The sequence below is a fragment of the Primulina eburnea genome, chromosome 13 (genome assembly GCF_022965805.1).
Source record: "Primulina eburnea isolate SZY01 chromosome 13, ASM2296580v1, whole genome shotgun sequence".
In the NCBI taxonomy this organism is placed as follows: domain Eukaryota; kingdom Viridiplantae; phylum Streptophyta; class Magnoliopsida; order Lamiales; family Gesneriaceae; genus Primulina; species Primulina eburnea.
In genome coordinates this window covers 22171676-22243764 of record NC_133113.1, presented here as the reverse complement: position 1 = coordinate 22243764, position 72089 = coordinate 22171676, and the positions used below count along the sequence as shown (strand labels likewise).

Here is a 72089-nt window from a genome sequence, read left to right as displayed (position 1 = left end):
TCCTTTATGGAGGGTTGTTCAGTGCACTCTACAAGGAGCACCTATCTGAATGCTCGGACATCACAATGTCCTCTACCAATAAAACATGGTACTCACACCGCAAATACTAGTCTCAAACTCGAGCGGTCTTTAACTTTCTTAACGGCGGCTGAATCGACTGGGAACTGTTTAGAATATACAGTATTCCAAATATGAATTCATGATACTCGTCATATGAGCATCTCATATTCTTTTTACTATTTGTATATTCAAGAACCACTTCGCTCGACAGACACCTACTCTAATAGAACTGAAATCATTTAGACTTATTTATTCAGTTTAAAAGCGTATAAGTTTTGTTTAACTGTATCAGTTTCTCTTAAATCGGTTTTGCCTTGATATTATTTATTAACCACAAAAATATATCAAATTCTTAATCCAACAATGTGTGATAATGGTGAGTGAGAGTGTTTAAAATATTTTGAACTAGAAATATCTCAACTTCTCAATCTCAATAGTTTTAAATTGAGACTTTAAATGAGATTTTAAAAAAAACTGTATAATTAAGGTTCTCGTGATTATATAAACGCTGTCATATTATTTCATTAAACCTCTAACCCCAACATAAATATTTATCTTACTGAAACCACATGAGAAACTATTAAATATCTCTCACTTTTCATAAAAATCATCGCATTAATGATTGATTTTATTAATGACAGATGGTTCATATTCTCTAATAGTATAATCAGGCTGCGTTTGTTTGGAAGGATAAGATAAACTAATGATTAGTACATAAATGATAAAGAAAATGATTGTGGTAGGATTGTAATATATGGTGTAAAATAATATTATGTTTGGTAAGATTTTTAAGTGTAGGATAATTTTGAATTTTTTGATGGAAAGACGAAATTGCCCTTCTCCTTCGCAACGGCGACAGTGGCGGCGGCCGGCAGTCGGCGGAAATGGTTGGAAACCGGAAAATTACCGACGGATTCTGAAAAACCGTCGCTAATTGCGACGGTTTTTCAGAAACCGTCGCCGTTCTGCGACGGATTCTGAAAAACTGTCTCTATTTGCGACGATTTATGTACACCGTCGCTATTGGCGACGGATTTTTACAAACCGTCGCTAATCTTTTCTTCCGCGTAATCCTTCGTCGTTGTCAGTCTGTGGGGTTTATCTGGAGTCAAAGGGGTATAATAGGAAAATACATGCTGGATAAATTGAAGGACTATTAATACAAGCCCTTGGCGTGAGTTTAATTTATCCACCCTTGTACAACACAATCCAGCGCATAGGGGATAAAGTGGGTTTAATTAACTTTCTACCAAACACTGGATTAGCATCGATAAAAAGCACCTATCCCACTTAATCCTTGCTACCAAACGCTACGTCAGTGTACATTAAACTCCGTTGAAGTATCATCTTCGCTTTTCACACCTTATAGCTATAACTTTGAATATTGAAAATTACAAAAATAATATCAAAGTAATTAACATGACTAAATTCTGCAAAATAAATAAAAAACAAGAAAATGTCGTCAAATGAAGCAGTAAATCATATATCATATTTAACCGTGACAAATATGAATGAGTTACATCAAAAATACATGTGGGCTAAATTTTTAATTCAATTAGATTTATATAACTTAATGATATAACTATTAAACTATACTCTATTTTTAATCCCTGTGAGTAAATTTGGACATTTAAAAATATAGAATCTTTGTGAGTTGTGGCATATATATGTGTTTTTGGATTGAGAGAAAAAACTATTTAAAAAATATTAATTTAGTACCAAGACTTGAAATTAGTATATAATGCATCTTTAGAGCCTTGGATGAGAGATTAAAAATAAGATGAAATACTCAATTTTCATTAATGAAACTTTTAGATATTTCTGGAAATAAAACTAAACATAACAAATATTTTAATGGGACGACTTTTAAATAGAAGTAGGGTATGAAAATACATTTAGATCTTGTTTTCAAGTTTTCAAAATTTTAATTTTGTACCAGTATTTTCATAAATAAAAATTGGAATGCTTTTTGGGATTTTGCATTAAATGACATATTTTATGGGAAAAGTTAATGAATTAAATTAGAATCATTTTAAAAAGGAAGAATCACTTTAAAAAAAATAGATAATTGTATTAAGATACTTGAGGTGATTTACCAAAGCAGAATTTGATTATCTGTAATTAAAACAGTGTAAATTCAAAATTATGACTTGTTAACCAATTAAACTATTTGATATCCAAAAAAAAGGCTTTAGCCGTAAATGGAATCACAAAGAAAAAGTATCACTGTGATTTCCCTAAATGAAGAAAAGAGGGTCCTGGAAACAATTTATAGCAGCCAGCCACGAAGAGAATTAATTTTTCATTTCGATGAAAATTTAAGCCTTTAAATCTGGATTGTCGCGGAGGCCAAGCTTAGAGAGAACAAGAGTGTAAGAATCCCAGTCGGTTCTTCGGAGATACCTCAATAACTTTTTCCTCCTCTGAACCATTTCTTGAAGTCCCTTTCGGGAATGCTTATCCTACAACATTAGGGTGGTACAACGCAGGTGAATTAACGTGACCATATGACGACTACATAACTTTAAAATAGGATCTTCGGTACAAAAGAAAAGATAAGCTTTGTCCAAGAAACTAACCTTCTTGTGCAAAAGGGTTGACAGATGCTTGATCTTCGTGGTGAGCTGAGCAACTATTCCAAAAAAATCATAGTATCAGAAGTGTTTTTGCCAAAAAATAACATGCGTGAACGCAACCATTAACACAAATAAGCGCATGCTAATTAGAGTGGAAAAAATTGCTTTTGGGTTGGTGGCCACGTGTGGTTCTCATCAATTTCATTGAAAAAAGGTTGTGCCACAAGTTTCTACTTCCATGGGAAACAAACGGAAGTCCAAGCTAATTCTAGGATCGAAGCTTCCTTTAAACATCATTTCCTATTCTTGTAGCACGCTTTAGGCATTTGCTGCCATAGATGCAGGAAACACCTTTCTTCTACAAGACCACCTCAATACCACCTAAGTCTGATCCTTACATTGCATATGTGTCATTTTCCAGCGACTATAAGAAAATAAAGCCCAGAATTTCTCAAATTACATTAATGAGAAAGACAAAGCTACGACTGCCTAGCCAGAAGTGGCTCTCAAAAGTTGCAAGCAGACTTTAATTTGTTATCACTTGAGTCCCCCGTAATATCTCGAGAAAAATCGTTGTCTCTAACATCGCATCCAACACATTTCTTTATTTAAATTTAAGTCCAAATTTCTGAAAAGTACAGAGAAATTTTATCAAGGAGCATAATAATCAAACAATGATGGAGCCTTTTTATACAGAACTTTGAATGTCCAACAACACCCGACACCAAAACCGCCCTACCAGTCCAGAAAAATTTTATTTCTTTACTTTCTTTTGCCAAGAAAAAAAAACGTATTTAGGAAAAGAAAAGGCGTAATAGTGATACCAAGTGAAAAATAACTAAAATGCCCAAAGAGAATTTTCATGAACAAAAGAAGAAAAAAAAAGAGAGGAACGGTTAATATTATGCTACAGCGCACAACAGGAGAAAGGAAACCGGTGTGACCAACGTACATTATATGTGAGTGACCATCATTTGGAAATTATTTGTGACTTATGTCTAGCTTGTTCTGATTCCATAACAAGAGAAATTTTCACAAAATTTAAGACTTTAATCCATATTAGAAATTGTCACGTACTAAAAGCAACTATAATTTTTGGTATTATCATCTCATCTCAAATTTAAAAAGAGTGAGTATAAAAGAGTTTACCTTGAACACGAGCAGATCCACAATCTGATTCCGACATTTTATATTCATCTCTTACCTTTTGAAGCTCCAACTTCAATTTGTCAGCAGATGACATATGGTCAGGATGAAAATACTGTATAGCGCAAGAAGAATATGATTACAAAATTTGTCCTGTTACGACATTAACAGACAGAAAAGGTAATCATACCCTAAATTATTTTGTTTAACAGAGTCAAATATTTGTGTTCTATTGTTGCCCAAAATTATTCTTAAATATATAACACGTCACCAAATACTCGGTACAACCAATGAACTAGAAACAAAATTTGTTTTCAAAAAATGGGACAAGAACCATTCGCAGTACAGCCAATGCACATAACAAAAAATTCATTCTTGAACCCAATAAATGGATAATACCGAACATAATCCAAGTCACGATTCATAGTCCTTCAGCATATGTTTTAACGTATCAACAACATGAAAAGAATACGATGATAACTTGTATGCAAGATAAAATTGGCTTCACAGATAATTCAGTCAGCAGATGGTTTGCAGAGGCACAGAAAGAAATTCTTAAGATTTGATTTCAAATTACCAAGATAAATATTTCAGCTTCCAAGAACCAATCCTGATCTGATGAGCACGACATGGTTCCAGTTCACACCAGAATACATGCAAATAGTTTAACCAGAGTAAACTTATATATGTGAGGCACAACGTGTACAGAAAATATGTTAATATGATCAAGTGCATTGATGGTTCTAACAATGCCAAAAGAAAAGTTTAAACTGAAAAAGAAAAGACGTAACCAAGAAATAAAGCACTCGCCTTTTCCACTAGATGATCCTTTGGAGGTTCCAACATAAAGCTTGGGGTTCCACCAAGGCTTAAAACATATTGTTTATGCACTGTAGGAGTTAATCAGCAAACATCAGATTTTAAACAGACACATTCGCAGAGTAAATTTGGCCGCTGCTAACAAGTTCAGGGAGAGTTAACTTATTTCCTTTTAGGAAACATGAATTTTTAAAAAAATGAGTAGTATTTTGAAATTTACTCCCTTGAGAACTGCTATTAGAACAACTTCAACTCCTCGCAAGAAATCCCGGAAAGAAAATCGATAAAAAGCACTTACTATCTCTCTTGGCCAGCCCCTCGGACTTCGAATTAATAGTCACAAGGCTTTCCCTCAATTCTCTGTAAAGGAATGACGAACCCCTTGCTTCAATCTCCTTTTCCTCAAGCACCCTCATTCTATCAAGCCTATCATTTAACTCCTGCAAAGAAAACCACTTCCCCTTCTTTTCCGGCCTCAAACTTACGAGCTTCTTACCCATCTCCTCAAAACTGTATGGCCTGAAAAATTTCAATCTCCCTGCACTAGAAGCCTCATTATCTTTACCACCAACGTCCTTTTTATCCTTCCCAATTAATGATGCAGGTAACCTATCACTGCCTCCAATGATCAATTGAGGCACATTCATTTCCCCAGGTTTCAACTTCAAGCTTTCTTTGAACCTTGCAAGTGACATTGGATCCATGGGCTTCCCAGTAGAATCATTTTGATGTCTCTGAGACATGTTCGTGGCCCGCAACTGACGCAAGCTGTCGCGAATAGTGTCAAACGAGACCTTGCCACCTGCGGCGGTGGACAGGTATTTAGATGCAGTGGTTGAATTAGAACCGTCAGTTTGTGAATTTATGTTTTTTATGTAGAGCTCTTGGAGTGAGGGAGGTTGATCAGAGGAAGATGGAGGTGGGACAGCAGAACGGCGGCGGAACTCGGAGAGATTTTTATTAATTTCTTGTAAGGAAGTGATTTTAGAAGGGGGAGACTGCAGGGGTGTAGAATTTGAAAAGGAAAAGGGTTTACGTTGCATTTGGGGTCGCATATATGGTGGGGATTCTCTTCGAAGACTGGCTTTTACGTCGTTGAAGTACGAGGATGATGTGGATTGATGTTCGGGGTCGGTTTCTGGTCCCGGAGAATCGGGAGAAGGGTCAGAGAATGTGGAGAAGTGGTGGTGGATGGGGTAAAGGTGGTAGCTGCGTGGACCGGCATCACGGTGAAGCCATATGAAGCGTCTGGTTATCGCAGCCATGGACCGTGGCAGAGCCTGCTCAAGGTTTAAGGAAACACAACACTATTTTCGTGGTTAAGGTTTTGGATTCCCGAATCATGTATACATGACACCACAGGGAGAAAGCATGGATACCAAATGCGCCTCCAGTAGCACTATCTCTATTTCAATACAACTGAAGCTCAATAGCAAAGAGTTGCAACTCGGAAAGAAACTTTTAAACCCACATTTATCTTCTCTTGAAGTCGAGCAAAGCATCAGCAACGCCTAAAATGAAAATAATAAATTTGATCTAATTTTTTTTTAAACTGAGAGAAAACCTATTTCGCATTCAAATCCGTTCATAAAAAGAAACAGTATAATCACGAAAAAATTATTGTTTTTAAAAATCCCAAGGACAAAATGTTTGTACTAGACAAAAGCATTCTGATTATAAAAGGAAAAAAAAACCTCCGAACCCTGTAACTGCAACAAGGTTTAATAGGTCGCCGTACACACACACATACAACAGCATTCACTGATTAATAAAACGAAATTCATAGCAGTAGATTGAATCCATATTTGATGACATGAAATTGAAAATGGATTTTTAATGCTACCCACTAAACTCATTAATCGATTACAATGAACCCAGCTATAAGACTTATTTACTAGCAAGATTGATACAAAACAAAGAAACCATAACCTTATAACATGGACAGTGTGAATAGCAAACCACCAAATTAAAATGATTTTCGAACATAGCATTGGAATACCAGCTATAAAACTTGATTAAAATCTGATCTAACACCCACAACAAAATTAAGGCTTAAACCGTACCTTAAGCTACGCATGAAATCTGAAAGGCTTGATTTCTCCAAGGAAATCTACATTCGCCGATCTTAATTTTTACGTTCGTGTTACAACACAATCACATATAAGATCTTGAAGAGCAACAAATATTGGAGCTTTTGAGTAGCAAGGTTTCCTTCTCTGTTCAACGGCGCTAAAGGGTCGAAGGGTTTTATTCATCTGAGATTTGGGCAACAAACCCAAGCCCAGGCCCAGGCCCAGGCCCAGGCCCAGGCCCAGGCCCAAGCCCAAGCCCAGGCCCACGAAAACAAATAATAATAATAATGTGATTAAGTCAAATTCTAATTATACTTTATCAAAAGGACCTCATTGTTGATTATGTATGCCAAAATGTATTAAGAACGATATTTTGGGACATTTTAGCATATAAAATGATTAATCAACCATGGCTTCGAAAATTATATGGTTTCTTGGAAAAGCTTATCATTGTGGTGGTAATTGCGGATGTAAACAAACTGAATCGAATCGAATCAAATATGAAGAATTTCAAATTTTGGATGCAGCTCGAAAATCCGGCTTGAATTAGAGTTTGACTTCATCTTGAAATCTCTGGAAATTTTTGCAAGTTATTCAAATTATTGCTCGAAAATAAATATTTAATAGGCTCGAAATATATTTATAGAATATGTAATTATATTATATTAGTCAAACTAAAGGTTGAGAGTGACACGCAAATTGTTGAATAAAATAATTTGGACTCGAGTTCGTCTCAAAAAAGTTCGAACATATTTAAGTGGTTTTCATTCGATATTTCAAATATGAACAAATATTTTTCGAGTCATTTCAATTCATTTATATCTTAGGAAAAGGATCGTAATGTTGGCTAACTAGGAAATAAGTGGACTTCAATATGGAATTTATTTATTTATTTTTTTGAGATGATATCTAATTTCGTATAATTGAGAAATAAATGGACTTCAATCTGGAATTTATTTATTTATTTTTCGAGATGATATCACTTACAAATGCTTGCTAAGGTTAAATTTGACGATGGAATAGTGAATCATGCGTGGTCGACACACTTTAATATGCTTTAATATGGTCAATTTAATATTTTTACTCCTTAAAACAAATGATAAAATAGTGAATTAATTGAAATCGTTAATTTTTTGTTTAAACAAATGTTGTTTTTGATATCTTAAACAACCTGAAGATGGTAAATGATTTTTGCAGCGAACTAAAGTTAAAGACAAGTATTCAACATTTTTCCTTAAAGAAGAATTTGTCAAGCCTTAGTGCTTCAGTTATATGGCAGTATTATCTCAAGATACAATAACTCATCTTACAAATACAACACAGTAATTTACAATAACAATAACCAGAAATCAAGTGTACTTCTTTTGTATATAAAGAAATATGAAGAAGAAAAATCAGTTAAGGAAAAAAATGCCTTCAAAATATGATGATCAATCTGTTAAATGGATCTTAGATAATGTATTTAATGTTTTCATCATGTAGAGATATGTCTTGTAATCATATGAGATGTCTTTTAGGCCAAAGGACGTGAAGAAATCATCAAAGACATTATTTGAATCAACTGATATCTGAAAACTCGAGATATGAACACATGTTTGTGAAAACATTTTCCGGTGCTGGGCGGAAAAAATTGACCACCCTAGCCTGCCATTCACTATCTGAAAAATCAAGTCAATGCACCTTGCGCTGGGGCGACCAAAAATAGCTGCCCTAACACGAACCATGCTGCCTGGAATCCAGCAGCGGCCCCAGCCCAAGCCATGCTACCTGGAAAATTTCCAGGCTGCTCATTTGCGTGATGTGAGTCCGGGTTCGAATCTCGATGCTAAAGTTTCGAGTTTTCCTTGATTTCCATTCATTAAGCTTATAAATTCAAACAATCTCTCACACGAATAAAATTAATACATGAATACACATGATGTCGAAAATATAGTTTACATGGAAAATTATCGCATCAAGATAGGTGCTTTTTAGCTTTGAACCTTCCTTAGCATGATACTCTCGGATTTACTACGCCACAAAGTAAACTTGATGTTTTGAACTTCTTGGCAATTTTTGTAAACCCAGACAATATTACTCACACATTACCTTTCCTACAACTTCTTATTGGTTTTTCCGGTTGTGTCCATTTTGGACATCGAACACTTCTTAGCTTCATTAGTATTTTATTGAGGCGGTCCATCCTCAAACTTATATAGGTGGTCTCCTTTTAAGAGTATTCTACCATACTTCGTCTTTACTAACGAAGGAACCATTACAAATATAATATTTAAACTCACTGCATTGGTAGGCAACAATACTCATAGTCCTAAGAATAATTCTCGAGAGTTCACTCAAAGTTTCATAATTTAGTTTTCATTGAACCAAGATTTGGGATCTCCAATTAACAATGTTAGGTTTCTACTATGAAAATTTCTATCTTGTAGGTTTTAGACTCACTCCCCTGGACAAGTTGTACATTTGATTTTTATTCAATGCTTTCGTAAGCGGATCTGTCAAGTTATTATTTGATTTTGAAATAATCAATATAGATAACTTCTGAGAGGATCGGTTAGTAGGTTGAAAATTATTTAGAAAGGGAGGTTGAATAAACACTTATGAATTTTTTAACCTTCTTCAAATGAAGTATCAGTTTTGTGATAAACTGAAACTTAGGAATCTTGTTAGTCAATGACAATCAGTTTAACTAAATATAGTTGTCCAAATAAACTAACTGAAAGATAGAATAATAAATGACTGAAATAATGATCCAAGGATTTATGGATGTTCGGAAATTGAATAACTCCTACGTCACCCTTTCTATCACAAGGATATGATATGCACTAAAAGACTTTGATCAATACAAAATTTGTACAGACCCACTTCAGTTTGGACTTAACACTGCCAAAACTGAAACTCTTAGTTAACAACAATTTTCACAGTTCTTCGATTTGATTTAGCACAACTGATAAAAGTAATACAGAGGTTTTTGCTAGTAAGCTCGAAAATTAGCCTCAAATGCTTCAAATATTTCTAATAAGTGTGAGCTTTTTGAATATCAAATGAGAGTAATAAGTTTAGCAGAATAACACCAAGCTTCATAGAATGGATGAATCATATTTTTCAGCACTATGTCTCATCTGCTCTTCTTGCTCATTTATAGGCTTTCTTCCAACGGTAATAATAAATACAATTTGAATCTTTTGTATCCGTTGATTGCCATGCCAACATTCTTTTGATATTCGTACACTGTATTTTCTGAACGAGTTACAGTCTGCTTTGTACTATTGTCGGTTGAATGTCCTTTTCAACTGATGACGTGTTCAGCTGAATGATCAGCTGATAACTCGATGGGTAACTTCACAACTGAGTATATCAACTGATCAATTTTCAACTGTTCAGTCAGTAGATCCAGTTCGGCTGATAAATTCAGTTTATCACTTCGTGTGTTCGTGATCAGTTAGTTTAACAGATTTGATGTCTAATTTTGTCAAACCACCGAAATTAAGTTTCCAACAATTTTTCTCTTTCTGGTGTTTAACAAAACTTTGTAAAGTATGAACTGATCAACTGATCTTGAAATAGTCTTCAATTTCATTGTAGATAAAATAACTTTTCAAATGTACAGATTCGTACAAAGAATGAAATAAGTATCTAATCTTATGTACAGATTCGTACAAAAAATAAAGAACACAAAATCTTCTAAGTCTTCTACAATTCAACTGAAGTCAGTTGATCTTCATACATTCTTTTTCTTTCCTTTGTCTTCTTCTGTTTCTTTAATAATTTCCCCTTTTTTGTCAAGCACATCCACTTTTCTTGTTAGGACGCGGACATCTGCTGCAATACCTGATACTGTATTCATCATAATGTCATGCAGCAGGTCAATTTTTAGTGACCTTTTCTTCAAGAAATTCAAATCGCCTGCCGACTAGGGCTTGAGTCTGGAAGTGTGATTCAGTTGACAATATGTCAGTTTGAATATAAAGAGCAAATATACTTTTGTTAAGCTGATTCAGTCTGTCTGTTGTAAATTCATAATTTGAATCAAGCTTCAAGGTATGTGCAAGCTGAGTAGATTTTATTGCAGAGATAGCATTCATCATACTGAGTAGGTTCGACTGAACGGTTTGAAGTTCTTCAAATAGGGCATCGGTATCTGAAATTCTAGGAGACATGGCTCCAAAAGTTTCTAGGATCTGTTCCCTTTGTTCTTGATTAAATACAACTATTGCACCGTCAGTTGGTTCTGTTATAAGCACAACTACCTCTGAAATATCTTCAGTTAAACGGTCTTGGGGAGGAGACGAAACAAATGGAAGATCATAAGGAAGAGAGGGTTCTTCAGATTGTTCGACAAATGCTTCTCCAGTTGGAAAAACAACTGATGCTACAGCTGGTTCAACAACTGGTTCTTCAGCTGTTTGAGAGACTTTCTGTACAGTGTGGTCAAAAATTGTCTGTTCAGTCACAACTTCTGACGGAACTGGATGTTCAGGTTGATCAAAATTTAGCTCCTCGGCTGGGTCTTCAGTTATAAGTACAACTTCGACTGATCTATAATCGTCCAGCTGAATATCTGAGGTAACTGATTTGATGACCTCATCTAGATTGGTCAGAGACAATTCAGCTTCAGTATATGGAGGAGGATCAGCCGTTGAAGATTGAGGAACGATAGGTGAAGATGGTGGAGCAACTTAGAGATGTCCAAACATAAAGATATGTAGTCATATGATGATTATACCGAACTACCCTCCCTCGTATTTTCCAAGTGGTTATCATTCATCAAGAGGATAAGTCTGTGGTTATGATAGTACATCATTAGTCCTTACGACCCGGGACAACACTGAGGCTCTAGTGTGAAGTTATTAACACAATCTTGATTTTGATGTTAACACAATCTTGATTTTCATTAAGTGACGAGATTGGGTACAGTTGTTGTTGGAACATTTCATGTTCGCAATCTTGATTTTGATGTTAACAAAACTTGTTATTGTGTTTCTAACATATTTACTCAAGTGTGAAGTTATTAACACAAGAAGCAAACCGAAACTGAATTATGCACAAACTGAATTTCTGGCAAGCTTTGGCGTTTTGATGATATCTCTCAACAAGATGATCCAAATGACAATCCGCTAACTTGACTGATCAGAAAACTCAATTTGAAACAAGTCATATTGCACGTCAGTTGGGAAAAATCGGATGTTATCATGGTCTAACTGATCGCTGAATTATCGAACTGATCACACGAAAACAACAATCGGTTGGTTTTGAGCAGTTGCGGTATTTTGGTCATATCTCTCAGCTCAATTATCAAAATGAAGTGATTCAGTATGCGTTGGAAATATAAGACAAAGATCTACAAATTATTTTCAGAAGTCAAAGTCTAAATCGAAGTTTGAGATGCTGATAAATGACGATGAAGCTACTAGTTCTGCGGAAACTGAAATCAGTTAGGCTGATTTCAGCACACCAACTGAAACTGAACTAGTCCAACCGAACTGAACCAACTGCTGACCAACTGAACCAGACCAGCTGAACTGAACTAGCAGTTGACCAACTGAACTGAACTGAACCAGCTGCTGACCAGTTGAACTGAACGATCAGTTGAGCTGACCAGAGTTGACCAGTCGGGAAAATGCCCAGCAAGACGAATTTGACTGTTGCAACTTCAGAAACAGTACATAAACTTTTCAAACGGTAATATTATTGTGTCTAATGTATATATCATTGTTGGAGCCTATAAATACAACATATTGAAGATCGAACAAGAGCTTTTGAAGAGGATTCAAAGCATGGGCAGTTAGCATGAATATATCAGCTAGTTGAGAGCATAAGCCCTTGTGCGAGGATACATTTGAGATGTACACTGTAAAGGATAAATTTCTCACACACAATCACTCACACATATACAAGAGAGCTGATCTTCAAATATTAGTTGAATGAGTCTTGCACAAAGACAATAAACTTGTGTATGTAGTCTTTGCATATGAGACATTAAACAATATGCTGATTTTGATGTGCTGCCTACAATCTTGAGTGCTAGGAGTTCAGTTTAAGCAGTAGTGTAAGTCCTAGCTGAATGGGTTTGTACAAAGAGTTGTATAAATCAAAGTCTTCTAGTAAATCCTTCCCAAGGAGAAGAAGGGGTGACGTAGGAGCATTTGAAGTCTCCTAACATCCATAAACAAATTCGTGTCTATTTGTTTATTGCATTTACTTATCATTTTCATAGTTTTAAAGACGCATTGTTGAAGCATTTTATGTGTTCTTCAAATACCAAAATATTGCATACCAAGTGTTTGATAAAATGCTTCAACTAAAATATTTTTATTCATTCAACTTGCATATATTTTAAATGCTTTACAAAACATTTAATCGATTTCTACGAAGGATTATTTCGAGTATTTTCCGCTTGGTTTGAACACCAAACTCAAGTTAATTCATTGGTGTTCAATATTTCAAGAACCGAGCTATTGTAGCTCAACGATTACCAACCTAATCGATCTTAACAGTTGTGACACATGTAGGAGCCAGTGCATTGTAGTCAGGAATTCACCGGTCACCTACGGGTGTGGATATCCTATGTGATCTGATGGAATAATAGTGCATGGAATCTCTGGCCAGAGTATGAGATGCACGTTAGAGAAGGAGTTCTCCAGTTGTAAATGCGATGCCACTATTTATTCTCAAAAATGTGTCACATAGTTATCGAATTATTATGAAACCCTCAATGAACCAATGGTTGCAGATTCGATTGATATATGAGATGAAGGGACCGTACTGTACGTTAATCATAATCGACTGGTTCTTGCAGGCACTATCAGTGATACCTAGGGAATCATGAGGCGATGCTACTAGACGCTCTTACCATGATTCGATGGGTTTAACCAGAAATATGATTTCTGACATTCTCATGATCAATAGTTGATATATAGAATGGGGCAAATTAGGGTAAGCCCAAATAAAAGATTATGTACTGAATCACAAAGAGTTGTGAACCCACAGTTAGTTGTATCCCTGAGCCATTGAGGGTCACACAAGCCCTGGTTTTGTAAGGTCCAAAATTAAGACGACGTAATCCAACTGCATGTGAATCTAGGAAATAATGAAAAATGAGTAATTAATTGATTTTATTTGCTAATTAATTATGTGACATATTTGTTTATATGCTAAAGGAGATCTTTATTGTCATCATGCATAAAATTATATTTTCAAGGGATATTCCAGTGACGAACGAGGAACGGGGACCGAGGGCTGAAGAAAATGTAAAATATTTTTATTAAATAATTATTTTTAATTATTTGAAAATAAGGTTGATGATTTTTAGTATTTTTGAAAATAAAGGATTTTGAGGTGATTTTATACGCAGGGACGTAAACTTTGGCAACCCGGCTAATAAATTCGAGTTTTTGGCAACCCGGCTAATAAATTCACATATTTAATTAAGAAAATTTTTGTTATTATTTTATTTAAATCCTAATTAAGCTAATGGGCCTCATTATATGGCGTAATAGGCCTAATAAGCCTTGTAGGTTTTTAACTAATATTTAAAGTGTAAAAAAATGTCACAAACCCTATTCTAGCATCATCAAATAATCGGTCACCTTGTTTTAGGTTCTGAAAATTCTTTCAAGCACACCACACACACACTCAAACTCACGGCTGCACACACACAAACAAATTGGAGAGGATTCTTGAGGGTTTTCGAAGGTATCAAGTAAGAACAAGCCAACGTTTGCGTCCCGTTCTTCGTCATGTAACGTCCCGAAAATTTGAAAGTCCACGAGAACCACATGCATGCAACTTATTAAATTTTTTTAGTATTTGATTAAATTATTTTAAAACATTAAATGTATGTTTACTTCGTTAATTTGTATTTTTAATTCATGATTTTTTTAAAGGTTCATGCGTTAAAGATTTTTAAGTTGCATTTTGCGCTCGAACGAGGAATGGAGGCCGGAGAATTTTCAGAAAAATTATTTTATTACACGATTTATTTTTATAAATTAAGTTAAAGCATTTTTAAGTGTATTTGTAAAAAATGGGAATTTTTGGGTACTTTTATCCGCAAGATTTTATTTTTATAGGGTACGCAAATTCTATCGAATCAGTGGACTTTTTAAGGGTTCGGCTAATATTTTCAAAATCTTTCCAATTCGAAATATTTTTCGGGAGTGGGTTTGGGCTTAATGGGCCTACTTTTGGGTTTATAGGGCTTATTTATCTTTTTAATCTTTAATTAAACAATTTAGGCCCATTAACAAATATTTTATATATATAATTAGCCCTTAAACACACTTTAACCTAAAGCCTATAATCCCACCAGCCGACACCCCTCATTTTCAGAACCATTCCCCTCGGTTTTCACAGCAGGAAATTCAAGAAGGCTTCGGCTACCATTTTCATGCAAAGAGAAATTCCTCCGGCCATCGTCCTTCGATATCCTCGCGTATATACATCATCAAGGCACGCTTGCATCTTTGTTCCTTGCATCATTCATGCCAATATTTTGTTAAAGTTTGTGTAAATGCATGGAAACCCTTCGATCTATCATGTGTGCACGTTTTAGTTGAAAGATTTTCATAAATCCTTGCACTTTTGACTCACTACTCACGTTTTATTTATGCTGCGCAAGGGCCTGCGATTTTGGTTGATTAAGGGCTGTATATGGTGTCAAGGGAGGTCTTGGGGGTTTCGTTGGTTGCTGGTTTGTGCAGGAGAAGGGCCGAGAGTGGTGTGCCTTTGGGATTGGCTCCTCTTGAGCATTTGCGAAAGGGGTTGAGATGTGGTGTGCATGGGAGTATAGCTGTGAGTCTTATGGGTCCAGTATGGTCTAGTAAGGTGCTAGGAGTGAGCCATGGGTGTGTGGTTTAGGGAGAAGCTCGATTATGGGAAGGATAGCGCAATCGTGATGCTTGCTTGGCAAGATCCTATCATCTTCGGGAGATGGGTGTGCAGCAGATTATTCCTTAGATTGGCTTGGTTTAGGAGGTTCTTTAGGGCCTTAAGGATGAGTTTAAAGGCTGTCATGTGGTGGTAGGAGAGTGGACCGAAGGATTTAAAGGGTGGAGCCATGTGTTAAATGTATGAGGGTGCAAGTGTGAGTGGCCGAGAATTTAATTCCTTTGCTGGTTTTTTTCAGCCACGGTCCAGGGTCATTTTCTAAAGTTTAGGGGTCTGGTTTTTGAGGTTTTAGGGCCTTTTTAATGTATAATAAGTGTGGTAAAAAGTTGGGAATAATTTGGTTAAGTTTCGAGTCGATTCGGGTTAAAACTGGGACCCCGGTCCAAGTTTTAAAACAAATCGGTTAAGTTATAAAATAGACTCGAGTTTCCGTCTATGAATGCTTTTAAAAAAATGTTTTGGGATATTTTAAGGAGTTTGGTAAGCTTCGGGTCAATTTTAGAAGTCCAGGATTGAAACGATAATTTTTGGGTTTCCAAGGGCAAAATAGTCATTTTGCACCCGGGGTGAGATTTTGGTTCTGGCAGCGCCCTGAGCACAAATTTATGATATTTTAAATGTTCATGCATCACGATATATAGATTTTATAAAGATATAAGCTGCTTGCTTGAATTTAAGAAAAATTGCATTGATGCATAATTTTTATAAGTGATGAAAATGATAATGTTTTGAATGACGGAAATTAGTTGTGGCTATCGAATTATATGTAAATGTTTAAGATGTATATGTAAATGATGATGATGATGATGAGGCCTAGGCACAGTGGATAGGTAATCCTGTCACTGATGTCCGACAGCCGCCCGGTACCGCGGTTCTATGTATGATGGATCCATCGTAAATGATGATGTACGATAGTCACCTCTAATGAACTGAATTCACCAAAGGAAATGATAAATGATAAACGATGAATGATAAACGATAAATGATGAATGATAATGATGATTAACGATAAGCTGTTTTGACACGCACGATTTAATAAGACATGTTTACATTACGTTTTTAAAGTTCATGAAAGATATGTATATGATGATATGAGATGACATGCTTTGACACGACATGATGTTAATGTTTTGAAGTTCATGAAAGGTATGTTGAATATGGTATTTTTCACTGCTGTGTGCTATGTATATGTATTTGCTATTAACGGTGCAGGTGTGTTGAGTCTTTAGACTCACTAGGCGTGTGTGATGCAGGTGAGCTTAATGATGAGGAGACGGGAGGCGCTGAACTCTGAGTAGGCAGACCTGGTGCGGTGACACGACCCGAGGACCACACGTTTTCCGCATTATGATTTATGAGATTGAAAGGAGATAAACTTTTTACACGTTGATGATTTTAAGATTTTATTTGTTTATGGCTATTTTAAACTGCACGATTTTACTGTCAAATTTTAAGATCGTTTTTAAATGTTATATTTTCTGTAGAGCGCATGCATGCGAAGTGTTTAAATGATATCTTGAAAATGCAAGCTAAAAAAAAAAAAAAAAATTATTTCCGCGCTTTTAAAATTAGCAGACGTTTCAGTTGGTATCAGAGCAAGTGTCCTGTATAGGGTTGTGCCACCGCCAGCTTCTGTCGCTCAGTCTTCAAGCCTCAAGTCTGTAAGCTTTTATGATTTAAATGTTTTAAATGATTTACTCTTATCACCTGCATGTTAACATGATTTACGCTTTATGATGATCTACGGTATATGTTTAACTGCATTTTTGATTTAAGGATCTATTGTTTTAAAAACTAGATTAAATTTCATGTTGGTTACGTTTGGAATTGGATGTATCTAAGAATTCGAATATTGATATTTATGAGAGGTTGATAATGATTTGACTATATTAATTTTTGGGTTAGTAGTACTGATGTTCTACCTTTGGGTCATAAGTTAACCTTGGAAATTATGAGTACTTTTGGGGCATGTATGTTTTTAAGAAAATATTGATTGTTCGTGGTTACTAGTTGAGTTAATTTTGAGGATTTTATATAGGCAATAATGATTAGAAAAATACGAAAATCCTTAGAAGTATAAAATTGTATAACTTGGGATTTAAGGATTAAATTGCATGAATTGAGAATTTTAAGGACCTAACTGTATTAACTAATAATTTGAGGACCAAAGTGCAACAACAAAATTCTAAGGAACTATTTCGAACCTACCAAAATTTGGGAGTAAATATTTAGTTTTGAGAATTTTAAGGGCCAAGTCGAAAATTTTATGGGAATAAAAAAATGCAAATTTGAGGAATTATAGGGCAAACTTGTAATCTTCGAGAATTTTAAGGACCGAATAGTAAATTTTGAAATTTTGAGGATTAAATTTGAACTTTTGAGGAACACTTGGGTTAAATTAGTAATTTTTCGAGGTTATGGGAATTGATGTTGGATCTAATAAGCTTAAAATTGTTGAACTTTAAGTTACGAGAAACCTATAAAATGGAATTAGGAACGCCAAGAACTTATTGGTGATTGTTGGATTCTCGAGATTAAGGACAAATCAGATAATATTCGAGGAAAGTAAGAACTAATTTTGAAATTTTTAAGAAATTTAGGGACTTCGTTAGCAGTAAGTGAGAAGCGAGTGGTTTAAAGGATAAGAATTTTCGATGGTTTAAATTTAAAGAGATATTAAGAACCTTGGGATATCTGTGTTATAATGTTATAAGAAATGGTAATCAATGACATTGTAGGATGAATCAATCTTGGGTCTGAAAATTTAAGTGTTAGTGAAATAATGTTGTGACAAATTAAGAATTTAAAGTGATGACAATTTAAGGTGAAGTTGATAAGTTAGTTAAGTTATAAGAGTAGACATTGAGCTAACAAAATTTTGGGAATTTAAGTTTGATGCATCATAATTTTTAATCGTGATCTTAAGAGTTAAAATTATACCTTTGTTGGAATGTAATTTTTCTAGAAAGTTGGATGTGATTGATAGTTAAGATGTTTGATAGACGCATGTAAGAGGTGAGATAGACACCTTGTCTTGAGGAATTTTTTTAAGTCATTAAGAAACTTGGGGCTAACCGTGTATTGGAATTATTTTATCCAAAGCTATTTGCATTAGGAAAGTTTGAATTTCAAATTTATGGGATATTTGTTCATACGGCCTTTTTTGGGTGAAATAAAAACAAAAGATAATTAGTTGTGTTCAACCTAAGTTATCAATGAATAAATATTAAAACTTTTATCGAGTAAGAAATCTAAAAGCTTGATATGAGAATTCTAGAACTCTCTGGGTTATAAATGAAGTTGATTTATTAAAGTTAGTCTAATACTACCATGGGATAACTTATTAAGTTTTATACGCTAGTATTAATTAAGCATTAGGGATACGTAAGTATGCGACATTCGTTCCAATGAGGAAAGCCCAAGGGTCTTAGACCTCAATTATATTGTAATTGGAAAGGAAATAGTTTAAGCATGTAATTGGTACTGGAATGGTTTTATTATTTAGGTAGAAGATCATTGTTGTACATTTTGGGTTTTATGGATTAACGTTACTCGAATCTAAGATTTGCAACAATTTTATAATTGAGATGTATTTGTAAATAGTTAAGTTACGAAAGTTTGGTGCCGTAAGATAAAGATTCGATGCAAGGATTTTAGGCTAATATTATTATGGGGTTGAGATAAAGTTTAAATGTATTATCGAGGATAGGAATCGATCAGTAAATTTTGGTGCTAATGCTTCTTAAGGTGAACTGCATAAATACAAGTGTAATAGGTTGATGAACATTATGGGTATTATATAATAAAAGTAAACTGTGTTAAGTTTGGATATCCATTTCTAGTATGAGGAATTGCGAGAAAGTCAGAAATTTGAGGACATAGAAAAATAGAACTAAGTCACCATATGTCGTTTTAAGTTAGGATTCGCAGACGAGGATTTTGGTAGGCAAATTTAATTAGGATTGAGGAGACGTAAGGACGGTTTAACACTTATTTTATCAGAGTAGCGCAACGGAAGCGTAGATTATTGGGATACTAGGATTAAGAGTCTAAACTTTTTGTTTTTCAAGGATAAGCGAATTTCGAGGACGAAATTCAATTTAAGGGGGGGAGATTGTAACGTCCCGAAAATTTGAAAGTCCACGAGAACCACATGCATGCAACTTATTAAATTTTTTTAGTATTTGATTAAATTATTTTAAAACATTAAATGTATGTTTACTTCGTTAATTTGTATTTTTAATTCATGATTTTTTTAAAAGTTCATGCGTTAAAGATTTTTAAGTTGCATTTTGCGCTCGAACGAGGAATGGAGGCCGGAGAATTTTCAGAAAAATTATTTTATTACACGATTTATTTTTATAAATTAAGTTAAAGCATTTTTAAGTGTATTTGTAAAAAATGGGAATTTTTGGGTACTTTTATCGGCAAGATTTTATTTTTATAGGGTACGCAAATTCTATCGAATCAGTGGACTTTTTAAGGGTTCGGCTAATATTTTCAAAATCTTTCCAATTCGAAATATTTTTCGGGAGTGGGTTTGGGCTTAATGGGCCTACTTTGGGTTTATAGGGCTTATTTATCTTTTTAATCTTTAATTAAACAATTTAGGCCCATTAACAAATATTTTATCTATATAATTAGCCCTTAAACACACTTTAACCTAAATCCTATAATCCCACCAGCCGACACCCCTCATTTTCAGAACCATTCCCCTCGGTTTTCACAGCAGGAAATTCAAGAAGGCTTCGGCTACCATTTTCATGCAAAGAGAAATTCCTCCGGCCATCGTCCTTCGATATCCTCGCGTATATACATCATCAAGGCACGCTTGCATCTTTGTTCCTTTCATCATTCATGCCAATATTATGTTAAAGTTTGTGTAAATGCATGGAAACCCTTCGATCTATCATGTGTGCACGTTTTAGTTGAAAGATTTTCATAAATCCTTGCACTTTTGACTCACTACTCACGTTTTATTTATGCTGCGCAAGGGCCTGCGATTTTGGTTGATTAAGGGCTGTATATGGTGTCAAGGGAGGTCTTGGGGGTTTCGTTGGTTGCTGGTTTGTGCAGGAGAAGGGCCGAGAGTGGTGTGCCTTTGGGATTGGCTCCTCTTGAGCATTTGCGAAAGGGGTTGAGATGTGGTGTGCATGGGAGTATAGCTGTGAGTCTTATGGGTCCAGTATGGTCTAGTAAGGTGCTAGGAGTGAGCCATGGGTGTGTGGTTTAGGGAGAAGCTCGATTATGGGAAGGATAGCGCAATCGTGATGCTTGCTTGGCAAGATCCTATCATCTTTGGGAGATGGGTGTGCAGCAGATTATTCCTTAGATTGGCTTGGTTTAGGAGGTTCTTTAGGGCCTTAAGGATGAGTTTAAAGGCTGTCATGTGGTGGTAGGAGAGTGGACCGAAGGATTTAAAGGGTGGAGCCATGTGTTAAATGTATGAGGGTGCAAGTGTGAGTGGCCGAGAATTTAATTCCTTTGCTGGTTTTTTCAGCCACGGTCCAGGGTCATTTTCTAAAGTTTAGGGGTCTGGTTTTTGAGGTTTTAGGGCCTTTTAAATGTATAATAAGTGTGGTAAAAAGTTGGGAATAATTTGGTTAAGTTTCGAGTCGATTCGGGTTAAAACTGGGACCCCGGTCCAAGTTTTAAAACAAATCGGTTAAGTTATAAAATAGACTCGAGTTTCCGTCTATGAATGCTTTTAAAAAAATGTTTTGGGATATTTTAAGGAGTTTGGTAAGCTTCGGGTCAATTTTAGAAGTCCAGGATTGAAACGATAATTTTTGGGTTTCCAAGGGCAAAATAGTCATTTTGCACCCGGGGTGAGATTTTGGTTCTGGCAGCGCCCTGAGCACAAATTTATGATATTTTAAATGTTCATGCATCACGATATATAGATTTTATAAAGATATACGCTGCTTGCTTGAATTTAAGAAAAATTGCATTGATGCATAATTTTTATAAGTGATGAAAATGATAATGTTTTGAATGACGGAAATTAGTTGTGGCTATCGAATTATATGTAAATGTTTAAGATGTATATGTAAATGATGATGATGATGATGATGATGATGATGATGAGGCCTAGGCACAGTGGATAGGTAATCCTGTCACTGATGTCCGACAGCCGCCCGGTACCGCGGTTCTATGTATGATGGATCCATCGTAAATGATGATGTACGATAGTCACCTCTAATGAACTGAATTCACCAAAGGAAATGATAAATGATAAACGATGAATGATAAACGATAAATGATGAATGATAATGATGATTAACGATAAGCTGTTTTGACACGCACGATTTAATAAGACATGTTTACATTACGTTTTTAAAGTTCATGAAAGATATGTATATGATGATATGAGATGACATGCTTTGACACGACATGATGTTAATGTTTTGAAGTTCATGAAAGGTATGTTGAATATGGTATTTTTCACTGCTGTGTGCTATGTATATGTATTTGCTATTAACGGTGCAGGTGTGTTGAGTCTTTAGACTCACTAGGCGTGTGTGATGCAGGTGAGCTTAATGATGAGGAGACGGGAGGCGCTGAACTCTGAGTAGGCAGACCTGGTGCGGTGACACGACCCGAGGACCACACGTTTTCCGCATTATGATTTATGAGATTGAAAGGAGATAAACTTTTTACACGTTGATGATTTTAAGATTTTATTTGTTTATGGCTATTTTAAACTGCACGATTTTACTGTCAAATTTTAAGATCGTTTTTAAATGTTATATTTTCTGTAGAGCGCATGCATGCGAAGTGTTTAAATGATATCTTGAAAATGCAAGCTAAAAAAAAAAAAAAAAAAAATTATTTCCGCGCTTTTAAAATTAGCAGACGTTTCACGTCATCAACGGATTTTTGAGTGTATTACACGCAAAAGCACGCCTTAATCTTCCTTTGCTCATCCATCATATCATATTATTGTTGGGTTTATTGCATGCATGAAAAACTTGAAGATATTTTCAGAAGTTTCGGATATTACATGCACACATGAGAAGCTTAGGATTTTTTTTTATGCAAATTCATGTTTTATCGTGTGAAGGGGCTGCCATGGTCTTAGGCTATAAACTGACAACGTCTAATCATGAATTAAAGTCCTAACGTATTCCCCATACTCATTAAGTCGAAGGGAAATAAGCAGAACAGGTTGGCACCGAGAGTTTCTGTCATAAACATCGGGTCCCTTGTGGTTGGGTGCTGGAGGGTCATGGCTTGGGATAGGGCTCTGGCTAGGGATGGGTTTGAGTCAGGGTTCGAGCCTGGTAGCTTGGGAAGAGTCCTTGTTGTCAAGGACACTCACCCGAGAAGGTGTAATAGCGCGCACAGGGGCAGTGCTTGTGCAGGGCTTAAGGTATTGGTCTGAGCACTTCGGGCTGGGCCAGGGAGTGACCTTAGGGTCCTAGGTAAGTGCTTGTAGGTTGGTTCGGGGCTGGGTCGTTAGTAGGGGCAGGAGAGCTTGAACAAGTGTCCTTGTCCTACAAGGATTTCTCGACCAACTTAGGGTGAGTGAGCGAGGCCTTCGTTATCCGTTTGGGGGAGGTTTTCGTGAGTTTTCTAGGTCCAGTAGGGTACTCCAGCATGGTGAGCAGGTCCTGGTTCATTATGGTCCGAGGGTAACTCGATGAAATTAAGAGATGGCTCGGGGTCTAAGTTTAGGGGTCAAATAGGGTTTTTAAAAGAAGAAAAAATTGGAAAACGGCTCACGGGGGTCGAGTCGTGGTCCATAAGGGCTAAGATAATATAAAAAGACTAAATTTAGGAATTTTATATTAAAGTTTGGTATTTTTCGGGATTAAAATACTGTTAAAACAATCAAGAAAAGATAATTGAAAAGGTCTAAGTTTTAAGCCAAATAAAATTACGAAAAAATTCAGGTAAGCTTAAATAATTATTTGGGACATGTTAGAGTCATGAAATCAAGAAAAATTCGAAAGCTTAAAACGTCGAGTCCAGGGGTAAAACGGTCTTTTTACACCGGGAAATTAGTATAGGTCATGGCAGTGCCCGAAATTCCGTTTTTATGAAAATATGATCATTTTTATGTGTTTATGAATGTTCATGATTAATTTATGATTTTAGTTGTCTAAATGATTTTTATGATTCAAGAAGACATTTAAATACATGTTACATGCTTGGTTTCAAAAATGAAAAATGTAAATATTACTCATGATTTTTCTAAAGTGATGTGAATGAAAAATGTTGAAGGATGTGAAGTGATTGTGACTAATTCGTTAATTTTGGCGACGTCGTGAGGGTTATGGTCCCAGTGGGAGCCCGATGATCGTGTTTCCAGCATTACGAATATGTAGTAACGGTTTTGTGGTAACGGTAAGAATGAGAATATCGTGAGGAGAAAAGGCCCCAGAGGGAACCCAATTATGGGAAAAGGCCCACGAGGGAACCCCGACGAGCGTATTTCTATTCGATCATGATAGGCCAAGACCCAGTTGGCCGGTGAGAGTGTTGCTGGTGTCCCCCGCCGCCCAGTACTGAGGTTTCACATAGATGGATCCATCGATTTTCATGCCATGTCATGTCAGAAAAGTCAAAATTAACGATCTTAATTCAACAAAGGAAAAAGAAAATGTTCATGATTATGTTTATGGATTTATGTCATGTCATGTTGAGGAAAAAAGAAATTCATGTTTGCATGTTATGAAAATATTTATGTTTAAAGTTTTATGCATCGTGAAAACGTTTACGAAAATGTTTATGCATCTTCATGAAAATGATATTTTAAGTACAAGTATTTTTCACCGTTATATGTTGACTGTAGTACGTATTACTCGTTATAAAGATTATGGTGTGTTGAGTCTTTAGACTCACTAGGTGTGATAGATGCAGGGGTATTGAGGGATGGTGTGCTGTCGTTGACCACCAAATTAATTCCTACTCTTTTAAATAAAAACGAGTGTAATGGTGAGTAGGGTCGAATCCACAGGGAACAGTAGATTTATTTCTTTTGATAATAAAAATAAAAGAGGGGGGATTTTTTATGAAACTAAATTTATGAACGAAAAGAAAACAATAAATTTAAAGGACAATTAATCAACTAGAATAAAGTAAAGAATTTAATATGGGAAAGATCTGATTCAAGGGGATTCTACTATTTAATTATCTCACTGTTCATCGGCAAACAAATAATTTATTCAAATTGTTCCAAGCAATTAACCTTAGAATTATAGGGATAGCCGCTAAAATCCTTGTGTTTTCCTAATTTAATTGACCAAACCCAGCATCAGTCAAAACTTATCAATAATTAACTGGGCACGATAGCGTTCCTTATTAATTAAAAATAGCATTTTCGTTTTGTGAAAAAAGTTAATCCTAAAATCTAACAATCGAGATAGCTGCAATTGATATATCGAGTTTCGTCGATTTATTTAGATTAAATACATTATGATAGCACAATACATCTACTCTATGCTACTCGTGTACCACTCATTCATGACAATTACGGATCACTGAATTTATGGTTAACAGTAGAAAATCATACATCGAATTAAATTGTCAGATTAAACGATATACAAAATTCATATTATTAAATCATAAATCAACAAATACTTGGAATAAAAAGAATATTAAATCTAAGAACAAATGCCTCATAGTGATAAATTAAACAGTAAAAGATATCCCTTAAATCAGACTAATAAAATTAGCCAAGCATAGTTTGATCTACAATATCCATAAAAAATAAATAAGAAAACATAAAAAAAAATGCAAACTAAATTTTTTGGGAAAATCTGGAAGTCTTCTTCTTCAGCTTCGTACGTGAGGATGGAGTGATATGATTGGAGAGTTCTTTTGCAATTTTATTGTTTTATTCTTGTGCTGCGGCTCCCTTACGTAAGTGGTGGCTTTTTGGGTCTAAACAATTGCTAAAAGCCCACTAACTCTAATTAACCCTAATTCTTAAATATAAAATAATAGATAATATTTTATTTAGAATTTCCCTTCTTGCAATTTTTTTCGCAGCTGAAATATCGTCACAAGGCGTGGCCACGCCTTGTTCCAGGACTTCTTCTGGTTTGGTCATCCACTTTCAAACTTTATCTTAGAAACTTCAAATGTGATAAACATCATCTTTTTAACTCAAATTTGCTCCAAGATCGCGAAAGTTCCTCCTACAATAAAATTACACAAAAATGTATCAATTAAACATATCGGAGGTTGGAATAATGGGAAATATGAAAATAAAAATATTAACTATTACGAGCCTATCAAAATCTCCCACACCTAAACGATGCTTGTCCTCAAGCATAAAATAGTTCAACTCATTATCTCAATTTTTCGACCTCCTTCCGCTTCCTCTACTTATACAAAACATTTTTCATGCAACAAGACATTTTAATTTTAGAGCATCTCACAAAATAACATCGTGAACAATCACTGCAATCAGAATGTGTAGAAATTAAAATGCATGGGATTTAACAACTCCTCACAAGATTCGCTCATTCCGCTCATTGCTGTCTAAGATATTTGTCAACAAACTCTCATGTCAAAATGCAATGAAATTTTTTACCATAGGCTTGCAAATATATCACATCTTTCCACTAAATGAATGAATTAAAAATACACAAACAAAATGGCTATAAATGGTTGTAACGTGGCTAGGGGTAAGATAGGATAAAAGGGAAAAATGAGCTATGAAATTAGAGAAATCATATGCACCTTTCACAAAAACAATTGCATCCAAATAATAACATCTTCAACCTCATTATAACATCAAGAGCCCTCGTTTTTTTTTTTGCTATTTGTTTGCTCTTCTTTTCTTTTTCACTTCGTCTACTTCTCTTCTTTCTCTCTCTTTTTTTTTTGTTTTTGTTTTTTTTTTCAGTAGACGGTTACTATAAGGATTCGAGATTGACTACATTCCAACAATTCACACTATTTTGGATTGAGTGATGCTATTTGTGAAAAGTTTACATGATTCTCCAATTCAGGGTTCAAAACAGGGGGTTAACCAACAAAAAGGATTTGTCACGGCTTGTAATGTGGTTATTTTCATTCAAAGAAAAAGGCTGAGGCTCAAACTTGGTTAACTAGGGGACTATGAATCAGGGTAGGCTCAACGAACGGCTCAGATGATGCAAAAGAAAATGGTTTAAACCTATTGCCCTTATCGTTTTGTCTATGCACCTAATCCACCACAAAGTGTTGACAAAGACATGTATAACAATGCAAGTTCTAGAAAAATTAACAATGCAATGACAACACACAATCAAAAAAAATGGAACATGATATCTTGATTGCTCATAGGTTCAAAGCTCACCAAAGAAGAAATATAGCAAATGTGTTAAATCCCACACATTTGTCCTCTCTAACTATCATCAAGAGCAACTTATTCATAATGAAAAAGTGAGAATGCAAAAACATTTGCACGCAAAGAAAACATCATTTTTTATTTTCGCATCGGAGGCAATCAGAGTTCAGAAGAAAGAGATAACAAATGAACTAGGTGCTTGGAACTTACAACGTCACTATTTATTTTTTTAACCCAAAATGCAGAAAAATTAAATCAACATACTAAAAATCAAATAAAAAAAATCAAAAATCTCATAGTCAAGTCAAACTTCTCACACAAACTCCCACACCTAAACTTGGCATTGTCCTCAATGACAAAAAATGGATGCTCAACCAAAACGATAAAATAGTAGGAAAGGTTAGAGAACTCCCCTGAAAAATGTTGAGCATCGTCAAGAAACATCATCTACTGCGGCGGTGGAGAGGTGAGAGCGTGGCTGCTGTGGGAGAGAGAGAAAAAAATTAGGTTAAGAAATATTATTTTTTTAAAAAAAAATTCAGTAGAGGTGTTTCAACAAGGCGTGGCCACGCCTTGTGCGAAGACATCTGCTGTAAAAAATTTTTTTATTTTATTTTTTATTTTTTTTTAACAGTAGAGGTGTTTCAACAAGGCGTGGCCACGCCTTGTACAAAGACCTCTGCTGTAAAGTTTTTTTTTTAAAAAAAAATAACAGTAGATGTGTTTCAACAAGGCGTGCCCACGCCTTGTGCGAAGACCTCTACTGGAACAAAATAAAAATTAACAAGAACTAAAATTTGGGTTGCCTCCCAAAAGCGCAATTTTTTTAAGTCGTTATGCTCGACATTCATTCTTTCTTGTTGTTCATGGTGGTTCATAAATGGTCACTTTGTCCACTTTATTCCGCTTGAATATTTTCATAGCAAATTTCAGCAAATGCTTGTTTTCTTTGAATTTCTTGGAAATCTCTATCCCTTGGATATTTCCTCCTTTTTTTATGAGTACATGCTTGGGTCGATCTGGAGGAAGTTTTTGCGCAATTTTAGATATCTGCGAATCAGAGAGAGAAAATATAGTATTAGAATTTTCAACATGTCTTTCAATAATCTCCTCTAAATCATTCTTATCCACAAATTTTGAATTTTCTTGTGACAAGTGATTAGCGATATAAAGAGTATTAATAGTGCTTTCACTATGAGGATATTTCACGGTATCATAAATATTAAACTTTGCAATCTCACCATCAAATTCCATAGTAATGGTACCACTATTAACATTTATGACAGATTTTGAAGTTTTCAAAAATGGTCTTCCTAGCAAAATTTGACTGTTTAAATCATCATTTTCCATGTCAAGCACATAAAAGTCAGCAGGAAAAACCAAAATTTCAACTTTCACAAGAACATCTTCAATTACACCTCTAGGATATACAGTGGACCTATCAGCCAATTGAATCACAATGCCGGTTTCAGTCAGAGGTCCAAGTTCCAAATAATTATAAACAGAATCAGGCATGACATTGATAGAAGCACCTAAATCCAACATAGCCTTTTCAAGTCTAATATCGCCAATAGTACAAGGGATAGAAAACATACCTGGATCACTGCATTTGATAGGAATAGTTTTTTGAATAACAGCAAAAACATGTTCTCCTATCTTTTCCTTTTTACACCCCTTAAACTTATGTCTTTTTTTTGTAGTACACAATTCCTTTAAAATTTTAGCACAATGAGGTACTGGTTTAATAACATCTAATGAAGGAATATTTACCTCGCCTCTACAAAGAGTGTCATTCAACTCCTTAATACTTTCACATTTCCTGTTCAATGCAAGAGGGAATGGGGGAATAGTTTTATACTCAAATAGAGGAGAAAACTTACCTTTCGGAGCATCATCTTGATTGATTATTTTATCCTCAACCTTTATCTCATTCTCTTCCTTTTGCTTGATTGATGCTTGTACCCCAATTTCTTGAGCATCCAATTCTTTACAATTTCTCAAAGTAATTGTACTCACATTCTCTCTTGGAATCACCACTGTCTGAGAAGGTATATTACCTAAATTTTTTTGCTTCCAACTTGTGAATTGAAGTCGCCAACTGTTCCACTTGAGTGCTCAAATTCTGAATGCTAGCCCTCGTTTCCTGTTGAAATTTTTGAGTGTTCTCAGCTAAGGCCTTCACAATTTCATCTAGGGACATACCTGAGTTAGAGGCTTGCGCAGGTGATGGATATTTGTGAAAAATTTGTTGTGGATATCCTTGTTGACCTCCTTGATTCTTGTAGCTGAAATTTGGGCGATCTTTCCATCCTGGATTGTATCTATTAGAATACGGATCATACCGGTGTTGAGGCTGTCCAGGAAATCCACCGATTGCATTAACCTGCTGCGTTGGATCTTCCTGTAATGTAGGGCACGTGTCCGTCGAATGTCCAACCATCGCACATGTGCCACAAGCTTTGGCCTGTTGTACCTGCCCTACAACCAACTTTTCCAAAAGAGATGTCAAAGAATCTAACTTTTGATCGATAGGAGTAACACTTACCTCATTGACTTGGCGTGGAGGGTTATCTTGTCTAGTTCCAAACTGTTGTGCATTGGCGGCCATGTTGGATATTAGAGCTCGTGCCTCTTGAGGCGTTTTGTTTATCAATGCACCTCCACTTGCAGCATCAATCATGTTCCTATCAAAAAGTGAGAGACCCTCGTAGAAATATTGGACTAGGAGCTGTTCTGGAATCTGATGTTGAGGGCAACTGGCACATAACTGCTTAAATCTCTCTCAATATTCATATAATGTCTCTCCTTGTAACTGTCTAATCCCACAAATGTCCTTCCTGATGTTGGCTGCTCGCGAAGCTGGGAAGAACTTCTCCAAAAATTGTTGTTTCATATTTTCCCAAGTTGTTATGGATCCATAAAGTAAATAGTAGAGCCAATCCTTAGCCTTGTCGGCTAGAGAGAATGGAAAAGCTCGCAGTGAAATTTGTTCCTCTGTGATCCCTTGAGGTTTCATGGCTGTGCAAACAATATGAAACTCTTTCAGATGTTTATGGGGTCTTCACCTGCAAGACCACGAAAAGTAGGCAATAAATGAATCAAGCCAGATTTTAATTCAAAAGTAGCATCAGTAGTAGGGAATTGAATGCATAATGGTTGTTGAATAACATTAGGGTTAGCTAACTCCCTGAGTGTTCTTTGAGCTTGTCCTGCCATTTCTTCTTGGTCACTTTCACTTCTTTCAATCTCAAGATCAATGTCAGATTCTTTTTCTGTATCGTCTGAGTCCAATGATACGTCCAAATAAGGAGATGATGATGATGGTTGCTTTTCACGTCTTAATCTTGCTTCTTTTCTCAATCTCTTAGCTGTCTTCTTGATTTCTGGATTGTATTCGAGTTCACATGTACGAGAAGAACGAGGCATAAAAAATAGAAAATAATCAAAAGAAATTAACCTTACACCGTTCCCCGGCAACGGCGCCAAAATTTGGTGTGCTGTCGTTGACCACCAAATTAATTCCTACTCTTTTAAATAAAAACGAGTATAATGGTGAGTAGGGTCGAATCCACAGGGAACAGTAGATTTATTTCTTTTGATAATAAAAATAAAAGAGGGGGGATTTGTTTATGAATTAAATAAACTAATTAACTAAATTTATCAACGAAAAGAAAACAATAAATTTAAAGGACAATTAATCAACTAGAATAAAGTAAAGAATTTAATATGGAAAAGATCTGATTCAAGGGGATTCTACTATTTAATTATCTCAATGTTCATCGGCAAACAAATAATTTATTTAAATTGTTCCAAGCAATTAACCTTAGAATTCTAGGGATAGCCGCTAAAATCCTTGTGTTTTCCTAATTTAATTGACCAAACCCAGCATCCAGTCAAAACTTATCAATAATTAACTGGGCACGATAGCGTTCCATATTAATTAAAAATAGCATTTTCGTTTTGTGAAAACAGTTAATCCTAAAATCTAACAATCGAGATAGCTGCAATTGATATATCGAGTTTCGCCGATTTATTTAGATTAAATATATTATGATAGCACAATACATCTACTCTATGCTACTCGTGTACCACTCATTCATGACAATTACGGATCACTGAATTTATGGTTAGCAGTAGAAAATCATACATCGAATTAAATTGTCAGATTAAACGATATACAAAATTCATATTATTAAATCATAAATAAACAAATACTTGGAATAAAAAGAATATTAAATCTAAGAACAAATGCCTCATAGCGATAAATTAAACAGTAAAAGATATCCCTTAAATCAGACTAATAAAATTAGCCAAGCATAGTTTGATCTACAATATCCATAAAAAATAAATAAGAAAACATAAAAAAAATGCAAACTAAATTTTTTGGGAAAATCTGGAAGTCTTCCTCTTCAGCTTCGTACGTGAGGATGGAGTGATATGATTGGAGAGTTCTTTTGCAATTTTTTTATTGTTTTATTCTTGTGCTGCGGCTCCCTTACGTGAGTGGTGGCTTTTTGGGTCTAAACAATTGCTAAAAGCCCACTAACTCTAATTAACCCTAATTCTTAAATATAAAATAATAGATAATATTTTATTTAGAATTTCCCTTCTTGCAATTTTTTTCGCAGCTGAAATATCGTCACAAGGCGTGGCCACGCCTTGTTCCAGGACTTCTTCTGGTTTGGTCATTCACTTTCAAACTTTATCTTAGAAACTTCAAATGTGAAAAACATCATCTTTTTAACTCAAATTTGCTCCAAGATCGCGAAAGTTCCTCCTACAATAAAATTACACAAAAATGTATCAATTAAACATATCGGAGGTTGGAATAATGGGAAATATGAAAATAAAAATACTAACTATTACGAGCCTATCAAGGGAGGACTTGATGAGTGATTTGACTGGATTGATGGCGCACACAACCCGAGGACCAGCGCTTCTATTATTTAAGAGCTCGAGTGGAGAGGTCGGACGCCAATATAGTACAAACATAAATATTTGTACAGAATGTGTGGCGCCCGGGCGGTAGAAAATGACTGCCCGAGCGCCAGGATGTGTAGATTGATGTTCGCGGACAGAACATGCCACGCCCGAGCGGTAATGTTTGACCGCCCGAGCGCGGTGTATTCGAAACTCGGGGCAGAATGTCTCGCGCTCGGGCGCGAGAATTCTGCCGCCCGAGCGCCGAAGCGGTGATGATAAGATTAAGTTCTTTCTTTCTTCTTATCATTTCATATTCGATAATCGAGAGAGAGAAACGAGAGATCTTCAATTTCTTTCGTCAAAATCGACTTTGAAACGCTGTCTAAATGCGAAACAAATTATATATTTGTGATCGTCGCGTCGAGGGCTTCTGACTGAGGTAATTTTCTTCTAGTTCTAGCAGCTCTAAATATCAAAGTGATGGAATAGCATGTATTTGAAGTTGAAATTCTGATATGTAGTAGACTAACCGACAAGAAACTCATATTCGAAGTCGAAATTGAATTATGATATGATTATGATTTGATATGAATTTTTGAAGTTTCAAATGATATTTGAAACTCATATTAATGATTTTGGATTATGTTATTGATTGGAATGAGTATGTTATTGATGTAGATAAAGTGTAATATCAATATCTTCAGGCTACATCAACTAGAAACGAAGAATTGAGGTATGTTGCGACTGGGTAACATACGACAGGTATCTGTATCATATGATATATGTTGTATTGATTGGATTGATTGGAATGAGATTATGTGTCTATATGCTTTATTTGTTGATTGATGTGGCATACATGACATTGAGATTGAGATATCGATGTATAAAATAAATGTTTTGTTAACACACATTATTTGATGCATATATCGATACATGACATGCACGTTGAGCTATGATCCTTGGATACCCTGATATGATTCGATTGGATTCTGGGGTTTGTGAACATAATTGCTATGTTGGTATTATATGACCCGTAAAGCATAGACAATTGTGGCCCCGATGATTGGATATGAGATTTGGGATTTGATGGCGCTTTGTCGACGCTATCATTCGAGTATCCCTTATTGAGGCCGGTGTGCCAGCTCGAGCATTGATTTGATAGCGATTCGATTGATTCTGACATGTGCTCAGTGGATGGGCATTTGACCTGATACCTCCACGACATACATGCATTGCATACCATATATCATTGTTTAGATATATGTGGTATATATGATTGGTTGTTCCATACGGAGCTTTGCTCACCCCCAAGGGGGGCTGTTGTTGTCTTTGTGTGTGGACAATGGCAGGTACTCCAGGTTATCAGGAGACCGGAGAGAATACTTCTGGAGGGAGCCACAGCTTGGGCTGAAGTTTTATGTTTATGTCTTGTTCCCAGTATATATGTATATGTATTTATATACCGGGGTATGTCCCGATGATATGTGCTGTTTGTATATGATTGGTTTTGATTACGTGTGGGCATGTTTATGATGTGAGATGAAATACTATTTTTAGTATTCAAATGAAATGATTCGGGCTCACTGTAAAGAAAATTTAAACTCGTTTTCCGCTGTAATTAATTAATCCTAATCAGATTGCCATGTAATAACGATTAGGAGTTAAGGGCCCCACACAGGATGGCATTATGACTTTTGACTCATGCTTTATGATTAAAGATTTTTAAGATTATTTATTTATGCTTTGAGAGATTTTTGAGAGGTTTAGTATGGGCTTTACCTTTCAAATTATTGCTTTTTAGGTTTGGTAAAACAGTAGACGATTTTACTTTACGACTATTTCACTCGAATTTTTAAATACTAGTTGATTGAGGTTTTATTTTAAAAAGGGCAAAATATTTTATATTTTCATGTATTAATTGAGTTGGCCGAAATATTATAAAAAAAATTCTAGTAATTTTAAAGCAATAAAAAGGGCACACGTTTCAGGTTTACTTGTTCCCGTTGAGATAATAAATTCAATTCATTGAATTTATAAGAAATAAGTTTGATATGATCAATCGATAAGCTTATAAATAAAGTTTATAAAAGCTTATAGAAATTTTGAGAGCATGACTACTAAAACAGTTTAAGGGAGTGCAACTGCCTTATATAGACATTGGTGATCTCGAAATTATGGTGTGCATCATAATAACAAACAAGTTGAAATTGTCGCATCGATTATATTTGATCACCGATATGGATTATGATGAGATTAATGTAATGGGAGCATGGATAATGGGCTCGTAAGAGTATAACCTCATCATGCTAATTTATTAAAGTTCAAATAGGCTTTAATAATTAAATTATATTTTAATTAAGTTAAAATATAGCTCATTAAGTTTTATAAAATATCGTATTGATTTATGTAATATGAAAATATTCATGATACAATAATTTTAGTAACTTGCACACAAATCAAAATAAATTAATGCATGATATTCTTGAAAAAGGATATATGCATTAAAATCGAGATTGGCCATGATTAGGCATGCAAATATTTTTAGAATCTTTAATTACTTAATTAATCTAATTAAATAGGTAAATTGAAGATTAGACATAATTATAAGATTTTGATTCTTGTTTTACGTAAAGAGGTGTCCGAAAGTTTTAGAAGGAGATTTTTGATTAACTTTCGGCTCTTCCAATTTGGAAAAAAAAAAGTTTTTGCTCTCAAAATGGTTTTTGAACCATTTTATTTTTTTGACCTCAAATACAAAACATCTTTTATACTTTAAATGCAAGTTAGAAGATGAACAAACATTCCAGTCGTGGATCTGATTCGGAGATTGAAGAAAGTTCGTGGGAAATTCAATAAGAGTTATATCCGCCAATATCGGAATAGTTAGAAATGAGTGAATTAATTCACTACATGTATAACTTCTAACACTATATGAATGTTAATATAATTTAAACTATACGATTGTCCAAAAGAAATTTTGAATGTTAAAATAAAAAATTCTAAAATTTCGCTGCGTTTTGAGCACGAGAAAATCGAAATCCAACAATTACATGTACTATAGCTATGTACTATAGATTTAATAATCAATCATCACAATTTTTAACTGTAAATATAATAATCACTCAACAAAATTTCTGTTACAAACGTCTCATATTGATATATTAAATCAATAAAAAAATGACATACAAATGGTAGAGATGATATTCCGAAGTAGTAATCTTCTTCCACACCACTGCAAAATCTAAAAAACCCCTCCGCCTTTTTTACTGCCGTAGCACCGCCACCCATCAAAACATGGCGGCATCAGTCTCCGTAGACATGGCTACAGTCTTCTTGGGATTAGCTAAACACCGGTTTTCTCCAATTTCCACTATCGGTACATCTCTTTCTGTTTGCAAAAACAGGTCCAAGATTGTTGCTCACGCCTCCCGCAGTCTCTTGACAAGCTCGGCAAATGCCGAATCCTTCAATTATAGAATCGTTTACTCCCCAATAAAGCGGTTCGCTCGCCGGTTCACAGTCTCTGCCTCCACCACTTCACAAACAGAGGATGCTGATGTTCTGACTAAAATCCCACCTGATAATAGAATACCGGCTACAATTATCACTGGTTTTTTGGGTTCTGGAAAGGTAATTTTTATTTTTATTTTATATCAGTAATGGGTTGAGAGCAAGGAGTTTTGTAGATAGATGGGCGAGAAGAGCAAGTTATTTTATGTACGTTTTATACTCTTGTGTAGTTACGTCTGTAAATAGTTGGTGGGTTTTGTTTGATGGGGAAAGTTTAAGGTTCTGAAACTTATTTGTGTTCATTTTGACCCGTCGAGCTTTATTTGGTGAATCATTCCAGGATTATATGGATGATGGTAATTACTAAAAGGGGGAGCGCCACAAATCTGATTTTTTGGCTTTTTAAATCATAGGACGTTGATGATTTTATTATTTCACATTTTCATCCCTGATCGTGGTTGTTTCGATGCAATTTTTTCCAGGTCTTTTGTTAGTCAGTAATAGTAACGATATTTTAGTTATTATTTTGATGGAATTTTGTGATAGGAGTTTGGGGTGGTGCTAAAGTTTTGATCTTTAAGTGGCATGTTGTGGTGTTTAATTTGAGTAAATAGCAAGTGCTGTCGTGAATTTCATTTTAAAGGAGCAAATGCTGTGTTAGTGAGATATACTTCTCATTTTTATGGCATCAACTGGTTACCAATGGATACAAGTATGTTGATAATAATTTTTCGCGAAGTATTAGCTTTGCAAAAACAAAGTGAAAACTGGAGTTATACTTTGCCACAGTTTATTGTTGATTTAGTTTTCTTTGCTATCAACTAATGCATCTCTTAATTGCATCGACAGACAACCTTGTTAAACCACATATTGACTGCCGATCACGGGAAACGAATTGCTGTAATCGAGAATGAGGTAAAAATTTTAGTCTAAATGTGTGATTTTATCTTCTTGTTCAAGTTTGGAGGAGAGTACACCACATTAATATAAAAATTAGTTGGAAATGGTCATAGTCGCCAAAGTTATTGCACATCCTATACTTTTTGATGAGATTTTGTGTATTTTTCTCTTTTTCACTGTCAAACAAAATAAAAACTTCTTGTTATCTTTATAATAAAAAAAAAAGCACTTTAAAAAGTCACTGTTGATTAAATACTTTTGTAAGGTTAGTGCTGATGCACACAAAACTTGGCCATTGCTAAACTTGTGTTGCCATGTTGGTTATCAGTATGGTGAAGTTGACATTGATGGTTCTCTGGTTGCGGCAAAAGCTGCTGGAGCTGAGGAAATTATGATGCTCAACAATGGGTGTCTATGTTGCACTGTTAGGGGTGATCTGGTCAGGATGATTTCGGAACTGGTCCGTAAAAAGAGAGACAAATTCGATCATATTGTTATTGAAACAACAGGTAACATTCATTTGTAACATATTATATTTTTCATCAATATTGAATAGTATCTATGTGCACCAATGCAAATATGCCATGTTCAAATTTTGAGTGGCAATATTTCTATGTCCTTGTTTTTATTTTATAACATAAATATAAGTGGAGTCCGTTTTGGCATATTAAGGTCCATTAGTTTTCATAATTACAGGATTAGCGAATCCAGCCCCGATAATTCAGACATTTTATGCTGAGGATCAGATCTTTAATGATGTTAAATTAGATGGAGTGGTCACACTGGTTGATGCTAAATTTGCTGGTGTGCATCTTGATGAAGTTAAGCCTAAAGGTGTAGTCAATGAGGCGGTAGAGCAAATTGCTTATGCCGACCGCATTATAGTAAACAAGGTATGATTTAATTCTTATAGCATTGGGTTCATGACATGTATCATTAAATTAATTTGAAAATATAAGTTGAGCACTTGTAATTTATGCAAGAACACCTATCCATTTACTCTCTAGTTTTAATTTTCATCATTAATGTTGAGTTAGGTGAATAAAAAGTAATTTGCTTCCAAAGGTGTTTGCAGGTTATCATGGTGCTTTCATCAATACCTGGAGATAATGCCATTGACTCTTACACTAAGTAAAAATTTTTTTTAACAAAAACTTAAATATGCTATCCCAATTCCCAACTCAAAAGTGCAATTCGTAGGACATATTACTCTCAAGTAGCTTTTTAAGATGTCTTTTTCCAAAAGAGTCGCTAAATTTACCACTGCAGCTTTTGTTCTGTTAGTGCAATATTGTAGCGCACTTACCCGAGCTACTACTAAACAAACTAATAAGCGTATATAATTAAACTTGATAACAACAATTAAACAACAGAAACCAAATAACTTAATCATCATATAAGTTAAACGAAAACAAAACAATAATTTCAGTCTTAGTACAACCAAATTGAAATCATAATCATGCACGAGGATACGAGAAATCAAATAAAATCTCTACTGGATCACCACAGAAATCTCAACTACTCTAACCACTGCCCTGACCATCTGAACCATCCAAATTAAGACCTGCCCCATGGAATGGAGGGGTTCAAGATGAAAATAAGGACGTGAGCGACAATCGCCCAATACGAGAATGTACGAGAATATAAACTGATATGATGCATGTGAAATACAATATGCTCGGATATCAATGATCAAGTCAATAATCTCATGCTCAGTTTAAAGACGCCTGAGTGTATACTCTCTGATATGTCCTAGGCAAGTTTTGGCTCTCACACCCATCATCAAGTCGTGAACCTACAATGTCTAGTGTTAGCAGAGCCCGCGGGGTCTGTCGGACATTGTAGATCTCGATGCCCAAACGTCCACAATAAAGAACAGGGCTGAGCGGCTCCAACAAATGAGGTATCAGGTCCAACATGCTATGTCATGCATAATATGTCAAAATAGTAAACTATGTATCATGCAACAGATAAAAATGCAGTAAATAAGTGTGTATATTATGCTTGTATATTTCAGTCAGTACATCAAGTACCTCACTAAAACAATGTGACATAAAGTTTACTCGTCTGAACCTAGACAATACCAACATACTGAAATCACTATCGAGCAAGATCCAGAATAACTAAACATGCTTGAAGGTTCTTCCTAATGATCCTTAACTGTTTATTTAAGGCTTTAGGATTATAGTCGTCAACCATCTGATGACGTCTTGATCTGTGTGTCTTGGTTCACCGACCTCTCCTCGAGTCGACACTAGCTCCGAACTCCGAAGCTTCCCGACACTAAACTGCCCTTGAAATTGGCTAGAAAACCTAAGGTATATGGCTAGAACTCGAGAGATAGTAGCTGGGGGAAAGCGATAGAAAACGAATGAAATCAGCTTCTATTTATAGGCTGCATCCGGACTAATTCAGAAGATCCGAACTCAATCTTATCTGTCACTTTTTATAATCTCATTCGTCTAGATGGACTTATCGGGATAATGTAATTTGAATTAGATTGGGTGATCCATTTTCAATTCGGTGGATCCATTGATCCTCAATTAGTGAATTCTTAATAATGCTTAATTAATAACTCTTTAATCATGTCTTAATTAGTAATTTATTCCAAATAAAGATTCAAATCATTACAAATATGGCTATCAAGACATAGGCCAACAAAATTTATAGAATATCTACACAGTTGGCTCTCTTGGCTGACCCTTCTGGAAAGAAAATTCAAAGATAAGATTTTTTTGGAAGAATTTAATTGTTTGGTCGGATTGGTTTATATTTTTTTATTGTTTCGTAAAAGAAGTTGAAGCAGAAACAATAAAACTCTCTGTTCTGGAACTTGTTTAAAACTCGTAATTTCTGAACAAACTGTTTGAAAAAAATGTTTTAAAAGAACATTCTAATCCCTTTTCTCTAAATTTTCCTAAAAAATAGCTTATGTATTCGAATGCACGCTAAAGAACTTTAAGAAAAAATGAATGGGCAGCACCTGATTTCTAACTTTTTTCATTGTTTACACATAATTTGTGCAGTTCCAGCTTCTGGAGTTCTGAGTGTGCTTAGTATATAGCACCTCTGGAGCTTTTACACAACCTCCAATCCCAGACCTAAAAATGAATTACTAAATATTTTCGCTTCTGGTGGACATCAGATTATGAAGGCTAACCTTATTTTTTCGTTTGATTACAGACTGATCTTGTTGATGAAACAGAGATTGCTTCTCTAGTCGAGAGGATAAAGGTACTTTTCCTCACATTATGCCCACTACTGTTTTCAAATTAATTAATTTGTTTCCTGCTTTTGTTTTCTATGCTTTTTTTCTAATGTATATAGTGGGAATGCAGAACATTAATCGAATGGCTCAGTTAAAGCGAACGAAGTATGGGAATGTTAATTTGGATTATGTCCTTGGTATAGGAGGTTTTGACTTAGAAAGGTTTTCACTTGTCCTTTCTCTAGATTTTGGCACTTTGTTTATTTTGTCTTCTTAGCCTGCTACATTATTTAACTGTAATTGACTAATCATACAGGTTGTTCCCTTAGAAATATGTCCTGTTTATTCCATATTGAGTTATTTTTTCATAGCCTTAACATTGTTCGTTGCTGCTGCGCGTATTTTGATTTTATTATTTGAAATGTTTGGTGCCGCGCCATAATCTAAGAGATCTCAATTACTGTTGACTTCAGATATTGTAATGGAATATTCTTGTATTTTCACCCGAGTCGATTTACTGGTTTTTAGGGTGTATTTGAAGTAATTTTTTCCCCTAAAGTTCAGTTGATATGTGCAGAATCGAAAGTGCTGTTGACACTGATCATTCATCGGAGGATCATGTTGGTCACAGCCATGATCACGATCACCATCACCAACATGATCATCATAACCACGATCATGGGCATGAACATGAGCACAAACATGGTAATTCCACACTTCAAGTTTCTAAATCTCTGTTATGAAATAGTAGTTTTAAAATGATGGGTTTATCTAATGTCCGTTGTAGCGTGTACCTGTTTTTAACCTAATTGGGTTGTAAAATGATTGAGAAAATCATTCTCAATATCTAATTCACAACCATCCATTTGCTGATTATTTCACAATCAACGATATTTGTAACTCCGGATTTAAGCACGAGTTACATTATCATAGTAAATTACAAACAAATTAGGCTTTATCTGTCTGGTTGAGGCTCAAAATTAATCTTAGTAAAGAAAATAAATGTCAGTTTTATATGATGATGGAGGAGAAAGTATTAGATATGTTTAGATGGTTGGATTTTAAATTCCTTGACTTCTTTGGATGATCAAAATTTGAGTGAATTTCAAATCCACTCTATATCAAATTAAACATTTTCAGTTGTGATTGTGATGATTTTCAAATACAAACAAGATGAGTGTCATTTAAAATCCATCTACAAATCAGGCAGCCAACATGGTTCAAATCCACGACCTTGGCAAAAGCAATCAACTTCTTTACATCTTGCGGTAATTAGCTAGCCACGATTTATAATCCTTGCGAGCGGCGGCACAACAAAATAATGCCAACTTTTCTTCTTTGCTTTCACAATGGCCCAAATAATTTCACAATGGCTGCACACTGACATAGACTCGAGTCAAAATACTTCGAAGTAACTTGTTAGTTTTCATTGGACTTGTTTCAACATCTGGATCATGACATTCCATGTTTGTTATCTGTAAATTTTTATGGCAGGGTTGGTTGAGATCAATATTTATCCTGCAATTTGTAATTTTGGATCTAGTCAAATTCTATAAGCTAGTAAAAATTAAAACGGTATTGTTCGCAATAGCCTTCCCAACCTCTACGGAAAATACACTGCACTATAATTTCTCGAACTTCGGTGCAGAACATCATGATGATCACACTCATGACCCCGGTGTTTCTTCAGTCAGCATAGTTTGTGAAGGTGTTTTGGACCTCGAAAAGGTATGTTCTAAAGTCTTGAGTGTTGCCCTTGTAATGTCTCCTAAATTTGTGTTGTTTTATTCTTAAATGCGACAAGACTTTAACCTTTGAATTATTATGTATTTAATGGATCACCATTGAGGACACGATGCTTAATATCTCAGGCCAACATCTGGTTGGGTACCCTTTTGTTAGAAAGAAGTGAAGATATATATCGAATGAAAGGTCTTCTATCAGTCGATGGAATGAACGAGAGATTTGTTTTTCAGGTGCTGGTGCTTTGCTACATATGTATAGACTCAGTTGTTATTCACTATAACCCATTTCGTTACTTGTTCTGCACATCTAACAGGGAGTTCATGACATATTCCAAGGCTCTCCTGATCGGTTATGGGGCCCGGACGAGCCAAGAATAAACAAGATTGTATTCATTGGGAAGAACCTTGATGCCAAGGAATTAGAGAAGGGCTTTAAGGACTGTTTACTTTATTCCAAAGATCTTGGATTACTAGGTTGACACTCGACCATTTTGTCATTGAGGCCAAAAATTCAGGTGCCTTTGGCTATCAGTAAACCAAATACTTGATGTTGTCAATGAGACGAGGTGAAGGCAACGACGAGAGTGAATCTGCATTGCGAAAACGACCAGATTTCTACAAAAAAACGTCTTTCGGGTATTGGTTTCGATATCTACTTGTTATAATTAAAACAAACATGTTTATATATTGTTATGGCAATATACTTCCCCTTGGGTTACCAATTTTCATCAGCTCTCTGAGGTATATAACTTCTGTTATATGATTTTTCAAATGCGTGGATGTATAAAATTTAAAACAATTGGTAAAAAATAAATGACCCAAGAATTAGAAGTGATAAAAATAAATAAAAGTAATTAGAATGGTAAAATTTCTACTACATCCTTCACAACTTGAATGACAACCGATTTTAAAAATAAAAATAAAAATCCCAACAAATTTTAAAACTTTAATAATCGAAAAGCAATAGTAATATAAAAATTAGAAATAAAAAGATAATAGAGCTATTAATGAGTTACTTTTTATTATCACGCCGTTTTTGTAATATAAGATAAGATTTAAATATTTTTTATTACTTATTATGGCGATGGATGTCTTATAAAAATCCAAGAAATGAAAAACAAAATAAAAACTGCTAAGGTAGATTTGCAGAGAAAATAATATTTATACGCTCTATTTGTTCATATGGACAACATGGATTTAAATAAGCATTACACCAATCAAACACCATAATTAATTAAAAAATTTACTCGAGAAAATCATAAATTTGACAATATATTCCACAAAACAAACATAATAATCAAAATATCATAGATATAGCTTAAATTTCATAAATGAAATAAAGAATTAAAGATAATTTTGAAATCAAAGTCCTACAATACAATCCGGAGAAAAAAGGCAAAAAGCAAAAGAAGGAAAGAATGAAAAATTTGGTGAAAGACTAGGATTAAATAAAAATTTACAGAAAAAAATTGTGTTTATCTTTTATTATTATATTTTAATAAAATTTATATTAAAAAAATGAGTAAACTAGATGTCCTAAGTTTAACATAAGAACCAAGGCCATAGATAAGAGTAGGTATTTCGTAATATTCTCACTTAAACGAGTCAATTCGATCTATATTTAGAGTTAAAAATAATACTTTTGACATAACAGATAATATTTTTCATGAGTTGGGTCGGGTTAGAAATCTGTCTCACAAAATTTACTCGTGAGACTTTCTCATATGAGTTTTTGTACAGGTCCAAAAACATCTTCCGAGAACTTGGATAGATTGTTTGGTGGGTTCGTCAAGAGTCCACCAAAGTGTGGAAAGAATGTCACTTAGACAGCAGGAAAGGCTACAAAATGAGGGACATTATATTTTCTTCTAATCTTGGATGATTTTTCAAAACATGTTGATTTGGACCTTTTAGGCATCCCACGCCCAGAAATGTGTGCCATGGCAATAACATCTCGTTTCACATATCGAGGAGGTTTGAAAACTATTCTATGAGCATGTTGGGGAAGTAGTCCTGAAAGAAGATATTTGGTCTACTATCGAAGATGAAAGTAAATCCCTTGCTCGATCTGAAATTGGCTCAAGTATACATCAGAAAGTGTCTGCCATGGCAATAACATCTCGTTCATTAGATGGCGACTCAGGTTGATCTTAAAGTAAAAGTTTCACATATCGAGGAGGTTTGAAAACTATTCTATGAGCATGTTGGGGAAGTAGTCCTGAAAGAAGATATTTGGTCTACTATCGAAGATGAATGTAAATCCCTTGCTCGATCTGAAATTGGCTCAAGTGTACATCAGAAAGTGATTTCTAGTGTTCTAAGAAGTATCTTTCACGACTAAACTTGGGTCATTACATTCTCCCCCTTAAAAGGATTTTGTCCACAAAATCAACTACGGTAAATACAAAACATATTACGACTGAAAGTACATGATACAACTTAAAACATCTGCGGATGATCCAAGCGCATACTGCTCTCCAGCTCCGAAGTTTCCTATTTGTCCCTCGTTTCTGCCATTGCGCGTAAAGCTCTACAACTTAAAAACATATGTGGAATGCTCTTATTCATGAGTGCCTTTTCTGTTCTATCCAGGATCTTGAGCGGTTGCTCCACATAAGTCAGGTAGTCTTCAAGCTGAACCTTCGTCGGATACAGAATGCATGCTTCATCTGCTACGTATCGTCTTAACAATGATACATGGAAACATTTTGAATGATGTACATATAAGGTGGTAATGCTAGTCTGTAAGCCAAATTCATGAAAATTTTGAAAATCCCAAAAGGCCTAATGAATATCGGATTCAACTTAACCGACACTTGAGTCAGAATCACATGAATATCTTGAAAGGTGAAATTTTTATAAATAATTTCTCACCTTGCTGAAACTGTAATGGTCATTGATTAGTATTCGTATAACTAGTCTGATGATCTTATGCAGTCTTGATTCTCGTTTTAATCAGATCTAATTTGTCAATCTCTTATTGCACTAATTCTGGCCCCTAAACTTGTCTCTCTCATACTTCATCCCAGAACAAAGGAGTATGAAAGCGTATTATGTACAATGATTCGAAAGGTGCCATGCCAAACTATTGTGGTAAATGTTATTGTCAGCGAATTCTACTAGAGAGTAAATGATTGTGCCATGCTGGCCCGAAATCCATAGCATAAGCTCGCAAAATATATTCCAATGTCTGAATTTTTTTTCCGGACTGCTCGTCCATTTCTGGATGACATGGCGTACTTAGAATCAAAGTAGTCCCTAACACTTTCTGAAAACTCTCCCAAAAAATTAAGATAAAACGAGGATCTCAGTCTTAGAATATGCTCATAGGTACACCGTGGCATTTAACATCTCTTAGATGTACAATCTGTTGCACAATATATCAAATGGTACAGTACATAAAGGTTTTTATCAATAAAACCAGCGAGTAATATAGTGAAGAGAAAACAGTAGAGAAACGCTATAAATGAAGTAAACCAAACCGAGGCCTGTACGAAGTAAATTGTCTTTAAAACAAATTCGTCTCCTCTTGTATGTGCTTCGAGGATCGTCTTTGACGTCTGTTTCTCAGGATACAACGGAACAACCAGCACTGACTTAGCACAAGACACTAGTACGACGAACTGAAAACGTACCTTTACTTTATCACCGAGATTTAACGGAGGCCAAATGAAAAGCTAACAATATGAAATGCAAGAGAATACTTGAAAGAGAAAAGATTTTCATGTACATGAAATGAGGAAATGAACACACTATTTATAAGCCTCAAAATGCACACCAAGAGTCATGTAAGATTAATTAACTCATTTAATCTTCCCATTAACTCAAGAATATGAAGAGCCAAAACTCTTCAACTAACTTAAGAATGTAAAGGGCCAAAAGACACTCCCACATTCATGAGACATAATTTTTATTCAAACTTCAAATTTTCGACAATCCCCCACATGAATGAAAATTGATACAAATCTTGGTGACAAAGTTCTACAATTGAATCCTGCATGTTACCCTTTGAACCTTCACTCTTGAAATATATTTGCTTTACTAGCTGACCAGTAGACATGATGTCCTTGAACTGTTCTGCTGCTTATGTAAATTAAGATATACTTCACACAAGACTATCCCTGGTACTATTCAGTTCTTATGATTGTGTTCGTTTTGGCCATGAACACACGCCTGGTTCTGCGAGAGGGTCTAGAATTGAGCCTTACAATTCATTCGAAGCAGCCCCACTTCTCTCTTACATAGGTGATTCTATATTCTTCTCATCAGAATCATTAAAAGCCGTAAGCTTATCCTCAACATTCACTGTTTCATAAGGAATGGACTAAGGATAACCCCCACAGTGATATACCAAATTAATGTGATTAGGTTGTTCCATTGAACCTAGTTCATGGGATTTTTAGTCAGCGTATGTTGGGTTTTCCTTCGCACAAATTTATTCTAGAGTCTTGAGCCCCATTCCCCTTGACGATTTCGTAACTAACTCTCTGTTTATTCCTTTGGTTAGCGGATCCGCTATATTATCCTTTGACTTTACATAGTCAACATAGATAACTACAGTTTAGAGTATTTGTCTAATGGTATTGTGTATACGACATATATGCCTAGACTTACCATTATATATCTTATTTTGTGCTCTTCCAATTGCAAATTGGTTATCACAATGTATGCATATAGCCGACAATGGTTTTTCACATCCTTGAACATCTTCTAAGAAGTGACGCATCCATTCAGCCTCTTCAGCACACTTGTCAAGAGCTATAAACTCATATTCCATCGTGGATCTGGCTATTACAGTTTGTTTAGAAAATTTCCACGCAATTGCTGCACCTTCTAAAGTGAATACAAATCCACTTATATATTTTGAGTCTTTCATATCAGATATCCAGTTTGCATCACTGTATCCTTCAATAACAGCATGATATTTGGTATAGTACAACCCATGATCACGAGTATACCTTAAGTATCTTAGCAATATGATAATTGCTTTCCAGTGTTCAACTCCTGGATTACTCGTGAATCTACTCAATTTACTTGCTGCATAAGCTATGTCTGGTCTTGTACAACTCATTAAGTACATTAACTTCCAATGACTCGAGAGTATTCTAATTGAGACATACTCTCAGCTCGATTCTTTGATAGATGTTGACTGGTATCTATCGAGGTTCTAGCCAATGCAGAGTCAACTTTATTGAATTTCTCAAGTACTATCAAGGTTCTAGCCAATTCAGAGTCATCTTTATTGAATTTCTCAAGTATTTTGTCAACATAATATGACTGACTTAGAACTAGCCATTCTGATGTTCTATGAATTTTAATTCCAAGAATTACATCGGCTAAGCCCAAATCTTTCATGTCAAATCTTGAGTTCAATAACTTCTTGGTGGATTTGATCATCTTATCATTACTACCAATGATAAGTATGTCGTCTACGTAAAGAAATAAAATGACATATCCATTTTCAGTGGTTTTTATGTATACACATTTGTCACATTCACTGAATTTAAATCTAGTTTCTATCATGGCTTTATCAAATTTTTCGTGTCATTGCTTTGGTGCTTGTTTTAAGCCATACAGAGACTTCACCAGTTTACGAACCTTATTTTCTTGCCCAGTCGCAGAAAATCCCTTTGGTTGTTCCATGTAAATTTCCTCTTCTAAATCTCCATTTAGAAAAGCTGTCTTTACGTCCATTTAGTGTACTTCAAGATTTCGCAATGCGGTAATCGCGAGTATCACATGAATGAAGGTTATTCTCGATACAGGAGAATATGGTCAAAGTAATCAAGCCCTTCACGTTGATGGTAACCTTTGATTACTTTATACTTATCTGTGGTTCCATCTGATTTCATTTTCTTTTTGAAAACTCATTTACAACCTAGTTTGCTTCCCAGAGGAAGTTTACTAATTCCCACGTATGGTTTTGTAAAATGGCATCCATTTCGGAATTTATAGCCTCTTTCCATAGAGGTCTTTCAGATGAACTCATTGCTTCCTTGAAGCTTTGAGGTTCACTTTCCATCATGAAAGTGATGAAATCTTGACCAAAGGATTTTTCAGCCCTAGCTCTCTTGCTACGTCTAGGTTCAATATCTTGATCAAGCTCTTGTTCTTTATCAGCTGTCTCATATAATCTTTTGGATGAACTTGATTCTTCTTTAGATTTGTATGGAAACATGTATTCAAAGAACGAAGCATTTCTTGATACCATTATCGTATTCTTGTGAATATCAAGTATTTGAGATTCATGTACAAGAAAACGATATGCGCTACTGTTTTGAGCATATCGAATAAAATGCAATCAAGAGTTTTTGGTCCTATCTTTACTTTCTTTGGAGTGGGTACTACTACCTTGGCAAGACACTCTCACACTCGCAAGTATTGGTAGGAAGGACTTTTACCTTTCCATAACTCGTATAGACTTTTATCTTGCTTCTTTCAGGGCATCTTATTTAAAAGGTAATTTGCTATTAGAACAGCTTCCCCGCACAAGTTCTATGGTAAACAAGAACTTAATAACAACGCATTCATCATTCCTTTCAAGGTGCGGTTCTTTTTCTCTGCAATGCCATTTTGCCGAGGAGAATAAGGTGCAGTTCTTTCATGTTTGATACCATGTTGAACACAAAACTCAGCAAATGATGATTCATATTCACCTCCACGATCACTTCTTAGCACCTTAATTTTCTTGCTAAGTTGATTTTCAACTTCACTCTTATATTTGACAAATTTGTCAATAGCTTCATCATTACTTTTAATAAAATACACATAACAATATTTTGTGCTATCGTCAACAAAAGTAACGAAGTATTTATTTCCACCACGAGTTTGTACACCCTTTAAATCACATATATCATTGTGAATTAGATCAAGTGGTTCACTATTTCTTTCAATTGTTCGAAAAGATTATCTCGTTAGTTTTGCCTCAACACAAGTTTCATATTTGTGTTGTTTATCAATTTGGAATGCAGGAATGCTTTTCATGTTAATTAGTCTACGAATTGTATTGTAATTAATGTATCCAAGTCTACCATGCCATAAACAAAAAGACTCAAACAAGTAAGCAAAAGTTTTAACTTTATTCATCACGGGCTTAATAGCCATTACATTGAGTTTGAATAAACCATTACAAACATAACTTTTGCCAACAAACATTCCACTTTTCGTCAAAACAACCTTATCTGACTCAAAGACAATGCGGAAATCATGATTGTTAAGAAGCGAATCGGACACCAAGTTCTTGCGGATGTCAAGTACATACAACACATTGTTCAGAGTTAGTTCTTTTCCAGATGCCATCTTTAGAACAACTTTTCTTTGACCCTTGATCTCAAAAGTAGTGGAATTTCCCATGAATAGCTTTTCAACATTCTCATATTCCTCATGAGTAACAAATATATCCTTGTCCGAACAAACATGGCGAGTGAAACCAGTGTCGATCCACCAATCCCTTGGGTTCGAACCCGCTAGATTAACTTCTGATATTACAACACAAAGATTCATGTTCGAAACCTCTTGAGATATGTTCTCCACCACATTCACCTCTCGACTTCTCTTTGGCTTCTTACATTCAGATGCCTTGTGACCCAAACCATCATAGTTGTAGCATTTTTCAAAGAACTTTTTCTTCGAAATGCCTCCATTGGGTCCCATGTTCAACCTTTTTGTTGGAGGTGGAAAAGGTTATCTTTTTCGAGCTTTGACCATGCTCGACTACATTTGCTTTAGCAGCAACAGGAGAAAACAATCATCTTTACGAACTCTTGTTGTCTTCCTCGATGCGAAGTCTAACAATGAGCTCTTCAACATTCATCTCCTTGCACTTGTGCTTCAAATAATTTTTGAAATCCTTCCAAGCTGTTGGTAGCTTCTCAACAATAGCAGCCACTTGGAATGATTCGCTCAAAGTCATCCCCTCACCTGAATCTGGTGAAGAATCACTTGGAGTTCTTGAACTTGGCTGATAACCATCTTTGAATCCACCATTTTAAAGTCCAGAAAGCGGCCAACAAGAAACTTCTTGGCCTTGGCATCCTCGATTTTATACTTCCTATCAAGGGATTCCTACAGCTCTTTAGCCGTTTTCTTTCTGCAAAATACATTGTAGAGCAAATCGGCCAGTCCGTTTAGTACATAGTTTCGGCATAAGAAATCAGAATGATTCCATGCCTCCACAGCACTAACAGATTCAACATCTCCCTCACCCTCTGTGAGTTTAAGAGCATCCTCAAACAAGAATCTAGCCAGGTTTAGCATCCTCAAGTAGAACAGCATCTTCTGCTACCACCTTTTGAAGTCACACCAGTGAAATTTTTAGGCTTTTCACCGTGACTGGCTGGGACAGCAATTGCAGCAGCACGTGAGGTAACATGAGGGACAACTTGAGCCACAGTATGGACAACCTAACCAGTTTCTCTTTTCACGCTGGTTTCAGTAGCCATAACTGAAATAAACCACAGAATGAGTAATCTGTTTTAAGATTGTAGCACAATATATCAAATGGTACAATACAGAAAGTTTTTTATCAATAAAACCAGCAAGCAATATAGTGAAGAGAAAACAGTAGAGAAACGCAATAAATGAATTAAACCAAACCGAGGCCTGTACGAAGTACATTGTCCTTAAAAGAGATTCGTCCCCTCCTGTATGTGCTTCGAGGATCAACTTTGACGTTTGTTTCCCAGGATACAACGGAACAACCAGCAGTGACTTAGCACGAGACACTACTACGTCGAACTGAAAACGTACCTTTACTTTATCACCGAGATTTAACGGAGGCCAAATGAAAAGCTAACAATATGAAATTCAAGAGAATACTTGAAAGAGAAAAGATTTTCATGTACATGAAATGAGGAAATGAACACACTATTTATAAGCCACAAAATGCACACCAAGAGTCATGTAAGATTAATTAACTCAATTAATCTTCCCATTAACTCAAGAATATGAAGAGCCAAAACTCTTCAACTAACTCAAGAATGTGGAGAGCCAAAAGACACTCTCACATTCATGAGACATAGTTTTTATTCAAACTTCAAATTTCCAACACAATCTCACCATTCTATCAAAGCTATAGTCACGACTGTACGGAATGAAATGTGTTAACTTGGTAAATTGATCCAAAACTATCTGTAAAGAGCCACAGTTCCTCAAAGATATAGGCAAGTGGGTTACAAAATCAATCGCCAGATGCTCCCACTTCCATTCAAGAATTAGACGATTTTGAATCAATCTCCCTGGTATTCTATGTACTACTTTTACTTGTTGGCCCACAAGATACTTGGGAGCATACTATAACACTTCTTTTTATACATTTACACCAAATTGATTTTTCAAGTCTATACATTTTGATATTTCCTGGGTGGATACTCAATTTGTTGTGATGAACTTGAGATAAAATTTCATCCCTAAGGGTAGTGTAATCTGCTACCACAAATTTTCATGATAAACATAATGTCCCATCTGGCTGAAAAGCGAAACCAGATGTATTATTCCCATTATCCAAATCGCTAGTTTTTTCACTTTTGGATCCGACAACTTTGCATCTTAGGCTTGCGTATACAATGCTGGTTCAGAAAAATGGTAACAAATCTGATGTTTTTCATTTCTTTCTTGTGGGAAAAATGAAATCCAAATGACAACACTCTTGAATGGTACTTGAGACAGTACTTGATCATAATGCAGTTAATCTCACCTTTCGCTTGAGAGCGTTGACTATGAGATTTAATGAACTCGGATGGTACTTGATTTCAAAATCGTAATCCTTAGTAAATACATCCATCGTTTCTGATGCATATTAAATTATGCCTAAGTAAAAAGGTACGTAAGGCTTTTATGATCAGAATAGATATCAAACATTTTATCGTAGAGATAATGCCACCAAATATTCAATGAAATATTATCGCTACTAGTTCCAGAACAAGAACTGGATTGTTCTTCTTATGAATCTTTAACTTTATAGAGCCATAGGATATAACCTGGCCATTCTGGGTCAACACACCCGAAACCTTCCAATGAGGCATCATTGTAGACGATAAATCCTCCAAATATTGGAAAAGATAACATTGGCATTGGTTTCAAACGCTAGCGCAATTCTTTGAAGCTCGATGTACATTGGTATAATCAAACTGGATATTCTTTAGCATCAATTGCGTCAATGGTTTAGAAATATGAGATAATCTTGAGATAATTTAAAATAATAATTACCTGCTAAGCCTAGAAAACTTGGCATCTCTTGAATTGTACTTTGGCACGACGAATTGAGTACAACTTCTACTTTTCTTCGATCTACGGATATCCACTCCATGGAAATGACACTTCCTTAAGAATATGACTTTGTCAATGCAAAAATAGGTAATTTGTAATATCGTCACATAAGGTCAATTTTGAATGTTGACAATATTCAAGAATTTTTAACACTAACATATTCGATTGAGAAACAATCAAAGAACAACGAGAGAAAGAACACAAAATCATATCAGAGATCAAGTTATTAGATAAAAAATCAGTCAATCAAGGCCAGTATGTACACAAACATATCAGAGATCAAGTTAGTAGAAAAGAAATTAGTTAATCAAGATCAGTAAGCATATACAAGAAGATCATATAGTGCATGCTGTCAGTATCAACGTCCATGTAAGGATTGTGTGATGGCTCGTTGTTGTTCTCGTCCTTGTCTTTGTCATCGTCTCCATCCTCATCACTGTCTTCGTCGTCATTCCCATCTTCGTCGCCCAGGTTGTGTGATGGCTCAATATAGTGCATGCTGTCAGTATCAACGTCCATGTAAGGATTCACCGTCGTGTTAGGATTTGACGTCAAAGTGCAGCTCTCCGAGGAGCACTGGCGTGGATTGCCCGGCTGTCACTGTATGCGCCGCTTAGGTGCTCCTTCCGACATGCCAAAAATGTGTAGACTTACTTGATTCTCTAATGAAGACATTCGTGTACTCGAGCTCTCGCACTCAACACGGGCTTCTCGAGGCTTCTGTTTTGATAGTGAAATTTTCCTTAGTCCTCTCATTTGATTTGGCTAAATCTTCTCGTAATTTTGTAGTCTCTTCCTCAGAAGATGCATTACAATTCCCACTGTTGGAATTATTTTGTGGGCTCACATAATTTAATTAATTGTACATGAACAAGCTATGCAGAAATTAATCGGTCCAAAGAAAAATTATTTTCTTGACAGATTGTAGACACATTATATGATATTAACTTGTGTTATACTTATGCAAAAAATGATCGGCCCAAAAGAAATTCTGGCCAAATTTTAGCACAATATGTGGTACTAAATATGTGATAATTTCGGATTTATCCATGCATGCAATTGTCGGTCCAAAAAAAGACATATTGTTGGCCGGATTTATTATCAATATTTAATAACCATGATTGTTGAGTGTCCTATTTACAAATTGTTATTTTTCTTCAAAGACTAAATATCAATGTTGTGCTAGGTATCTTTTTTTTATGGGCCCACACCGGCATGCTTATATTTTTGCGATTTATTTAATTTAAATATATGTATGGACTATATTTTATTGTGAGTTTTTGTTCTCTTTGTTATTGCATCTTCTATATCTGCCAATCTGAACAACATTCAAGTACTTAATGGCTCAAACTTCAACAAATAGAAAGAGCATGTTATGATAGTGCTCGGCTGCATTGATTTTGGACTATGCGCTAAGGGAAGATCGCCCCACACTTTTGACCAGTTCAGGAACTGCTGATCAAAAGGGTTCTTTGGAAAAGTGGGAGCGATCAAATCGTATGAGTCTGATGATTATGAAACATGTTGTGGGGACCCGGACGCTAATCAAGTTCTTAATCATCGTTGGGATTAATTATCTGTTCTGATAAACAGGGTCTAAAATTTTTCTTTTTAAATTATAGAACTGCGGAAGGTAATGGAATCTAAATACTATACATGTCTGTATATAAAATACAATTCAGTATTAAAAATACAATAATGTACAACATTCTAATCTAAGGTTTACTACAAAAATTCTAGTAGTAAAATCCAATCTACTGTAAGTCCGGAATCACCACGCTAAACTCGTCTTCTCTCATTATCTTCGTGACCCCGATCCTGCCTCCCCTGATGTCATGCACACATACAAACAAGACACCAGCCGGATAACTCCGGTGAGACTAAATCCCAGTATAAAACATGGTAAGCATGTATATAAAAAAACTAAATCATAAAACATGTGATCCTGTATAAACCAATATAATTCATTATCTATGAAATAAATCCAATAAGCATGTAACTCAAATCAGATAAACATGCATATAAACGATCTAAATCGTAAAAAAATGCTAGCACAACTGGAAGCAATAACGATGGGTCCCATGATCTAGGAGCCACTTCCATATAAGCATGAAGTCCTAATCAAATCATGTCTAGACTTGACTCGATCTATAACTCTAGGGATCCCGGTGTGAATAAGACGATCTATCACCTACCCAACCACTCGGGGTGACTGTACGTCTTATTCCTAGACTTCGGCCTGATCTGTATCCACATCTACAATAAGGGAGGTGAAATTCCCCTAAGCTGTGATATCGCCGAACGTCTAGAAGTTTGGCTGATCTCCAAACTTTCCTATCTTAAATGAAATGCAATATGATCTGTAAACAAAGCATAATCATCTTAACATGATTTGCATACAAGATCTATAAACAAATCTAAACATGTCAAGATATATCATAATCATATCAAAATAAAACAATAAACAAGAATATAGTATGTGATTTATTGGGCAACTCAAATAGTGATCTCAATTGAGTTGTTTCTTCCCGAATATCACATGAATTATACCTTTGTCGTCCCCGTCTGAGGAAGACGAAGTCTCGAAGTCCAGTCTGCCCATATCCGATCTGAAATGACAATACAAATACACTGTATCAATGTGTAACTCAATTCACCATCTGTTCTGATCAATACTCAACTCAGTACAAAATCTGAACAAAATACAATCTGATTCATATCAACAATATCACGATATAATCGAAATCATTTCTGAATCTAATCAATCTGAATCAGCTGATGTTTCTACGGTACAACAATACAGTCTTGATAAGCCCGTCGATGTCAACATCACAAATATCATATCAGAACTCGTAATCAATATCATATTATCATTCTTCTAATTCCAGCAGATCAATATCTATCAAATGCAACTCAAGATATGCTGAGATTCATAACATAGGCATACGGTATGATTTCTTCGATCTGACTTCACATATATACGGAATAATCTATCCAGAACACATAAAAATAATAATCTCTCTATTCTTCAATCAAGAACAATACAAATCTAGTGTTTAATCTCAATCAATATCTTCTGAAAATCATAACAATTGTATAAACAGTCTGTTCTTAAATCTGACGTCGATTATACAATACCTACTGTAGTAGAAACACCATATCTGAATCATATTCAATTCTGACAACACCATATTTCAAAATACTGCAAAACGTAATGAAACTTACGTCCTTGTGTAGCTCGTGTCACGAGGAACACGATACTGCGTTCGGATTTGAATTCTGATAGACGGATCTTTCGTAAATCAAATTCTAAACTTAAGAAAGAAGATTCTCTCCCCAAGCTATCGGTTCTTTCTGAAGAATGAATGAGGAACAAGTGTTATGTATATATATATATATCTTGCATGAAAACCAAAACGTGGCTTCATTCTTCAAGCAACACGTATGACCGCGGGTGCGGTAGTGCAAGGAGCGCGGGTGCGCTCATGCTTCGGCACTATCTTCATTTTCTGAATTTTGACGACCGCGGGTGCGCTATGTACAAGACCGCGGGTGCGGTGTCTTCACCGCGGGTGCGCTCTGGCTAGCACCGCGGGTGCGGTGATGCTTCGGAATTTCTTGCCAACTTACTGTCCATGCACCGCGGGTGCGGTCTTGGTTGCACCGCGGGTGCGATGATGCTTCGGCCTCACCTTCGAAATTTCCATTTTTAACCCTTGTAACATCTCATAATCTTATCTGATTAATTCTACGACAATTCAGGGGCATTACACATTCCATTCCAGATACTATAAGTGTAATGCCCGAGAATTATCGAATTGATAAACCAAGATTATTAATCTTCGTTAACGTGAGACTCGGAAGATATGAGAATGCAGGACATGCATTGAGGGAAGAAAAGACAAGATTATAAGGTGTTGCAAAGATCAAAAATTAGAAATTTAGAAGTTTGCAAGACCGCACCCGCGGTGCCAGCACGACCGCACCCGCGGTGCATGTGAAGAAATTTCGAAGGTGATCCCGTAGCCACACCGCACCTGCGGTATTAGACGGAGCGCACCTGCGCTAATGACACCGCACCCGCGGTCTTGTAGGAAGCGCACCCGCGGTCTGAGCTGCCGAGAAATGTAGTGATAGACATGGCATGAGCGCACCCGCGGTGCATGTATGACCGCACCCGCGGTGCGACGTGCTGCACGAAGAGGCGTGCCACGTTTTCCTTTATGCATGCGGTATATATATAAGCGAATGACACGTAATTCCTCAGAAACTTCAGAAAGGGCCAAGCTGTTGAGAGAAAAATCCTTACGCCTTTTAGATTTGTGATTTCGAAGAATCCGTGTATCAGAATTCGAATCCGAAAGCAGTATCGTGTTCCTCTCGACACGAGCTACACAAGGACGTAAGTTTCGTTACGTTTTGAGATATTTTAGAAATATCATATTGTCAGAATTGAATATGATTCAGATATGGTGTTTCTGCTACAGTAGGTATTGTATAATCGAAGTCAGATTTAAGAACAGACTGTTTATACAATTGTTATGAATTTCAGAAGATATCATCTGAGATTAAACACTGGAATTGTATTGTTCTTGATTCAAGAATAGAGAGTTGATTATTCTGATATGTTCTGAATAGACTATTCAGTATATATGTGAAGTCAGATCGAAGAAATTATATTGTATGTCTGTTTTATGAATTTCAACAGATCCTGAGTGAATTCAATAGATATTGACATACTAGAATTAGAAGAATGATGATATGGTATTGATAACGCATTTAGAAATGATATATGTGATGTTGAGATTGACGGGGTGACAAGACTGTGTTATTGTGCCGTCGAAACATCAGTTGATTCAGATTGATCAGATTCAGTTATGATTTCGATTATATCGGGATATTGTTGTTATGAATCAAATTGTATCTTGTTCAGATATTGATCAGATTATATACTGAGTTGAGTATGATCAGAACAGATTTTGAATTGAGTTACACATTGATACAGTGTATTTGTTATTGTCATTTCAGATTTGATATGGACAGATCATCGTCTTCGTCAGACGGAGAAGACAAAGGTATAAGTCAATGTGGTATTGGGAGATGGACTTGAGTCGGTTTGGACTTGGGTTTCCCTAAATCACATACTTTACTTTATTGCATTGATATTTGCATTGAATTGATGATATACTTGTTCTCTTGATTTTAGATGACAGGTAGTAGACGATTTATCTTGTGACAGAAGTGCCGGATAGTGGTGGTATCGCACGATGTCTCAAGATAGGTTATTAAAGATAGAACTGCAGTCCATGACGGATAGGTCAGGACATCGGATGTTTGGTTATATCGAGTAATAGGAAATGGGAATTCGTCTATTACGGAATTCGATATAGGAATACCAGGATATTGGTTATATCGAGTAATAGGAATACGGTTCCTTCTATTAAGGAATTCGATATAAGAACGCCACATCTGGAAACCGGGATCCCTAGACTAGGATTGAGTCTAGTCTGAACTGTAGAATTATGTCGACAGATTGCTATTAATTATGTTTCAGATTTTGATACATATTCATGTTACCTGATTACATGCTTTATATGGTTTATATGATTGCATGTTTCATTGATTTATACTGGGATTATATTCTCACCGGAATTATCCGGCTGTTGTCTTGTCTGTATGTGTACTTGACAACAGGTGGGACAGGATCAGGGTCCAGGAGATGAGGAGAGATCGTGATTAGAGTGGAGGCTCCGGACTTGGATTAGAGATAGGGTTGAACACTTGACATTAGTTGTTAAACCTTAGTTTATTTTGAATGCATGCAGTACAGGACTCGTATTGTATTTTATACTGATATGTATATGAGTTTGATTTCACTATGTTCCGCATTTTAAAAAAAAAATTTAGACCATGTTTATCAGAACTGATAATTAAATCCCAACGATGATTAAGAAGATGATTAGCGTCCGGGTCCCCACAACAGGTGGTATCAGAGCTGATAGTTCCTTTAGACTTAGATTATCAGAACAATAGATCCTTTAGATTGAGATAATCAGAGTTGATAGATTCTTCAGACTGAGACAGCAGAGAATGAGCGGGGTAGATTGAATTTTTTGTCCTTGCATGTGATTGCTAGCATGAGATTTATTTCAATGTTGACTACATTGTGTGTGCTAGCATGATTTATTGCTTTCCCTATTACATGTTGCTTGTTATCTGAGTTGTTTGCAGCATGTAATTACTAAGCCTGGATCAGAACCGAGTCTGAATCAGAGGTATATGATCAGAGGAGGGCTGAGACAGATTGTATAGATGGTGTACTAATCTGTTTGATATTCAGATATACCGCCTCGAAGAATTTCAGAAAAGGGTAGTACTTCGTATGAACAGAGAGATGTATCAGAAACTCAGTTAGAAGAAAAGATGAAGGAATTTGAGTTATTACAGCCACCGGTTCTGAATGGTACCGAGACATCTGAAGATTGTCAGAACTGGTTTGATGATATAGAAATCTTGTTCGATTTTCTTGACTGTACAGATGAACAGAGGGTTCAAATGGTGCCTTATCAGTTACGAGAAGCCGCCAGGAGTTGGTGGATTACCAGTAGAAGAATGTGGGCACAGAGAGGTACAGTGATGTCGTGGGAAATATTCAAAACTGAATTCTATCGAAGATTTTTCTCAGCTTCGTACCGAGAGGACAAGAAATTAGAGTTTGAGAATTTGAGCCAAAGGCCGCTGAATATTGACCAATATATTGCTAAATTCTCTACTCTAATGCATTTTTCTCCTCATTTAGCTGGAAATGATGAAGCTATAGTAAATCAGTTCATCAGAGGGTTGAACTCAGAGGTAGTTACATTTATGAATTTGCAGCGACCTTACCATTTTGCTGACATCCTGAGTAGAGCGAAGAGAGATGAGGCGAGTCTGATTAGACAATTGACAAGGTTGTGTGTGAAGCCACTTCAGACACAGCAATCCCCTCTTCGATATGATCACGGCAGCACGAGTGGGAAGCAAGATGTGCTGAAAGCTCGAAAGAAGCCATTCAAGAAGCTAGGAAGCGATTCATCTAGCTCTAGTGTTTCTGGTCCAAGTTATACTGGAGTGTATTGCAGAAGTTGCGGAGGAAGACATTCCATTAAACAATGCCAGGGAGTAACTGGTAGATGCAATATTTGTGGACAGCCGGGACACTTTGCTAAAGTTTGTCCCCAGAAGCGTTCCCGAAGATCGTAGGGAACAGAGTTCACTTGAAACCACAGATTCAGAATTCACAACAGGTACTTGTCTTTATGATTCTATTGCATATGTATTGATATATACTAATGCATTTGTTAAGAATATCTTTGACTGAGTTGCATGGAGATATGCTGTATCTGTTGGGTTTGTATGTACTGTAGTATTGATGTCCTTGCTTGTTGAGGAAGTGTTGATATCAGAGATTTCTGTATATATTGTATACTACAGTAAGATGAGAATGAAATAGAAATAGCTTATGATGTACTTGTGTTCCTGATTTGAACGCATTATTGATAAGCATATGCTGAATAAGTATAGACATATTGTAGAATTTTTCCAGAAATGGTAAGAGTCAGACCAGATAGGGCTGATGAGTAGAGATTCACAGTAAGGATTCTAGATTTCGAATTCCTTTGATATTTGTGTTGTTTATGACTCTATTGATACAGAAAGAAACATATGGTATCCTTATGTATTCAGTAGATATACTGAAATCGAGCCTAATATTGGCAGATCTGCCAGTATTGTACGAGTTGGCTGATATTGCCAGATAAGATTTCAGATTGCTTTATATCAGAAAGATAGATTGCAGAATTGAATTAAGATCAGATATTGATAGTATGGTAGATTCAGTACAGAATGATATTGAATATCAAGAATGATACAGAACGAATTGAACGATTTGAAAGATTAACAGCAGAATACAGAACAGGAGTTACATTGGAGTAATGTTTCTCTTTGGCATGTCTCAGTATGTTTAGAGATATTCTGAAGATTTATACTCGTTATATCTATGATATATGGATATATTTGCAGTGTCTGGTTGATTGACTCGAGTAGTTGGAAATTATACTGAATATTTAAAGATTTTGTTGAATATTCTGAGAATTGTGAGTATTGTATACAGAAATTATTCAGATAAGAATTCCGCTTGAAACAGATTGTATTCAGAATATGCGATATCTGAAGTTAGTATACAGATAGATTTTGATACAGTTGAGACAGAGATCAGTAACTGAGAACGAGACTGATGTCAGAAAGACCAGAAAGTTCAGAAATATCAGAAATGTAATTTTTCTGATTGGGCAGATTATTTTATTCGACTGTTGCTTTATATCTGCTGGGTATTGTTATTGTTCTAAATCAGTATTTGAGATATTTTATATTGTTTTGGGGGAGCATATTTTATTTGCAGATGAGATATAACAGTTGATCAGAATGACATGAAGACATGTTTGATTAATCAGAAGCAATTTTATTGCCAGAGATTACCGTTTATGAGTTCCTTGAACTCACTAGATCTGTATAGGTTACTGCTATTTCGTATCTGATTGGATATTACTGTTGTTTTGAATCCGTATATGATACAGATTGTTGTGAACCGTTGAGATTATATACAGTTCAATTGTATCAGAGTTAATTTAAAGAATTACAGCAGTTCAGAAATGAGATCAGAATGTGTCAGAGTGTTTCAGAATTGTATAACAGAATTGATATTTATAATCAGAGCCGAATACCAGGTAGGTATTTTTCTTTAAATTTTATTATTAACTGATTTGTTTATACCAAATAGTTTGAATCTGAAATTACAGACCGTGTCAGAAATGCATTGTAGTGGATTCAGTGTTCATTTTGCTGACTGAGAATATATGAGATTCGAACAGACAGGTATGATATAGATAGATTAAATCAGTTATAACAGAATTTGTACAGAAATGTTGGCAGAAATTGTACTGATATGTCTGAATCGCTAACAGAGAAGACAGAAAGAGAGAAATCAGAAGAGTTATTACAGACTTAGTATATTTCTGATTCGACATGGGGAGTATATTTCGATGAATTTCGTAATGAGATTATCCCAATATTTTCCAGATTGTGATATAATATGATTATGATTGACAGATTGTTCAATCTATATCTATTAGTTTGTACAAGATGATGTACAAACATGACCAAATGACAAGAGCGATGTCAAGAAAAGGTCAGATTAAACAGAATGTTGAAGTAGATTATATCAGATTATGATTTTTGATTTATTTGGCACTTATGGCAGATTACCCCATAAATTATGTCGCAGATGATTCACTGACTGATAGATAGTCAGAGTTTACTATCCAGATATTAGAAGACATTGGTAGAACTTTAGTGCTGGATGTTAGCACTAATTGAGATGATTTATTGTCACTGTATGACTTACTGCATGACGATAGCTATTAAGATAAGTTCAGAATGAACAGATTGAAGAAACCAACGTCGGATGATGACGATTGATATGTGAAACTGAAGATTTCATATGTCCTTGATTAGGATAAACAGAATTGATAACAACTTATAGTACTGATATGTTATAAGCTGTGGATTGGCATATACGGATGTTGTATAGCCAATAAGATAAGATTGATTCTGTCAGAAAGAATTGGAAAGTATTATGATGATATACTTAGTGAATTCTTATTCCAGATTGGAATCAGGGATTGAGTTTCAAGTTAAACGCTCGTATACACTTCTCCTGATATATCTGAATTGATTACTTATGAGTTCGAGGACGAACTCAGATCTAAGAGGGGGAGAAATGTAATGCCCGAGAATTATCGAATTGATAAACCAAGATTATTAATCTTCGTTAACGTGAGACTCGGAAGATATGAGAATGCATGACATGCATTGAGGGAAGAAAAGACAAGATTATAAGGTGTTGCAAAGATCAAAAATTAGAAATTTAGAAGTTTGCAAGACCGCACCCGCGGTGCCAGCACGACCGCACCCGCGGTGCATGTGAAGAAATTTCGAAGGTGATCCCGTAGCCACACCGCACCTGCGGTATTAGACGGAGCGCACCTGCGCTAATGACACCGCACCCGCGGTCTTGTAGGAAGCGCACCCGCGGTCTGAGCTGCCGAGAAATGTAGTGATAGACATGGCATGAGCGCACCCGCGGTGCATGTATGACCGCACCCGCGGTGCGACGTGCTGCACGAAGAGGCGTGCCACGTTTTCCTTTATGCATGCAGTATATATATAAGCGAATGACACGTAATTCCTCAGAAACTTCAGAAAGGGCCGAGCTGTTGAGAGAAAAATCCTTACGCCTTTTAGATTTGTGATTTCGAAGAATCCGTGTATCAGAATTCGAATCCGAAAGCAGTATCGTGTTCCTCTCGACACGAGCTACACAAGGACGTAAGTTTCGTTACGTTTTGAGATATTTTAGAAATATCATATTGTCAGAATTGAATATGATTCAGATATGGTGTTTCTGCTACAGTAGGTATTGTATAATCGAAGTCAGATTTAAGAACAGACTGTTTATACAATTGTTATGAATTTCAGAAGATATTATCTGAGATTAAACACTGGAATTGTATTGTTCTTGATTCAAGAATAGAGAGTTGATTATTCTGATATGTTCTGAATAGACTATTCAGTATATATGTGAAGTCAGATCGAAGAAATTATACTGTATGTCTGTTTTATGAATTTCAACAGATCCTGAGTGAATTCAATAGATATTGACATACTAGAATTAGAAGAATGATGATATGGTATTGATAACGCATTTAGAAATGATATATGTGATGTTGAGATTGACGGGGTGACAAGACTGTGTTATTGTGCCGTCGAAACATCAGTTGATTCAGATTGATCAGATTCAGTTATGATTTCGATTATATCGGGATATTGTTGTTATGAATCAAATTGTATCTTGTTCAGATATTGATCAGATTATATACTGAGTTGAGTATGATCAGAACAGATTTTGAATTGAGTTACACATTGATACAGTGTATTTGTTATTGTCATTTCAGATTTGATATGGACAGATCATCGTCTTCGTCAGACGGAGAAGACAAAGGTATAAGTCAATGTGGTATTGGGAGATGGACTTGAGTCGGTTTGGACTTGGGTTTCCCTAAATCACATACTTTACTTTATTGCATTGATATTTGCATTGAATTGATGATATACTTGTTCTCTTGATTTTAGATGACAGGTAGTAGACGATTTATCTTGTGACAGAAGTGCCGGATAGTGGTGGTATCGCACGATGTCTCAAGATAGGTTATTAAAGATAGAACTGCAGTCCATGACGGATAGGTCAGGACATCGGATGTTTGGTTATATCGAGTAATAGGAAATGGGAATTCGTCTATTACGGAATTCGATATAGGAATACCAGGATATTGGTTATATCGAGTAATAGGAATACGGTTCCTTCTATTAAGGAATTCGATATAAGAACGCCACATCTGGAAACCGGGATCCCTAGACTAGGATTGAGTCTAGTCTGAACTGTAGAATTATGTCGACAGATTGCTATTAATTATGTTTCAGATTTTGATACATATTCATGTTACCTGATTACATGCTTTATATGGTTTATATGATTGCATGTTTCATTGATTTATACTGGGATTATATTCTCACCGGAATTATCCGGCTGTTGTCTTGTCTGTATGTGTACTTGACAACAGGTGGGACAGGATCAGGGTCCAGGAGATGAGGAGAGATCGTGATTAGAGTGGAGGCTCCGGACTTGGATTAGAGATAGGGTTGAACACTTGACATTAGTTGTTAAACCTTAGTTTATTTTGAATGCATGCAGTACAGGACTCGTATTGTATTTTATACTGATATGTATATGAGTTTGATTTCACTATGTTCCGCATTTTAAAAAAAAAATTTAGACCATGTTTATCAGAACTGATAATTAAATCCCAACGATGATTAAGAAGATGATTAGCGTCCGGGTCCCCACAACAGGTGGTATCAGAGCTGATAGTTCCTTTAGACTTAGATTATCAGAACAATAGATCCTTTAGATTGAGATAATCAGAGTTGATAGATTCTTCAGACTGAGACAGCAGAGAATGAGCGGGGTAGATTGAATTTTTTGTCCTTGCATGTGATTGCTAGCATGAGATTTATTTCAATGTTGACTACATTGTGTGTGCTAGCATGATTTATTGCTTTCCCTATTACATGTTGCTTGTTATCTGAGTTGTTTGCAGCATGTAATTACTAAGCCTGGATCAGAACCGAGTCTGAATCAGAGGTATATGATCAGAGGAGGGCTGAGACAGATTGTATAGATGGTGTACTAATCTGTTTGATATTCAGATATACCGCCTCGAAGAATTTCAGAAAAGGGTAGTACTTCGTATGAACAGAGAGATGTATCAGAAACTCAGTTAGAAGAAAAGATGAAGGAATTTGAGTTATTACAGCCACCGGTTCTGAATGGTACCGAGACATCTGAAGATTGTCAGAACTGGTTTGATGATATAGAAATCTTGTTCGATTTTCTTGACTGTACAGATGAACAGAGGGTTCAAATGGTGCCTTATCAGTTACGAGAAGCCGCCAGGAGTTGGTGGATTACCAGTAGAAGAATGTGGGCACAGAGAGGTACAGTGATGTCGTGGGAAATATTCAAAACTGAATTCTATCGAAGATTTTTCTCAGCTTCGTACCGAGAGGACAAGAAATTAGAGTTTGAGAATTTGAGCCAAGGCCGCTGAATATTGACCAATATATTGCTAAATTCTCTACTCTACTGCATTTTTCTCCTCATTTAGCTGGAAATGATGAAGCTATAGTAAATCAGTTCATCAGAGGGTTGAACTCAGAGGTAGTTACATTTATGAATTTGCAGCGACCTTACCATTTTGCTGACATCCTGAGTAGAGCGAAGAGAGATGAGGCGAGTCTGATTAGACAATTGACAAGGTTGTGTGTGAAGCCACTTCAGACACAGCAATCCCCTCTTCGATATGATCACGGCAGCACGAGTGGGAAGCAAGATGTGCTGAAAGCTCGAAAGAAGCCATTCAAGAAGCTAGGAAGCGATTCATCTAGCTCTAGTGTTTCTGGTCCAAGTTATACTGGAGTGTATTGCAGAAGTTGCGGAGGAAGACATTCCATTAAACAATGCCAGGGAGTAACTGGTAGATGCAATATTTGTGGACAGCCGGGACACTTTGCTAAAGTTTGTCCCCAGAAGCGTTCCCGAAGATCGTAGGGAACAGAGTTCACTTGAAACCACAGATTCAGAATTCACAACAGGTACTTGTCTTTATGATTCTATTGCATATGTATTGATATATACTAATGCATTTGTTAAGAATATCTTTGACTGAGTTGCATGGAGATATGCTGTATCTGTTGGGTTTGTATGTACTGTAGTATTGATGTCCTTGCTTGTTGAGGAAGTGTTGATATCAGAGATTTCTGTATATATTGTATACTACAGTAAGATGAGAATGAAATAGAAATAGCTTATGATGTACTTGTGTTCCTGATTTGAACGCATTATTGATAAGCATATGCTGAATAAGTATAGACATATTGTAGAATTTTTCCAGAAATGGTAAGAGTCAGACCAGATAGGGCTGATGAGTAGAGATTCACAGTAAGGATTCTAGATTTCGAATTCCTTTGATATTTGTGTTGTTTATGACTCTATTGATACAGAAAGAAACATATGGTATCCTTATGTATTCAGTAGATATACTGAAATCGAGCCTAATATTGGCAGATCTGCCAGTATTGTACGAGTTGGCTGATATTGCCAGATAAGATTTCAGATTGCTTTATATCAGAAAGATAGATTGCAGAATTGAATTAAGATCAGATATTGATAGTATGGTAGATTCAGTACAGAATGATATTGAATATCAAGAATGATACAGAACGAATTGAACGATTTGAAAGATTAACAGCAGAATACAGAACAGGAGTTACATTGGAGTAATGTTTCTCTTTGGCATGTCTCAGTATGTTTAGAGATATTCTGAAGATTTATACTCGTTATATCTATGATATATGGATATATTTGCAGTGTCTGGTTGATTGACTCGAGTAGTTGGAAATTATACTGAATATTTAAAGATTTTGTTGAATATTCTGAGAATTGTGAGTATTGTATACAGAAATTATTCAGATAAGAATTCCGCTTGAAACAGATTGTATTCAGAATATGCGATATCTGAAGTTAGTATACAGATAGATTTTGATACAGTTGAGACAGAGATCAGTAACTGAGAACGAGACTGATGTCAGAAAGACCAGAAAGTTCAGAAATATCAGAAATGTAATTTTTCTGATTGGGCAGATTATTTTATTCGACTGTTGCTTTATATCTGCTGGGTATTGTTATTGTTCTAAATCAGTATTTGAGATATTTTATATTGTTTTGGGGGAGCATATTTTATTTGCAGATGAGATATAACAGTTGATCAGAATGACATGAAGACATGTTTGATTAATCAGAAGCAATTTTATTGCCAGAGATTACCGTTTATGAGTTCCTTGAACTCACTAGATCTGTATAGGTTACTGCTATTTCGTATCTGATTGGATATTACTGTTGTTTTGAATCCGTATATGATACAGATTGTTGTGAACCGTTGAGATTATATACAGTTCAATTGTATCAGAGTTAATTTAAAGAATTACAGCAGTTCAGAAATGAGATCAGAATGTGTCAGAGTGTTTCAGAATTGTATAACAGAATTGATATTTATAATCAGAGCCGAATACCAGGTAGGTATTTTTCTTTAAATTTTATTATTAACTGATTTGTTTATACCGAATAGTTTGAATCTGAAATTACAGACCGTGTCAGAAATGCATTGTAGTGGATTCAGTGTTCATTTTGCTGACTGAGAATATATGAGATTCGAACAGACAGGTATGATATAGATAGATTAAATCAGTTATAACAGAATTTGTACAGAAATGTTGGCAGAAATTGTACTGATATGTCTGAATCGCTAACAGAGAAGACAGAAAGAGAGAAATCAGAAGAGTTATTACAGACTTAGTATATTTCTGATTCGACATGGGGAGTATATTTCGATGAATTTCGTAATGAGATTATCCCAATATTTTCCAGATTGTGATATAATATGATTATGATTGACAGATTGTTCAATCTATATCTATTAGTTTGTACAAGATGATGTACAAACATGACCAAATGACAAGAGCGATGTCAAGAAAAGGTCAGATTAAACAGAATGTTGAAGTAGATTATATCAGATTATGATTTTTGATTTATTTGGCACTTATGGCAGATTACCCCATAAATTATGTCGCAGATGATTCACTGACTGATAGATAGTCAGAGTTTACTATCCAGATATTAGAAGACATTGGTAGAACTTTAGTGCTGGATGTTAGCACTAATTGAGATGATTTATTGTCACTGTATGACTTACTGCATGACGATAGCTATTAAGATAAGTTCAGAATGAACAGATTGAAGAAACCAACGTCGGATGATGACGATTGATATGTGAAACTGAAGATTTCATATGTCCTTGATTAGGATAAACAGAATTGATAACAACTTATAGTACTGATATGTTATAAGCTGTGGATTGGCATATACGGATGTTGTATAGCCAATAAGATAAGATTGATTCTGTCAGAAAGAATTGGAAAGTATTATGATGATATACTTAGTGAATTCTTATTCCAGATTGGAATCAGGGATTGAGTTTCAAGTTAAACGCTCGTATACACTTCTCCTGATATATCTGAATTGATTACTTATGAGTTCGAGGACGAACTCAGATCTAAGAGGGGGAGAAATGTAATGCCCGAGAATTATCGAATTGATAAACCAAGATTATTAATCTTCGTTAACGTGAGACTCGGAAGATATGAGAATGCAGGACATGCATTGAGGGAAGAAAAGACAAGATTATAAGGTGTTGCAAAGATCAAAAATTAGAAATTTAGAAGTTTGCAAGACCGCACCCGCGGTGCCAGCACGACCGCACCCGCGGTGCATGTGAAGAAATTTCGAAGGTGATCCCGTAGCCACACCGCACCTGCGGTATTAGACGGAGCGCACCTGCGCTAATGACACCGCACCCGCGGTCTTGTAGGAAGCGCACCCGCGGTCTGAGCTGCCGAGAAATGTAGTGATAGACATGGCATGAGCGCACCCGCGGTGCATGTATGACCGCACCCGCGGTGCGACGTGCTGCACGAAGAGGCGTGCCACGTTTTCCTTTATGCATGCGGTATATATATAAGCGAATGACACGTAATTCCTCAGAAACTTCAGAAAGGGCCGAGCTGTTGAGAGAAAAATCCTTACGCCTTTTAGATTTGTGATTTCGAAGAATCCGTGTATCAGAATTCGAATCCGAAAGCAGTATCGTGTTCCTCTTGACACGAGCTACACAAGGACGTAAGTTTCGTTACGTTTTGAGATATTTTAGAAATATCATATTGTCAGAATTGAATATGATTCAGATATGGTGTTTCTGCTACAGTAGGTATTGTATAATCGAAGTCAGATTTAAGAACAGACTGTTTATACAATTGTTATGAATTTCAGAAGATATTATCTGAGATTAAACACTGGAATTGTATTGTTCTTGATTCAAGAATAGAGAGTTGATTATTCTGATATGTTCTGAATAGACTATTCAGTATATATGTGAAGTCAGATCGAAGAAATTATATTGTATGTCTGTTTTATGAATTTCAACAGATCCTGAGTGAATTCAATAGATATTGACATACTAGAATTAGAAGAATGATGATATGGTATTGATAACGCATTTAGAAATGATATATGTGATGTTGAGATTGACGGGGTGACAAGACTGTGTTATTGTGCCGTCGAAACATCAGTTGATTCAGATTGATCAGATTCAGTTATGATTTCGATTATATCGGGATATTGTTGTTATGAATCAAATTGTATCTTGTTCAGATATTGATCAGATTATATACTGAGTTGAGTATGATCAGAACAGATTTTGAATTGAGTTACACATTGATACACTGTATTTGTTATTGTCATTTCAGATTTGATATGGACAGATCATCGTCTTCGTCAGACGGAGAAGACAAAGGTATAAGTCAATGTGGTATTGGGAGATGGACTTGAGTCGGTTTGGACTTGGGTTTCCCTAAATCACATACTTTACTTTATTGCATTGATATTTGCATTGAATTGATGATATACTTGTTCTCTTGATTTTAGATGACAGGTAGTAGACGATTTATCTTGTGACAGAAGTGCCGGATAGTGGTGGTATCGCACGATGTCTCAAGATAGGTTATTAAAGATAGAACTGCAGTCCATGACGGATAGGTCAGGACACTGGATGTTTGGTTATATCGAGTAATAGGAAATGGGAATTCGTCTATTACGGAATTCGATATAGGAATACCAGGATATTGGTTATATCGAGTAATAGGAATACGGTTCCTTCTATTACGGAATTCGATATAGGAACACCACATCTGGAAACCGGGATCCCTAGACTAGGATTGAGTCTAGTCTGAACTGTAGAATTATGTCGACAGATTGCTATTAATTATGTTTCAGATTTTGATACATATTCATGTTACCTGATTACATGCTTTATATTGTTTATATGATTGCATGTTTCATTGATTTATACTGGGATTATATTCTCACCGGAATTATCCGGCTGTTGTCTTGTCTGTATGTGTACTTGACAACAGGTGGGACAGGATCAGGGTCCAGGAGATGAGGAGAGATCGTGATTAGAGTGGAGGCTCCGGACTTGGATTAGAGATAGGGTTGAACAATTGACATTAGTTGTTAAACCTTAGTTTATTTTGAATGCATGCAGTACAGGACTCGTATTGTATTTTATACTGATATGTATATGAGTTTGATTTCACTATGTTCCGCATTTTAAAAAAAAAATTTAGACCCTGTTTATCAGAACTGATAATTAAATCCCAACGATGATTAAGAAGATGATTAGCGTCCGGGTCCCCACAATAAGGGGTGCAATTCCTAAAGAAAAATGATGCCAAAAAGTTCCTTACTCAAATAGCAGATCATTTCACTGCAAACGAAAAATTCGAGACAAGTATTATTCTGAATAAACTCTTCTCAGTGCGGTACAAAGAGTACGGGAACATAAGAGAGTACATAATGGAAATGTCAAATCTTGTGACTCGATTAAAAGCATTCAAGTTGGAATTATCGGAAGACATAGTCGTGCATTTAGTCTTGATCTCTCTGCCTGCGCAATTTAATCAATTCAAAATAAGTTATAATACCCAAAAGGAAAAATGGACTTTGAATGAACTTATTGCGCAGTGCGTTTAGGAGGAGGAGAGATTGAAAAAAGCGCGATTGAAAGTGCTCACTTGACGTCTAACTATCAAGATAATTGTATCAATAAGAAAAGGAAATGGAGCAATAAGGAAGGAAACTCTGGTACTTCACAGCATATAGAGCAACAGAAACAAGATAAAGTGATCACTTGTTTCTTTTGCAAAAAAACTGATGGGCATGTGAAGAAGGATTGTCCCAAATACGCCAATTGACGTGCAAAGAAAGAGTTTCCTAAGGAGCCGGTTGCCAACTGATGGTGAAAGATACATCTTATAGAAAATTACAATAAAACTGTTGGTGTTTTTTTTAAGCTTTATTTAGGAACTTAGTTTTTTTATTTATTTTATTTTCTGGTATTCGAATTTGCAAAAATGAAATTTGATTTTAGTTTCATGTTTGGACAAATCAAGTTTTTCTTTTATCCATGTGGTATTTTCAATTTTCAAAATTCAAATATGTTTGGTATGAGTTCCTTGATTGATAAGCTTGATAAATTGAACATCAATATTTTAAATAACATTGACATTATGCATGCATGAATTTCGAAATTAGTATAAATTTTATCATGTGGTAATCTCATTCAGATTTATAGAGAACATTGTTTAGATATTGTGAACATCATTAGAATGTTGGGCAGATATTTAAGAAACCGACATTGGATTATTAATCGGTTTATGCGGTACATAAAGTGAACTAAGGAATTTATGCTCACACATCGGAAATATGACATTTGGAAATAGTTGGATATTTGGACTCCGAATAAAGTTTCGGAATTTTATCACCGGTAATGATCATTGGTCTAAGAAACCATTGAGGATCAATTGTGATAATAAATCCGCTATATTATATTTAAAGAACAACTGAAACTTGTCAAAGTCAAAAGATATTGACATGAAGTTTCTAGCTGAAAGGAAATAATTCAGAGTGATTGTGTGTCAATTGAGCATGTTATTGCAAACTCTATAATTGCGGATGCCTTTGTCATGGGTTGGCCACCCAAGTTTTTTGGGCATGTGACACACATTGGTGTTGTCCATATAGTTAATATGCATGTACAGTGGGAGTTTGTATTCGGTTTAAGCATTGACTCATTTGACATGATTTGAGTTTCTGTACAGATTAAGGTTTATTTGAATTACTCTGAAATAAAGTGATGACATTCATTACGGTTTAACATTTGGTTGAAAGTTAGTTATTGGACTCTTTGTGTCACGCCCCGATCCCGGGTCTGCGCCTGCGTGACTGCACAATGGGCCCCTATAGCAACTACTTCGTATTCGTCCTCGCATTACGAAAATGATTAACCCAAGTTGCTATAGAAGTCCATTGTAAGCCATTATAAACTCATTTAAATTTTTTATTTTTTCGATGTGGGACAAGGGTATCACAATCACCCCTCCTTCAGAACGCGACGTCCTCGTCGCGGCCTGACCCCTCGATCCACCAGCACCGAGAATCTAGAGGTGGCTCCTACAAGTTCAAGAGGTGGCTTCCGTCATGTAGCACTTTGCCCCGTAGGTTCAAGAGGTGGCTCCCATGCACGTAGCACTTTGCCCCGCATAGCACTTATTTCCCGGTGTTCCATGCCGGTGACCGGCTCTGATACCATTCTGTCACGCCCGAGCTCGGGCCAGCGCCTGCGTGACTGCACAATGGGCCCCTATAGCAACTACTTCGTATTCGTCCTCGCATTACGAAAATGATTAACCCAAGTTGCTATAGAAGTCCATTGTAAGCCATTATAAACTCATTTTAAATTTTTTATTTTTTCGATGTGGGACAAGGGTATCACACTTTGAGTCATTAGGAGGACCAGTTGGAAATGCAAGTTTTATTCTGGGATCACATTTATGCATTTCCATGCTACATATCCATACTTGATCTATGTTATTGATTATGCTAATATTGTGATCATTGATGGGTCTAGTGATTTAAAATGTAGCGATGACTGTTTTGGTTCAATATTGGTGTAATTTATAGACCAGATTTTTAAAGAATATTTTGGTTTAGATAGCAAGAGCTCAATCCACTTTTTGCATGTACAATATCCGGATAACATATGAGGCCCAAGTGGGAGATTGTTGGAATTATTTTGTGAGCTCACATAATTTAATTAATTGTACATGGACAAGCTATTTAATAAAGTACCCAATAAAGTGATCTAATTAATTATGAGTTTCCAAAGTATTAAATAAATTGGTATGGCCCACCTTTTGTGTAGAGACCCAGCCCAATTAAGTCTTTTATGATGGGTTGAAAACTACTAAAGTTATAAAAGGTTATGGTTCCCGAAGCACAGAGAACACAACACATAATACATATGGCAC

General features: G+C 35.7%; 4 protein-coding genes and 1 non-coding gene across 6 annotated transcripts; 2 read left to right on the top strand and 3 right to left on the bottom strand.

Moving 5' to 3' along the window:
* Positions 1-2207: 2207 nt before the first annotated feature.
* On the bottom strand, positions 2208-6866 carry LOC140809438 (uncharacterized). Of its 2 annotated transcripts, XR_012113113.1 has the most exons (7): positions 6665-6866; positions 4900-6112; positions 4593-4672; positions 4360-4397; positions 3786-3897; positions 2640-2692; positions 2208-2522 (listed from the first exon to the last, which is right to left on the bottom strand). XR_012113113.1 is itself a non-coding variant. In XM_073167059.1 (6 exons), exons 2-6 carry the CDS (start codon positions 5864-5866, stop codon positions 2379-2381), a joined length of 1356 nt encoding a protein of 451 aa, XP_073023160.1. In that variant the 5' UTR covers positions 5867-6112; positions 6665-6866; the 3' UTR covers positions 2210-2378. The 2 variants fall into 2 exon arrangements, 1 of the variants encoding a protein (XP_073023160.1); XM_073167059.1 differs by lacking the exon at positions 4360-4397 and having other exon boundaries at positions 2210-2522.
* Positions 6867-27707: 20841 nt separating this feature from the next.
* Positions 27708-29523, bottom strand: LOC140810369 (uncharacterized). The gene is made up of 2 exons (XM_073168239.1): positions 29046-29523; positions 27708-28900 (listed from the first exon to the last, which is right to left on the bottom strand). The coding sequence occupies exons 1-2, from the start codon at positions 29521-29523 to the stop codon at positions 27708-27710; spliced, it is 1671 nt and encodes a 556-aa protein (XP_073024340.1).
* A 58-nt stretch (positions 29524-29581) lies between these two features.
* LOC140811007 (small nucleolar RNA R71) lies at positions 29582-29688 on the top strand. Its single transcript, XR_012113401.1, has one exon. It is a non-coding gene; the product is annotated as a small nucleolar RNA R71 (small nucleolar RNA).
* Positions 29689-34950: 5262 nt separating this feature from the next.
* Positions 34951-41860, top strand: LOC140809254 (uncharacterized). The gene is made up of 10 exons (XM_073166812.1): positions 34951-35396; positions 36126-36191; positions 36505-36685; positions 36873-37069; positions 39360-39410; positions 39515-39606; positions 39962-40089; positions 41033-41112; positions 41256-41360; positions 41444-41860. The coding sequence occupies exons 1-10, from the start codon at positions 35061-35063 to the stop codon at positions 41606-41608; spliced, it is 1401 nt and encodes a 466-aa protein (XP_073022913.1). The 5' UTR covers positions 34951-35060; the 3' UTR covers positions 41609-41860.
* A 3506-nt stretch (positions 41861-45366) lies between these two features.
* On the bottom strand, positions 45367-46823 carry LOC140810368 (secreted RxLR effector protein 161-like). The gene is made up of 3 exons (XM_073168238.1): positions 46705-46823; positions 45744-46186; positions 45367-45434 (listed from the first exon to the last, which is right to left on the bottom strand). The coding sequence occupies exons 1-3, from the start codon at positions 46821-46823 to the stop codon at positions 45367-45369; spliced, it is 630 nt and encodes a 209-aa protein (XP_073024339.1).
* Between the last annotated feature and the right edge of the window lie 25266 nt (positions 46824-72089).

Excerpts from the sequence above, each read along its gene's own strand:
- LOC140809438 (XM_073167059.1), bottom strand. The coding sequence starts at position 5,866 with ATGGCTGCGATAACCAGACGCTTCATATGGCTTCACCGTGATGCCGGT. Across the intron at positions 4,673-4,899 it reads GGGGCTGGCCAAGAGAGATA|TGCATAAACAATATGTTTTA; the intron begins GTAAGTGCTTTT and ends TAACTCCTACAG. Across the intron at positions 2,693-3,785 it reads TGGATCTGCTCGTGTTCAAG|TTGCTCAGCTCACCACGAAG; the intron begins GTAAACTCTTTT and ends TTTTTGGAATAG.
- LOC140810369 (XM_073168239.1), bottom strand. The coding sequence starts at position 29,523 with ATGATTGATGCTGCAAGTGGAGGTGCATTGATAAACAAAACGCCTCAA. Across the intron at positions 28,901-29,045 it reads TGCGCAAGCCTCTAACTCAG|GTAATATACCTTCTCAGACA; the intron begins GTATGTCCCTAG and ends AAAAAAATTTAG.
- LOC140809254 (XM_073166812.1), top strand. The coding sequence starts at position 35,061 with ATGGCGGCATCAGTCTCCGTAGACATGGCTACAGTCTTCTTGGGATTA. Across the intron at positions 37,070-39,359 it reads ACCGCATTATAGTAAACAAG|ACTGATCTTGTTGATGAAAC; the intron begins GTATGATTTAAT and ends GTTTGATTACAG. Across the intron at positions 39,411-39,514 it reads CTCTAGTCGAGAGGATAAAG|AACATTAATCGAATGGCTCA; the intron begins GTACTTTTCCTC and ends GTGGGAATGCAG.
- LOC140810368 (XM_073168238.1), bottom strand. The coding sequence starts at position 46,823 with ATGGACGTAAAGACAGCTTTTCTAAATGGAGATTTAGAAGAGGAAATT. Across the intron at positions 46,187-46,704 it reads CGTAAACTGGTGAAGTCTCT|ACCAGACATAGCTTATGCAG; the intron begins GTATGGCTTAAA and ends GAGTTGTACAAG. Across the intron at positions 45,435-45,743 it reads ACAAAATAAGATATATAATG|TGAATGTTGAGGATAAGCTT; the intron begins GTAAGTCTAGGC and ends CTTATGAAACAG.